Below are 72,089 nucleotides of genomic sequence, written 5' to 3' on the forward strand. Positions count from 1 at the left end.
CCACCCTCAGCGGACAGGGCTCGCCCACCCTCAGCGGGCGGGGTCTGCGTCACTAGCCGCGCAGGTCCTCAGTTTTCGAAAGAAATAAAGTCTTCAAATTTAAAATAGGCTCGCCATCTTCAGCCGGCGGGGTCTACGTTACTAACCGCGTAGGTCCTTATTTTCAAAAAAGCAAAATAAATTTCAAAATAGATTCGTCCACTTCTATCGGACGGGGTGTCCACCCTTAGCGGACAAGGTTCGCCATCTTTAGCCGGCGGGGTCTACGTCACAAACCGCGTAGGTCCTTATTTTCAAATTTCAAAAACAGATTCGTCCACTTCTATCGGACGGGGTGTCCACCCTTAGCGGACAGGCTCGCCATCTTTAGCCGGCGGGGTTTGCGCCATTAAAACCGCGCAGGTCCTTAGTCGCTGCAGCGATAACTTTTACTGGATTTTCCTTCGTTTTACGTCCTATAAAAACAAGGGTACTGGATTTTCCTTCGTTTTACGTCCTATAAAAACAAGGGGGTTTTCTCGTTTAGCTAGCCCTGAAAATGAGAATCTTTAAAAAACATTTTTACCTCGTGATTGGGCTTGGCCAGGCCCAATTACACTTTATAGCTTTGATTTCGAAAACATCTGTAGCTACTCCCAATGACAAAGTGAGGGAGTTTCTACGCACCTTTAGATCCTTCCAATGACAAAGTGAGGAAGTTTCTATACTATCCGTTGATAAATCCCAATGACACGTGAGGGATATGTCGACACTTCAAGTGATGACCCTTAAGTCAAATGTTATCACTCGGGGGCTCGTGAGACCCTCGCAAAAAAAAAGGTCACCATGGCTTGTGTGACGCACTCCGTCTAATACTTTGACCATCGTCTTACTCCAAGACTCAGTCAAAGTGGGGGCTAACTGTAGACACCTACTTTTGTCCCCATTCCCGCAAGGGAAAGGTTCGATGATGAAAATGTAAATCTCCACTTGACAACGCATCTCCTATGAAATAAACGAATCTCAATTCCCCTTTTCATTTCACCCGAAACCTGCTAAAAATAGTAACTGCCGTAAAAAGTAGCTTCTAAAAGTGGCAAATCATAAAAGATAGAAACCTGTCAGAATTAGGTGTTGCATTCCAACATAAATCCTAAATGAGATAGAAAACTGCGAGAATCCTATTCCTAATATGATTCGGAAATAAGAGTTACGTATTAATTGAAATCCTAACGAGCCTAGAGTTCGTAACGGGCCCAGACGCATTCCGTCACAAAATTGATACGCGCTAAAAGACTCGAATTAATCTCAAACTCTACGGATTTCAGGAATCCGAATCTGACTAAAGAAAACAGCCCAGACCCTATTTTCAACGCTTGGTTCTGGGCGCCGAAATCTTCGGTGCCCAGGCCTGGGCGCTGAAAATACCTGGGTACGTGTTTTTTCCTAATTCTTTGTGGATTAGAACTCTGCAATTCTATTTTCCCACGAACTCTTCCCTATAAATAGACCCCTAAATTCGACGTGAAAGGACACAACAACACATAATTATATTCTGAGTATTGACTCTAAACCCCTTAGCCTAAGCCTCTCGCTGCGAAATTGTTCACGCGTTCTGTCGCAATCGATCCATAAATCGAACAGAACGTATCCTGTCCCATAATTGAGATTCGTTAAATAAAAAGGAGAAATAGCAAAGTCAAAGTGGTTAGTTTTCTGAGAACTGTGACGCACCTCTCAAGGGTGCGTCGTAATGTGTCCCTTTTCGATGATTTAACTGCTTTCCTCGCCCTTTTTATGAACTGTTAAACTAACCTAATCTGATTGTTCTATCACGCCTAACAAATATAATATTTTTGGGAAACCTGATTATCATGCTAGGCCCATTAATACTATTTAAATCAGATAATCACGATCGAATTAGTATTATATGTTGCATATTGCTAAAATCAACTCAGATTAGTTTAATAGTTAACGCATGTCCCTTCAATTATTTATGCTGAGCTTGTAAGGATATCCTGCCTCTGGAGTTATCGACGAGCGAAGTACTCCTCTCGGTAGTTACAGTCCCCCGAACCCTCAATCTCTACCTTGCGGGTGTATGTTGAGAGATCCCCACACCAGGGATCACAAGGGAACCTACGGCCGTCGTGGTCAAACATAATTGCACTCCCTTTATGTCACGATAACCGGGTTTTGTCAGTTTTTCTCATTGTCGTTAAAAACTGAATGGCGACTCCTATATTACTAGTCAATTGGGTGTAAACTCACAGGAAATCCAATTACACTTGATTGAATAAAAAGAATCGTCACACCCACGAGGGACGAGGTCACGCATTAGCCTCGTGCTTTTTCGACTCCCTCACAGCTTGTTATGTTAAACGGGAAATCGCAATGCCAGGTTGAAACGCTATTTCAGTTAGCGTTTTTCCTGGGTATAACCTATTTAAGCCTGGAAAAACAAACCTCACTCCGAGCCTATGTGGACATTAGTATGGTAAATAAGTTTAATCCCGATTCAGAATGGGAAATAAGTTTTGAAATAACCTTACTTTCGTAAATCGCTCATGCAAATTTGTACCTCATTGGACTCATTTAGCAAAGCCCTCCTTTTAGATTGACCGAGGATGACCCATGGGATATCCAGATCAGCAAGCATCTCAACGCTAGAAGTAAAAGAATTATCAATAAAGTAATGGCTGTTATTCATAATAGGTTATTGAAACAGGGTATTCATAAACACATGTTTAGAGAAAAAAATACAGTATTTCTATGCTTTGAACCAAACATCCACAAAGAGAATCAGGGTGTATTTCATTCCGTTTCTGAGATATACCTAAACAGATAGGGGGAATCAGGGTCATTCCATTCCTTTCTCCTTGGTTCCCTGCTCACCTTATTTTGTCAAAGATCTTTTAATTTTTAATTTCATAAAAAAAAAAGTTTTTTAATCAAGCAAAACTACACTCCCTCCGATCATTCTCCGTAACCGTGTGACTCCGTCTCCCTCAAACCTCAAGTAACATAATCAATCTTCATCTCCCAAATAAACAACTCACTTCGATCATTCTCCCAAGCTGCTGGGCTGTTCTGTCGTCGTCCGCATAGTCGCCGGATAATTCACAGAGGAAGGGAGAGAAAATGATAGTCGACGGAATCGAAGACGAAGAGAAATGGCTAGCAGAAGGAATCGCGGCCGTACAACAGAATGCCTTCTACATGCTCCGTGCTGTGGTAAATTCTAATTGCATTCGAATACCTCTTTTCTACTGGATCAGATTCAAAACTTTTCAATTTCTCGTTCTTGTTTGTGTAATTTTGGTTCTAAATTCAAATTTTAGGATTCCGATAATCTCAGAGAAGCTCTCAAGTACTCCGCGCAAATGCTTTCGGAGCTCCGGACCTCCAAACTTTCTCCTCACAAGTATTTCGAACTCTGTAAGTAATTTATTTATTCTAATGAATTTTTGGTGATTTTTTTAATATATTTTTTTTCTTCTGATTTCTTGATCGTGTTTTGGAAGATATGCGAGCTTTCGATGAATTGAAGAAGTTGGAGATATTCTTCAAGGATGAGAGTAGGCATGGTCTTTCAGTGTCTGATCTTTACGAACTTGTTCAGCATGCCGGCAATGTGTTGCCTAGGCTGTAAGTTTAATCTATAACCTCAATTTCATCATTTATATCATAGTTTTAGCCATTTTGTTTTGAATGTTATTATTGGAGAAATGCTCTAGAGATTATAATAATTTATAGTTGGCTGTGGAGTTATAATTGAGTTGACTTTGAAATTATTCTACATCTTCCGATGCATCACAACATTAGGATGTGTAGTTAGTTTAATTCCTGATATTAAAATTCCAGGGGATTATTATTGAAACCAAGGACGAGTGTAATGGAAATAAATTCAGTAAATTAAATTTAAGAATGTTCTATGCTACAATTTCCTAAAAAGACCAATTATTCTGTTAAGGAATTTTTTCTTTGTGTTTAAATAGACATATCCTTTTGGGATTATGTTAATAATCTTTTGGCTTGTAATACTAGCTTAAGTAGATATAGGTTTACGTGAAAAGCTTTTACATTATGGGATGCTTATCAATGAGTTGTAGCGTAGGACAATTGATACATTCTTTCTGATGAACTATCACTCTTGTGGAGATAACGTAGGCTTTATTGAAAGCGTAACCTTGTCAGGCAAACCTTACATTTACGTCATCAAATTTAATTTTGTCTACATTCGACGTATCTAATAAAAGGGAAAATACACTTCTGCAAGTATCTTGGCATTACAATTGGGTGGTCTTCATGAACTCACTGTCATGAAAAGATTCACTTGTTTCTAGCGTAGAGATGACAACTTTCTCAAAATCTTTGTGTTTAGATGTAAACGCAATACTTTGTTGGTTAAAAATATCTTGTTTTGAGAGTGTGGTGCACCCTGTTTACCAAATGTATAGATGATGGTTTAGTCTCAAGCTTGCGCTTTATAAGATTGCCACTCACTCACTCTTAGCATACTGCCCTATATGAAGCCTAAATTGGAATTCCTTCTTGAATCTTTTGTATTGTTGGAGTAATAATACTGAAAAATCTGATGTCAAATCACCAGGTACCTCCTTTGTACCGTGGGTTCTGTGTACATCAAATTGAACGAGGCTTCCTGTAAAGATCTTTTGAAAGACCTTGTTGAGATGTGTCGTGCTGTTCAACATCCTATTCGTGGTCTTTTCTTGAGGAGCTACCTTTGTCAAGTCACAAGAGACAAGCTTCCTGATATTGGTTCAGAGAATGAAGGGTGCGTTTCTGTTCCATTTTTATATCTGATTGTGTTTAAATAAGATGATATATTTGCATGTATCTTGTTCTTGAAGCTTAAAAGGAGTTGGAACGATGAAGCAAATAAGATAATGTGTTCGCAAATGACTAGTCTCTTGAGAACCTTCGTTTATCAAGCCACTAGAGACAATTTGTTATTCTATCATGTCTCTGTGATTGATTCCGTTGATGTTACTTAAGCACTTACATAGTTGTTGATTTTTCATAATCACGACTGTGCTAAGAAGGGGAAAACCATATATAACATGATAGGGATTAGTATTGCATTAAGCATCTGATAACAAAGCCCTTAGCAAATATGGTCAGAGAATAGACATGGTGAGGCATGGAAAACCACTTCATTCTTGATCAAATCCTTCGCTAGAAGCTGCTTTGTACTTGTATATAGTTTTGTGGCTATGCTCCTACTAGATATACATACTCCAGACATTTCCACTTTCACGAAGTTCTGAGCCCCTTGACATGTGGGAACCTCTAAAAATTAAGCCAGGGAAAGTATTCAATAATGGGACTTGCCACGACCAACTTTTACTAGAGTTTTTTTTTTTTGGTTCTACTACGAGGAGTTCCCACCGCCTTCGGCGAGGTAATCTCCCGTGGGAGTTTGCATGGGTACCTCGATGGGCAGCATCCCTCCCAGTTGAGATTTTTTCCATTCCCAAGGCTCGAACCCGAGACCTTGGTTAAGGAGCAAGAGGCCCTTAACCACTCATGCCAACCTCAATTGGTTAGAGTTTGTTTTTTTAGAAGAGTACTTGTCTATTGATAAAAGGAGTAGAATGAGTTGTCATTTAGTGTTTGCTTGGTTAACCTACAATAATGGGGGAAATAGAAATTCTTGGGAAATGGGAATTCACAAATGGGGTAATTGTTTGGTTGACAAAAAAAGTGAAAATGGAGGTAGTTCAACTTATGCAATTAGAACTTTCCACAAAACATGGGAAATTAGTTACCTAAATCCCCTTTAGACCACTCAAAATTCCCATGAATTGGAAATTCCTTTATAGCAACCAAATAACGCAAGGACATATCCTAGAAATTGTACGAAGGAAATAATTTTCCATGAAATACTACTTACCATAGGAACTTAATTACCATATCAACCAAGCAAACACTTAATTTGAACATTTCACTCTATGTTTTTGTGTTTTTTAGTCTCTGTATTGTTGTTTAAGTTTCCTCTTCTGTAAATTTTGTTTTTTCTCTAACAATCTAAATTTTAAGATGAATACTGTGGATCTTGCATGTGCTGTATATTCCTGGCATACAAACACAATACTAATAAATTTGCCTTTCCTTGTTTTTTTTTTCTTTGTAATAATTTTTGTTTCTGGTTTAAGTTTCCTAGCTTCCATGTTTCCCTGTGATCAGGGCGTCTTAAACAATTTGGGGGCCTTGTATGGCTGTGTTATCTAAAAACTCTTATAGGAAAATAGTAATGAACGTATGTATTGATAAATTTTTTAGGAAAATTTTATAAGAAAGGTCTCAACTATGACTGTCCTTCTGAAATCAGTCCAACCTATCCATTAACCTTGGGCAGTCCTAACTATGATGTATATTTTGTGTAAGCAGTCCCGGTGACTTGTGGCCTAATAAACCTGTTAATTATTTAATTTATATTTTCTTTTTTCTCTTCCATGTTCTTCCCATTTCTATACGATAACCACCACCTAGCTTGAACAGAAACCAGTATGCATTTAATTAAAACTATTTGTACCAGATTTTTACTCAGGCAAAACTATTGAAATAACTTGAATAAGGCAAATGACAACAATTCCATTGGAACAATTGTCATTGCCAAAAATTTTAAGCTTGACAATTTGGATTTCTCTCTCCTCGTCTAACATTCATGACGAATCTTTTTCTTTTAATTTAATGGCGGCGGTTTTATGGTGGGTTGCTGCGGGGGCGGTTGTTGTGGGGGTGATTCGTGCCTTCGTGGTGATGTTTTAGTTTTGTGGTGGGTCGTGGTTGTGGTAGGTGGTGGTTCAGTTTTGATGTGGGTCGTTGTGGTGGTAGGTCATAGTTTCATTGAGAGTCGTGGTGGTGGTGGTTCAGTTTCGTGGTGGGTTGGTTGTTCATACAAGGATGAATGTTGAAGAAAGCAAGTGGAGAAACTGGGAAAGAGAAGGAAGGCTTGCAAAAAAAAAAAAAAAAGATTATCGACCAATAAGAACTCGCCACGTCAAATTTTACCCATACCAGCAGGTTGCTCATTAACAAGGACCAATAATGTAAAATAGAGAAAGTAGTTGGGACTGTCCTTGGTTAATAGATAGGTTGGACCGATTTCAGAAGGTCGGCGGTCGGCCATAGTTGAGACCTTTCTTATTAATGTTTCCAGCCTTTTAAGTTTAGCGATTTAACATTTTGGTAAAAGAATATAAATAATTGCATAAATCATATAACTCGTTGTTTAAAGGATATAATTTGTACATAAACTACTTTTTTGAAATTTATATTAGTTAGAAGGAAAGGTAGCAGAAATTGTTTGATCGAATGTTTAAAAAGAGGTGTTACATGTAAGAAATAAAATAAAATGAAAGTAAGGAAAGAGTTAAGAAAAAGTAAAAAAAAGAAGAAGAATAACTTAAAGTAGGAATCGAAACGTTGACCTGATGACCTCTCGAACTCCCACGTATTTGTTGTACTTTACTTCCACCCCAAACCAGCTGGGATGAGATTTATTTTGAGAACTATGCAACTTTAACTAATTTTGGGGGCCCTCTAAGCTTTTGGGCCTTGTGCTATTGATTTGTTTGCACAGACCAATAGCCAGGCCTGCCTGGGATTGCCGATTATGCGCTGAATGGATCTTCTTAATCTGTTGGATAAGCTGGATAGATGGTGATTCTTTTCTGGTCTTTCACATATCTGTTACATCTCAATGTTTTGTGATGAAAAATGGTTGATGTGTGGCTGCAGAATAATATGTTCACAATAAAAGTAATATTGCTGGGGTGAATTTACTACATAACAATGAAAATTACTGACCGAAATATGAAAGATGAGTTTCTGGATTAGAATTTTATTTTTAGAAGAATAAAAAGAGTAGCTGTTAATTCAGTTCTTTGAACACTAGAAGTTTTATTTTCTTCACTATATCATCTGTTAATAATTTGTTGTCTGTAACAGTGTAACATGGCCTTTTATCTGTCCCGTCCTCTTGTTGACTATAACCCCTACCTGTAGACCAAACACAGGGATGGGCAGTGGGCTATGGGTCTTCCTTGCCTGTACTTCAGAAAATTGTTGTTCTTATTGACAACTATTTTGATTTTTGACTGTTTTAACTTATTTTATTTCAGAGTTGGTGACTCTGTGATGGATGCTGTTGATTTTGTGCTGCAAAACTTCATGGAGATGAATAAACTTTGGGTTCGTCTACAGCATCAGGTTTGTTGATCCACGACCTTATATGCTAGTAAGCGATACATGGCACCATTGTACTTGCATGCCATAGAGGTAAGAGTGTCTCATGAGGACATGATGTTTGGCCATGCAGGTGTTTTGGTGCTTGTAAATGATTCATGCTCTTTCTTGTTCCTGAGTTGAGGACTTCAATCAAGCTTTCTGGTCTGCAGGGGCCTGGTCGGATAAAAGAGAAACGAGAAAAGGAGAGGAATGAACTTCGTGATCTTGTAATCTCATTTTTCTGAAGTGAGTTCTGCTTTGATTCCCTACTTCTACCTGAGCTCTTAAACAGATGATTCTTTGCCTGTTATATTGAATAGGTTGGGAAAAATCTGCATATACTAAGTCAAATAGAGGGTGTTGATCTTGAATTGTACAGAGATACTGTTCTTCCCAGAATCCTAGAGCAGGTTAGAACATGGTGTTCTCCTTGATTGTCTTTTTCCATATTGCTGTATTAGCTATCCTATCAATTTTTCTTTACAACTCATTGTTATAGGTTGTTAATTCCAAAGATGAGCTTGCACAACATTATTTGATGGACTGTATTATCCAAGTTTTTCCAGATGAGTATCACTTGCAAACGCTTGACGTATTATTAGCTGCTTGTCCGCAGCTTCAGGTAATGATTTAATATGCTGAGAGATTGTTTTGAGCCCCAAACCCCATCCCTGACTTAAGGGTGTGTTGTGCACCTGAGAGCATACTTTGTTCTTTTTGTTAAATTTCATTTTGCGTGTTCGGAACAATGCTCAACATAATCTGGAAATAAAACCAAAATTAACTGTTTTTTGTCAACCAGAAGGAAAGAAGCCTATGCTAAGGCCTCCTTAGTGCCTTCGGCTCGGAAGCATCTTGATGAAATTGTTAAAATGAGTACTAATGTAAAAGAATTTGGTGAATTCTTAACCTAAACACCCAACATAATTGGTGGATAGTCCATGAAAATGACATGTTCAAGCTCGGTTTTAAAAGTGCTGTTTGGGCATGCCTAGGTGTGAGGCATAGAGCATAAAGATATGCAACTTTGATAGCCTCAAGCAACCCTGGGTGCTGTGGATAGCGAGACATAGCAAGACTTTTTGGGGGAAATTGTTGTATACGAATTTGTAGATAGCATCCCAGATTTCGGTTTATCCATTTCAAATAACATATATGCGTACAACGAGGAGTTGAGCATAGATATGAGAGCTTTTTTATGTTGAGGTGTAATAACAAAAAGGAAAATTGATGACAAATACCCCCACCTTTTCTGATCCTAAACGGTCCCGACTTTTAATTAACTAGGGTAATCCCAGGTTTTTGGTTCTCTTCTCATGGTCTGAAACCCCAGTGATCGACGAGATGTATAAACCTTTATTTGATTTGGCACCTTTTCCCTTCTGAACCATTTTAATGACTTAATAACCACTCATTACTCTCCTTCCTCCCTATGTCAGTCGCGACACACAAGGACCTTCATTGCTCCCACAGTCCCACCATGGAATTTCAGTCATTCCCCCCCTCTTTTCCTGATCATTCTCATTCTCCCTTGCGCACGTTCTCGGGCAAACCTTGTCTCTCTTTGCTCCATATCAACAATAAAATTGTTGAAGGTGGTTATTATGCGTCTGTGCGTCGTCGGGGAAAATTCCCTTAGCAAGGTGATACCGAATTTAAAAAAAAAGCAAGGGAATTTTGAAAGCAAGAAATGCACGGAAATTACTTTGGGCCCGTTTGGTATCATTTGTAGTACTCCCTCCGGTTTTTTTTTTGATGTATCCGCTTTCCAAAAATATGTGTTTTTTATTATTATTTATTATTTTTATGTATCCATTTCTCCTTTATTCTATTTTTGGCATAATAATTTGTTACCATCTTACCCCTGCTCCCTATAATAATTACACTTTTTTTTTATCATCTCTCTCATACTTTACCCACTATCACCATTAATTTGTTACTTCTCTCTTACCTTTTCCACATTTTTCTTACACCCAATTATTACTTCTCAAAACAAGATTCTATAGTAAATGAGAACATAAAAAACGAATGGAGTATTTATTTTATTTTTTTGTTCTCTCAAAACCAGAAACGGATTTCAGTTTTACTTTATAATGATTTCAAAACTATAACAAAACTTTGCATTTGTGTTGTTTCTGTATGGAGTAAATGGTATACTTTTAATAAAAGAAAAACAAAACTTACAAAAAAAAATATCATTTTGTAACTCCCACTGGCAAACTTGCAGCCATTATCAACCCTTAGACCTACACACTAGTACACTACCATTATTACTATTTTTCCCCTTTCTAAAATTCTAATCATGTTATATGAGATTTTATTCTCTGATAATTGTAATCAAATGATCAAGTTTAGTTAATTTGATCAAGTAAGTTGAGAGTCAGTTTGGCGGGAAAGTTAGTTGCCTAGCTGTTAAATAAATATCCCTTAAAAATAGGAGATTTTGTTATAAGGTTTGTTAGCTGTCTAAGTTGTTAGGACCAGCTATATTATGCAAACTGATACGTTGTATTTGCAATCAATTAATCAAATACAACTTCTACTCTCTCATCTTTGATTCTCTGTCTCTCTCTCTTAATCTCTTCTCTTCTCTTTTTGAAAACGTACAATTCTGCCCTTCAAGGTAAGCTGGTGAAGCTCCCTTATCATTGGTATTAGAGCCAACTGGTGCCGTTTTTTCTACTCTATGCTATCCTTCCTTCCAATAACTCATTCTGCCTCCTGCTACAACAAGAAAAAGAGCCATGGAAGATCAGTTGAAGAACTTGGAGAAAAGAATCAAAGAACAGAACTCTAAATTGGAAGATCAAAACAAAAAGATGGATCAGAAGTTCGATGAGCTACTGAAAATTATGCAAACAATCAAGGATTCAGCAGACACAAATTCCAATTCCTCTCACAGTGAAAGGAATAATCACACCAGAACTTTAGGTATGAACCTGTAATGGACCACCCCCCCACTGACCCACCCTTAATTGTTTACAGCAGGCGCAGGAAGCAAGCTGGCAGTAGGCACCAACAAGGCAACAACAACAGCAGCACATAAGTGGGTGGAGAGGGCCGTTAGCACCTATGTTGCACGGAAACGAGTACGGGGACGGAAAACGGCAAAATCAAAATTGCAAAAAATGGGTACGGCATGGATTCGGCAAAAACGAAAAACATAGAAAAAAAAGAAACTACTCCCTCCGTCCCATAATTATAGTCCCGTTTGACCAAAAACACGGTTTTTAAGAAAAATGGAATATAGTAAATGGAAAAGTGGAATAAAGTACAAATGATGATTGAGTTGCATTGAAGTGGAATAAAGTACATAGAAAAGAAAACATAGTACATGGGAAAATGGAATATAGTACATGTGTGGGGTTTTCAATGCATGTTTAATTAATATAGTACATGGGAAAGTGGGGACCTTAATAGCTAAAATTAGAAATAGGACTATAATTTTGGGACGCCCGATTTAGAAAACAAGACTGTGAGACGATGACGGCAGGTCGGAGGAATTGAAGAAAAACAATCGAAGGAGAATTAAATAGAAAAAAGAAAATAGAAAGTTAAAACTTAAAAACAATCGAAGAAAACTAAAATAGACAGAGAACACGGAAAGAAAATAAAATCGAAAAAAGGAAATCGAAAAAAAAAAATCAAAGAACAAACTGGCAAGGGAGAAACCGAGATAGAGTGTGAGTCTGTGAGACGATGACGGCAGGTCGGCATCGCCGCAGGTCCGCAGCGGCTTCCTTGAAGAAGAAGTGTGAGAGTCTGAGACGAGTAGACGACCGACGAGGGGCGAGACGGCTGGCGAGGGAAGAGAGGGTGAGAAGACCGGCGAGGGGCGAGACGGCCGGTGGTGAGGGAGATGACCGGCAACCACTCAGCAAGTGACGCAGGTGAGAGAGAATTTGGTGACTTTGGAAAATAAAACCCTAAAATGTGAATTTGGGCTTCAAAGCTACAATAATACCTCTTGGGTGCGTGATTTCTTCCCCAAATACGTACCCACCCGTCCCCAAAAACGAACCCATCCATACCCAAATTCCACTCGCGTACCCAACTTTTGGATTTGGCTTGGGGACGTTTCCTGAGCGTACCCGTACCGTGTACGGGATATGGTACCTCGGAGGCGTACCCAGGCTTGATAGTTTAGCACAACTAAAGGACAGAAAAACAACATCAACATTAAATGAGGAGAAAAGGACCGTCGGTTGTAGTGTTTAAATAGAGAAAGAGAGGAAAGAAAGAGGGCATTGTGTTTTGTATTCATAATAGAGACTTGTAGCCTCAAGCTACTACCTTGGAGACTTGTAGCCTCAAGCTACTATTTTGTAACCCTTTACCTTAAGTAATCCAATCAATCAACCTTTCTCTATTATTATTCTTGCCGCTAGTATTCTGAAATTATCTGTGGACTGCTAGTGTGTTGCATTTGGTATCGGAACAGTCACAATGGTGCTCCCTAACTCGCAGCGTTTTGAGGCGTTGGAAACGGCTGGAAGAAGTAACATCCAATAGATTATGGCGGAACGTATGACTGTTTTTCAGAACACCTTGACTGAGAAACTGCTGGCTAAGAGCTTAGTTTAAAAAAGCGCGCCCAAGGCGCGCCTAGGCGCAAGGCTCACCTAGGCTCAGCCTTCGGCGCCTTGAGCTCTCCAGGCTCACTGATGTCAACCAGGCGCGCGCCTTCGTGCGCCTTAGGTAGTGCGCCTTCAGTCGCAATAATACATTGTTTTTCTTTTTTAATGATATAAACACACCCCATGTGACCTATCAACAGTCATATCTCTACAACCTTAGCTTTTTGGGTAGTGGAAGTAGCATAATATGAGTTAATTTTCATATTTCCAGCTTGTAATTACCATGGAAGGATCTAATTCTGGCACTCCATTGACGGGATCACGCAATACTTGTGAACCGGCAAGAAAATATGGCACTCCAATAGAAATATGGTGTTTTGAGTATAAGTTGTGTTAATTTTTTTCTATACCGAATTTTAAGGTTTATTAGAAAATTATGTGCGCCTTATATCCAAAAGGCGCGCACCTGGGCCTTGCGCCTAGCCTCCATGACCCTTGTGCGCTTTAGTGCGCCTTGCGCCTTTTTAAACTAAGGCTAAGAGTACGGAGCAAAGAGTACGGAGCTGGTGGAGGCCACCACCATCCGCTTAGAAGGAAGAATTGACCGTTTCAGGGAGGAGCAAACTTCTCAGATGGAGTTGATTAAGAAGAACCGAGAAAATTCCAGTGATTAAAGCTTTGTTGGCCAGCCAACCCAACATGGGTCACATCGCAACAGAGAGGGTGAGGAGCAATGTATAAAAAGGCTCAAGGCGCAACAAGGCGATTTGGAGTTCCCAGCGCCTTAGGCGCGCCTCGGTGGGCCTCGGTGCGCCTCATTGAAGTGAGGCGCCCTAATAAAAAGTGAAAAAAAGTGAAAAAATGGTATGTCTCTTGGTAGGTGCGCCTTTTTTGCGCCTCAAAGTGCGCCTTTGTGCGCCTTTTTGCGCCTTGGTGCGCCTTTTTGCGCCTTTGGTGCGCCTCATTGAAGTCGCCTCGCCTAGACAATAAAAGGCGCTGGCTCCAATCGCCTTGCGCCTCAGAGCCTAGGCACGCCTTAGGCGCGCCTTTTTATACACTGGTGAGGAGTACTCGGAGAATAGCGAGGAGGGGGATTTGATGGTGGCGGTGGATGAGCCAGTCACTAGACAGAAAATTGGAAATGCTGGTGTTTGAAGGGACGGATTTGGATGGGTGGATCTTGAGAGGCGAGAAATACTTCGATTCCTACAAGTTATTGGAGGATGAGAAGCTGGATGCTGCAGTAGTTTCAATGGACAGCGACGCCTTGGTGTGGTTCACGTTTGAATCACGGTGAAATCCGATGAGAAACTGGGCGGCGCTTAAGGCGAGAGTGCTGCTGAAATATAGGAAATATAGACCCCTGAACGCCGGCACCCTCCATGAACAATGGCTCGCCACCACGCAGACCTACACCGTGGATGAATATCAGCGCCGATTCATTGAGTTAGTATCGCCACTAGATGACGTTCATGAGAGCATATTATTGGGCTAGTTCTTGAACAACTTAAAGGAGGAGATTAAGGCTGAGGTTAGGGTGTTAAACCCGTATACGTTTGACGATACCGTGGAAGTAGCACTTCGGGTTGAGGAAAAAATTCGGGTTAACGGGCAGAAGAAAAAAGAATGGGTATGGAGCCAACAAGAGTGGGTTTTCGTATTTTAGTAAAAGTCCAATAGCTAATTACCCAACCTCAAACACGGTAACCCAAAACCATAACCTTGGTCCAACACATTTTTATAACCCAACCTCAAAAATGTCGAGCTCCAAACCAACGTCCTCTGTAGGATCTATTCACTTCACCACCAACAAACATCTACCGCCCACACTGCAAGCTCTCGGATCTCCGGCGAGACAAAACGGCTGATGGAGAGGGAATTGCAAGACAAGAAAGCTAGAGGGTTGGGTTTCCGATGTGATGAGCGGTGGAGCACTGACTACCAATGTAGAAAGAAGGAGATCGAGTGTGTTGCTTGTTGATGACGATGAGGACGAATTAGAAGGGAAATTCAGCGATATGGAAGGTGAATTTCAAGCCCTTGAGTTGCCAGAAACAGAGTTAAGCCCCATCACTGTTTCCATGAATTCTATCGTTGGCTTAACTAACCCGAAAACGCTGAAATTGGTGGGGATGATTAGGGGTGGCGAAGTGGTGGTCATGGTGGACCCTAGTGCCACCCACAATTTTATATCACTTAAGGCCGTGGAGAAATTGGGAGTTCCGGTTACAGGCTCAGGTGGGTTCGGGGTGTCGCTCGGGAACGGAGAAGCAGAAGCAGTGCGGGGACAGGAGTGTGTAAAAAGGTGTGCCTGAGGTTGAATGATGAGATAGAAATACAGAGTTGGGTAAATCACATGTGATCTTTGGGATACAGTGGCTAGAGAAATTGGGGCCAATGATTACGAATTGGAAAATACAGGAGATGAAATACTAGAGTTTGAGGCAACTGTGACTCTCAAGGAAGACCCGTCCCTAGCCCGCTCAAAAATCTCCCTTAAAGCCATGCTAAGAGTGATCAGAAAAGAGGGGGGAGGAATGTTGGTGGAATTTGATCAAGCAGAAAAAGAAAGGGAGTTAGATGAAGCTCCCTGCGTGAACTTTTACACGGTGTGTTGAAGGAGTTTGAAGGAATCTTCGCACTTCCCCACGCTGCCTCCTACTCGCGGCCATGAGCGCGATAGTGCTGAAGGAAGGCTGCAATCCGGTGGGGGTAAGGCCCTATCGCTATCCTCAAGCCCAAAAAGATGAGATAGCAAAGCTTATCGAGGAGATGTTAGAAGCCGGTATAATACAACCATCTACGAGTTCTTTTTCAAGCCCTGTTTTACTGGTCAAGAAGAAAGATGTGTCATGGCGTTTTTGTGTTCGACTATCGGGCTCTAAACAAGGAGATTGTGCCCGATAAATACCCCATCCCGGTGATTAATGAGTTGTTAGATGGGGCGACCATTTTTTCGAAGTTGGACCTCCAGGCTATCATCAAATCCTTGTGAAGCCCGAAGATACTCACAAAACCGCATTTCGAACCCATGAAGGCCACTATGAGTTCCTTGTAATGCTCTTTGGGCTCACCAACGCCCCGACCACCTTTCAATCATTAATGAATGAGGTATTTCGCCCCTATTTAAGGAAGTTTGTACTTGTTTTTTTACGATATTCTTGTATACAACATCTGTGAGGCAGAGGCAGAGCATCAGGCACATATTCGAACGGTTTTGTCTGTCCACATTGGCAGACCATCAATTATTTGCTAACCTAAATAAGTGTGAGTTCGAGAAGGAGGAGATTGCATATTTAGGGCATATTATCTCTGGTTTGGGAGTGGCTCTAGACCAAGGAAAAGTGCGAGCTATACAAGAATGGAGCATCCCCAAGAACCTGAGAGAGCTTAGGGGATTTTTGGGCTTAACTGGCTACTACAGAAAACTTGTAGCCAATTACGCTCAGATTGCACAACCCCTCACAGACCAGCTTCGTAAAGATTGCTTCGGATGGACCGCGGGGGCAACTGTATCCTTCGAGCGGTGTGCTTAGTCGGTAAAAAATGGAAACATTATCTACTGGGTCGGCACTTTGTGACACGCACCGAACAACAAAGCTTGAGACCTATGTTACTCAGACACGACACCTCGTGTCTGACACGGTGTCAGAGTGTCTGACACTTCGATCCAAATATTTGCAGACACTCCGACACGGTCAAAGGAGTGTCTTGACTTGTTTTTTAGACACGGCTCCCATACAAAGTGTCGGATAAAAGAAAGACACTTTTTATAAAATAAAAATTCTTCATATTTATTGAATGAAAAAAAATAAAGATTCAAATATTAATAAAAGTAAGCTAATAAATGAAAAACAGAAAAAATACAAAGAATTCAGAATTGGAAAGTAAGTTAACAAATAAAAAAACATAAAAGAAAATTGAATGACTTTTGGAGTTTAGAGGGAACCATACAGAGTATCAGGCATTTATTAAATAAAAAAGTAAAAAAGAAAAGAAATGGTGTAAACAGTAAAGTTCCTAGAATCCTAGAAAGAGGCAGGTGGGTTTGTCCCACTTCCCACCACTAATAAAAAGTTAAAACAATAAATAAAAAAGTGTAAAGTTCCTAGGATCCTAGAAAAAAGCACGTGGGTTTGTCCCATTTCCCACCCCTAATTTAATTAAAAAAAAAGGTAAAAAATAAAAGAAATTAAAAGGTGTCAAGTTCCATAAAATGACGGGAGAAGGAAGGAAGGAACGCCGGAAGCCATGGCTATGGCTGATTCCCAAGTAGTTAATTTCAACGAAAATCAAAAGTGAATAGTACATTCGACTCGTTTTTTCTTCTACAATAAAAGCCCTAATAATAATTTTCTTCTCTCTCCTTCCTCGACCTTCAATTGCTAGAGTTAGGGTTTCGAAATCTTGAAGATTTAGTGCCTTTGGCTACGGGTAAGACCAAATTTATCACTATATCTTCACCTTGAATGGAAAATTTTGAATTTTTTACTCTATTCTTCTTTTTCCTCCCGATTTCGACACTTCTTTTCCGACACCTTCTCGGACACGTGTCGAGCGTCGTGTCGCGGGTCGGGTCGTGTCGACACCGACACCCACCGTCTGACGAAGTGTCAGAGTAACATAGCTTGAGACACATCACCTAACTGAGGGAGATAGGCGCGGATTATCAACAATGGGTTCAGAAACTGATTGGGTTTGACTTTGACATCCAATACAAACCGGGCTCGGCAAATAGGGTGGCAGATGCTCCTCTTTCCAGAAAAGGGGAGGGCGAGTTGGAGTTGGGTGTTGTAGAGTTTGGGGCCTTGTTAACGTCTCAGTGTATTAACTGGGATGCGTTGTTAGCATAGGTGTTGGTGGACCGTGAGTTGAACAGGGCAGATTGTTGAACAGGGGAGGATGGTGTTGTCTAAAACTTCCACCTTTATCCCCATCTTATTGCGTGGGTATCATGACTCACCAACGGGTGGACATACGGGCGAAGTTAAAACTTATTTAAGGTTGGTCTCAAAGTGGCATTGGCATGGGATGCCAAAGGATGTGGCCAAGTATGTGAGGGGATGTTGTGTATGCCAACAAAACAAAACAAACACTACGTTGCAGCCCCTTCCTATACCTACGCCCGTGCGGGAGGACGTGTCTATGGATTTCATTGAAGGTCTCCCACCATCCAAAGGGATAGACACCATCCTCGTGGTGGTGGACCGTTTATCTAAGTATGCTCATTTTATCAATCTCAAACACCCTTTCACCGCCTTGACCGTGGCAGGCTTATTCATCAAGGAAGTAGTGAGGCTACACGGTTTCCCGACATTTGTTTCAGATAGGGACCACATTTTCTTGAGCATTTTTTTGAAGGAACTCTTTAAGTTACATGGCACGAATCTGAAAAGGAGCACCTCCTACCACCCCCAAACGGATGGGCAATCGGAGAACGTCAATAAGGGGTTCGAGACCTATCTAAGGTGTTTCGCAGGGGAGAAACCAAAGGGGTGGGCAAAGTGCTTGACTTGGGCGGAGTACTCTTACAACACTTCCCCACACTCCTCCACGGTTATGACTACATTTAGGGTCGTGTATGGCAGGGACCCTCCCAACTTACTACGCATTGGAGATGGTCAGATCCCAATGCATAGCCTAGAGGAGATGCTTCAAGAGCGTGATGCTGTGCTAGATGAACTCAGGATGAATTTGTTGAGAGCTCAACAAGTCATGAAAAGAAATGCAGATATTAGAATGAGGGATGAAAGTTTTGAGGATGGGGAGCTTGTATACTTGAAGTTACAACCCTATCGCCAACACTCTCTGGCAAAGAGACCTTTTGAGAAACTGTCGGCTCGCTTTTATGGGCCATATGAAATCATTCAGAAAATTTGAAAGGTTGCATACAAATTGAAATTGCCTTCATCGTGTAAAATACATTATGTTTTTCACGTATCACAACTCAAGAAAACAATAGGAGAGCAGCTAGCCTCGCCCACTATTCCCACGCAGCTAACCCCTGAGCTAGAGTTGGTGGTTGAGCCAGAAGAGTTGCTGGATGTTCGCAACAAGGAAGGGTCTGTGCCGGAGGTTCTCATCAAATGGACAGGGTTGCCTGCGTTTGAAGCTACCTGGGAAGAAGCAGCCCTGCACGATTCCCTGACTTCCACCTTGAGGACAAGGTGTTTCTTTGGGGGCGGGGTATTGTAATGGACCACCCCCCACTGACCCACCCTTAATTGTTTACAGCAGGCAGGAAGCAGGCAGTAGGCACCAACAACAACAGCAGCACAGAAGTGGGTGGAGAGGGCCGGTAGCACAACTAAAGGACGGAAAAGCAACAACATTAATGAGAAGAAAAGGACTGTCAGTTGTAGTGTTTAAATAGAGAAAGAGAGGAAAGAAAAAGGGCATTGTGTTTTGTATTCAGAGTACAGACTTGTAGCCTCAAGCTACTACCTTGGAGACTTGTAGCCTCAACCCACCATTCTGTAACCCTTTACCTTAAGTAATCCAATCAATCAACCTTTCTCTATTATTATTCTTGCTGCTATCTCCTGAAATTATCTGTGGACTGCTAATGTGTTGCAGCCCAAACTATCATTTCCCAAAATGATGGTAGTAATCCTAGAATTTGGGTAAAAAGTGCTGCAAATACTTTGATTTGTGTAAAATTTCTGAAGAGCAGTGGGTTGATCTAGCATCTCTTAACATGATTGATAAGGCATAAGGATGGGTGATGAATTACTTCTCTGTGAGGAAGAGTTTAATTGTGGATTGGAATGATTTTGTTGCTGATTTGTATGCTAGGTTTAAGGATAATTCTTCTTTGAATGTGGTAGAAACCTTTAATAACGTACAGCAGGATAGTACAATTGAGGGTGGAAGAGTTTAATTGTGGATTGGAATGATTTTTGTTGCTGATTTGTATGCTAGGTTTAAGGATAATTCTGCTTTGAATGTGGTAGAAACCTTTAAAAAACTACAGCAGGATAGTACAATTTAGGATTATATTGATGAATTTGAAACCCTGAGATCAGTAATGTTGATGAATAACCACATTCTGCCTGATACTTATGTGTTGGAGAGTTTCATTGGAGGCTTGAAACCTGCTGTAAAACCCTTTGTTAAAGCTTTCAAACCATCCACCATGGCTGAAACTATCCGGTTAGTTATGCTACAGGAAGAAAATTTGAGTGCTATCACTACAAAACCTTACAAATCACCACTGTACAGTGTACACCCCTAAACCATTGCAATCTGTTCCTCTTTTTCCTAGCAACAAACCTCCACTCTTACCCACACCACAAACTAAACCAAACACAACATTGACCCTAACCAAAATACCCACTACAAAGAACCAGAAACTTTAAATACATACCTGCTGATGTAAGGCAAGAGAAAATTGCTAAAGGATTGTGTTATTACTATGATTTGACTTATGGTAGGAATCACAAGTGCCAATTTAGAGAACCTCAGTTGTTCACAGTGGAAATCCCTGGTGAGATGTTCTCAGTGAGTGAAGGCATTAGCAAGCAGTCAGGGATTCAGCACCATTAGGGTAAGAGGTATGGTGAAATGGAAACCTCTACAAATCTTGTTAGATTCAGGAAGTACACACAACTTTGTTCATTTAGACTTTGCTCAGAAGTTGGGGTGCAAGTTAGAGAAAATTCCAGCAGGCTATTACAGTAGCTGATGGGAATCATCTGGCTTATCAACATAGTTATAAAGAGTTCACTTGGGAAATGCAGAGAGTTACCTTTGTGGCTGATGTGTTAGTTCCTTTGGGTAGCTGTGAGATGGTGCTAGGTGTATACAGTGGCTTGCTTACTTGGTCCTGTATCATGGGATTTCAATAAGCTTAGAATGGAGTTTTGACTAGAGGGAAAACAGGTCTTGCTCAAGGGTGTTCCAACCAAGAAATTGAAAGTGGTGGAAGGAGAACCTTCGGCCAATCTATTTTCTACAGCAGCTCAGTTGTGTGTTTTAATGCAGATGGGAGATCAGTCTTGTTTGAATATGGAGGTTCAAGATGAGACTCATGTGTTTGAAGAATTAAATGAACTCAAACTGGCTTACAACATGGTGTTTGAAGAGCCAACAGAGTTGTCAAAACCTTTGAGGGGAGTCTTTGATCATTCCATACCCTTAATGCCTGATCCAAGCCCGGTGAACATCAGACCCTACATATACCCTTTGAAACAAAGAGATGTCATTGAACAACTTATTCAGGAGATGTTGGATAGGGGAATTATTCAACCTAGTGCTAGTCCATTTGCCTCTCCAGTGGTGTTGGTAGGTAAAAAGGATGGAACCTGGAGACTCTTTGTAGATAGATTACAGAGAGTTAAATAGCAAGACAATCAAGAGCAAGTTCCCTATCCCTGTTATTGATCTTAGGGCAGTGGTGTTCAGCAAGTTGGAGTTTCTAGTCATGCCATTTGGTCTAACCAATGCACCAACCTATCGGCAAATGCAAGGTTCGAAATTGGCGTCCCATTTCTACTTGTTGGATGAATCAGGTGTATAAACCTCTTCCCAGGAAATGTTTGTTGGTGTTTTTTTGATGATGTTTTAGTGCACAGCAACTCACCTCACTGTGTTATTTGATCAAATGAAGGCCAATCAGATGTATGCTAAGCTAAGCAAGTGTACTTTTGCAACCAGAAACGTTGAGTATTTGGGACATTTTATCTCTGAGAATGGTGTCCATACAGATCCTCAGAAGATTACTGCTGTACAGAGTAGATTACTGCTGTACAGAGTGCCAGTTCCCTCCACGGTCAAAGAACTTAGGAGATTTCTAGGTTTGGCCGGCCATTACAGAAAATCTGTGAAAGGATATGCTGTGATTAGTAAGCCTCTTACTGATCAACTTAAGAAGGGAAGCTTTATGTGGAATGATCAAGCTCACACTGCCTTTGAGGCTCTCAAGTCAGCCCTTGTTACTGCACCTGTGTTAGCTGTTCCTAACTTTGAAAAAACATTTGTGGTGGAAACAGATGCTTCTAGTACTGGAATTGGTGCTGTATTTATGCAAGAGGGATATCCCTTAGAGCATACTTTCAGTTTATGAGAAAGAATTACTGGCTATCAAGTTGTTGTGTTTCTTCCAAAATCCAAATGCCCTAATGGTTTGATGATTTTCACAAATGTACAATGATAGCTACAAAATTCTCTCTCCGTCCATATTTGTATGCCCCCTTGCCCGTTGGTGTTTGGCACGATTTTTAATCTTCGATTGGGTGGATTTAATGAGATGGTAAAGTATTGAGAGTGAGACCATGTGTAGTTGATGAGAAAGTAAAGTGGAGGGGGCCACAGACCCACTGCCCACAAACTGAATGGGGCATACACATTTAGGGACATCCCATATGGAAAACGGTGCATACAATTAGGGACAGAGAGAGTAGTAATCTCTGGTTACCACGAATTACCTTTCTATTGTAACAGTGCAGAAAAATTTATCCCAACTTTCAAGGACTATCCGCACCAAATCAGCATGTTTAGGATGGGTTTTGCTACCTTTGCTAATCAATAAGTACTGCAAAACAGCAAATCATCCGCACCCTGTTAGATTCCAAGAAATCCTGTCCCCCCTAATCTGTTTTAAGAATCCATCTATATCCTCCATATGGAACCAACTTCTATTATAAACTGAGATTTCCTACCATAATGTACCAAGTGAAACTTGGATTACCAATTTTGCACTCATAAAGTCACTGCTTTTTAATTAAATTGCTTTTAAAACACAGGCTACCAAGAAATTTGGTTATTGATTGCTCTCAAACTTTATCTAGAAAAAAGTTCAATTAGAACCTGTAGCTTCCAATGACCGTAAAACACTCTTCTATGGACACATAGTTGAAAAATAATGATCCTGATTGGTCTATGGCCTCCATGCTGAGACAACAAACACCTGTCAGGCTGTCACTATTGGCCATGGAAAGAGGCCACATAATCTACCCCCTAGGAATATAATGACTGTCACTTGTCAAAGCTGGGAAAAGTAGAAAACCATCTACTGTTGGGGTCAAACTCAAACTTGTCACTTGCTAAACTGCTAGTAACTCCCAAGAGGATTGGTTGAAGATGGGGATGCTCACTATTAGTGTATAATCATGTTTCCATTTACTTCAAAGACTACATTTCTCATCATGGAAAACCAAGATAACTTCCTAAGAGCAACGTTATACTCTAGTTACAAGTTATTGAAAACTATACCATCCTCATTGTTGGAGTGTGGATTCTATTTCCACCTCAAATGTCTCCCTTTAAAAACTGGCTGGCCCAAAGGATTTATTTTACTTTAAATAGAAATTTGTTTACTTCTTTGTTTGGAGGAGATAAAAGGGTGAAGGAATGAATTAGTGGAATGCTTGGTTAGCTATTGACCAAATGATGGTGGATTCTCAATAGTGGCTTTTGTTTAATTTTATATCTAAATGACACTTCAGCGCTTCCTTATAAACTCTATTTTCAGCCGACAGTTGACATCAAGACAGTGCTATCGCAGTTGATGGAGAGACTTTCAAACTATGCTGCATCGAGTACAGAAGTAAGTTATCACTACCTTGCCTCATTGTTTTTGATGCTATCGGCTTGTTGACTATAAGTATTCTGCAGGTATTACCTGAATTCCTGCAAGTGGAAGCGTTTTCTAAATTGTACAATGCAATTGGAAAGGTAGATCATTGATATATATATATATATATATATATATATATATCCTCATAAGCTTGTTTTATATTATATCAACCTCTGCATCTGGGGTTTTTTGATTTCCTTAGTCAAATTTTTTATTACTTCCTCTGTCTCATTTTACTTGTCCATTATTACCAAAAAGCTCTCACAAAAATTGGTCAAATAGGGCAAGTAAATTGAGACGGAAGAGTATTATTGTATTACGCTTTAGTTGCTGCTAGGAGTTGGCTGGATATGATATGGAGGTTGATCATAAGATCCACTGTTACATACTGTTCGCAATATAACGTATAGGTGTATAGATTGTTTGTAGTTGGAATAGAATAGTTTAGGATTATTGAAATAAAGAGCATCTTAAAATGTTGAGACTTGAAAGCCCTGTTCTTTCATTAGTTTGTTATATCTAGTTTAGTTTCCAGAAAATTGCAGCACTTGTAGACAATGTTGCAATTTGTAAAAATCTTACATACTACCTCTTTGTTACAATAGATGCACTGTTTTGATTTTTTGCATTGTTCACTTATTAACTTTAACTCATTTAATATATAAACATAAATATTAATATGTAAGACATTAGATTAGTTTCTAATTTATATGTTTCGATTTTTTTTAATAAATGTTTACTAATAGATAATTAAGGAAAGATTTCCTAAACCCTAAACCCTAAACCCTAAACCTTAAAAATACACCACTTTACCAATTACTATATAATTTTGTTTTGCTACCTTAAATTACAAAATTACGAATCCCGTCCACAATTCCGTCAAACGGGGGCCGCTAACATAATTATTTTGTTTCCCCTCGTTTCTTGTAATTTCACGATTTCTCTTTCTCCCTTTATTTACCTGAATAGTTCTTTCTTTTTCCCTCTCTTCCTTCATTTACCTCTGCAATTCTTTCTCTCTCTCTTCCTTCATTTCACCTATGCACTTCGCTATCTCTCTATTCCTTCATTTCACCTATGCAATTCTTTCTCCCTCACTTCCTTTCATTTCACCTCTGCAATTCTTTCTCTCTCTCTCTTTCCTTCACTTCATCTCACCCACCTCTGTAGTTCTTAAACGTTACAAGAAATCTTTCTCTCTCTCTCACACTCATCCTTCAATTGTAAGAAAGCACCTTGGACCAATTGAAAACCAACAACTCATCTTCAATCTTCATTTCAATCGTAGGATGGGAATAAAGGAAAAAATTCTAAATGAAAATCATATATTGTCAGAAAATTTATCATTATCATATTAACGGATGTGAAATTGGCGCATCAAGTGTATGCCATACAAGTATCCCCATAAGCAAGAACCTTAAAAACTATAAGCACGTTGTTGACCTTACCTTCATTGACTTCTCTCTCATCGACTTTACTGAAATTGCAAAGGCAATGTAACATAAACAACGACTTCAACTATCTTTGAAGAATTTAGAACATTTTAGCACGTATAAAATAGATGTTCCATAAGTAGGAGATACTATTAATCATGATTATTAAAATCGCGATTCAAATTCAAATATGGTCTTACGATTCGATTTACGATTCTCCACGACTAGCGAAAACCTTGTAAATTTGAATCACGCCGAGAAAGTTAGTAATAGATAAATATTGTTAGTTGTTGCTTATTTAGCTAGTAAACAACTATATATTTCAATTATTAATTTTTTCACCTATAATATAAGCACTTTCACTGAAATTCAAGAATAAAATCTTGATTATACTTGTTCGTAGAATCTTACGATTTTACGATTCGATTCTAAGAGTTCTTTTCGATTCAATGTAGCTATTAATTAATGACTTTTCTATATTACTCAATTTTCACTCACGAACTTCAACAAATTAGAAGTAATACAAATTGGGGAAAATGTTACTTATTTATACCTAGCCCTTACATCAATTCAAGTCCGAATTAGTTAAATTTCAAGCATTATAACCAAAATTAAAGCTAATTTGAGGAATTTGCAAAAGCCCTAATTTTGTATGAACCCTAATTGAAAAACAAAAATTTCAAAATTTTAACTTGTTATGAGCATAATCCAATTTGTGTAAGGACTAACATTAACAATTTCATTGCAAAATAAAACCCCTAAACTAATTTCAAGTGTTGAACTAAAGATGGAAAATAATTCAAATTTTTGGATTCAAAGAAATTTACTATTGGTTTGATATGAGAGAAATTGTGGAAAAGGAAGAATAGAAGGAGAGAATTTAAAATAATAGCCGTCAATGCACCCCACTTGACAGAATTTTGCACGGAATGTCTCAAATTGTAGCAAACTTAAAACGTTTTTATTGCTTAAGTTAATAAATAACTATTCCCTCCGTTTTTTAATGTTAGTCCCTTTTGGAATCTAAGGCAATCCAATTTAAGTACACTTATCACATAAATCTTAATAAAATAATTAAGGGGTATACTAGGGATAAAGGTTTACTTGGGAGTAAACAAGTGGATAATTTAGATATTTATAAGGATATAATGGGGATAAACGATGGACAAATAAGGATTCCAAAAGAGACTAACAAATAACAGCAACTCAATACGGAATAAGGACTAACATTCAAGAATGGAGGGAGTATAAAATTTTCAAGGGACAATAATTGGTAAAATGGTGTTTTTTAAGGTAATGACAAAAAATCCTTAAAGAAAGTAATGGTCGAAGATGAGAGTTGATAATCATGAAAGTCAAAGTAGTTCGTCTATTGTGAAACAGATGAAGTATTTCACAACTTTTAATATTTTAAAAGAATAGCAAAATTCTACTCCCTTCGATCTCGAATGTTACAACTGTTTGGAATTTTGTATCTGATAATTTAATTCTATTTGTTAATACTTGTTTATTTATGTTGTTAGTTTATACATCTTGTCCCATTTAATGTTTGCAACCCTTTCTCTAGGGTGTGTCTGACTCTAAGTTTGTGTGCATCTAACAATCCGGGCTCTACCCTTTGGAAGAGCCTGGGTCTGAAGGATATAGCTCTTACTATATTTGTTCTTCTGTGCTTTTACTTGGATCCTTTGCTGGGTCTGTTTGTTGAGGTGAAGGGCTTGGTTTAGTATGATAAAGGCGTACGCTTTTGTTTCATTCTTTCTTTCATCAAATTTTGATTCTGTTGCGGGGATAAATGGGCTTTTGTCACAATCTGGATTAGTAATACTAAAGCTTCTCTATTTATTTTACTTCCAAACATATTAGAAAATTTGATAAAGATTTATTTCACTTACAGGTTATCGAGGCACAAATTGACATGCCAATTGTTGGAGCCATAACGTTATACACTTCACTTCTTATGTTCACTCTTCGTGTTCATCCTGATCGCTTAGACTACGTGGATCTAGTTCTGGTATGTTTTATCTAAAGCTCGAATATGCCTTCTTGGCACTTCGTGTAAACAAAATAAAGTTTGTTTTACAGACTATTGTGCTTGTGCCTTTAGAATGTTCTAGTAAGTGACTTAATAATTGGGCCCTTAGATTTACTATTTGATGTTTCCACTTGAAGCTTGTCTTAGAATTTGAAAGAACAATATGCCATCTTTATTATTTACCTGCTTATCTCATGATCTGAAGTAGCATTTAGTCAACAACTAAGCTATTAGTAAACTACGTAAACACATTGGACCTTTTGGTGGCCACTTTTCTCTGGTTATTTCGCTTTTGTCTCTATTGATCGCCAAGTTGTTTCTCTGCAGGGCGCATGTGTCAAGAAACTTTCTGGGAGGCCAAAGCTTGAAGACAGCCGAGCAACAAAACAAATTATTGCTCTTTTAAGTGCTCCATTGGACAAATATAATGATGCAGTTACAGCACTTACACTTTCTAGTTATCCCCGTATCATGGACTACCTTGATAATGATACAAACAAAATCATGGCAATGGTTATCATACAAAACATTCTAAAGAACTACACCTGCATTTCCACTGCTGATCAGGTACAATTTTATGCATTCCTCATCCATGCTCAGCATATCTTCGATATTTGAGGTTCATTCTTTTGCAGGTAGAGGCACTATTCGAATTGATCAAAGGGCTTATTAAAGATATAGATGGAAGCTCAGTGGATGAGGTGTAGTTTCTTTTTCTTCCCCTAATTTTGTTTTCAGGAAAAGTAGGAAATTACTTGAACTTGATGTTCTGTAAACAGTCCTGGGCATACCCACTGGCGTCCACACTTAAGTTTGGCTTTCAATCTAAACACCTGACTTATGCACTTTATTGTCCATCAAACCAAACCTATGAGTGTACCTTTAATCATATTCTATCTCTGCCTGTAGGGCTGTAGTTGCATCCTGATCCAAAGTGCGCTGGTTTTAAGGCATCAATTTCTAGCTTGTAATGGTCTATACACAGAACTTATAAAGTTCCAGCTCTTGACTTGAGATTACTTCTTGTTTTTTTCCCTCAGTAAATTATTGACTCAAAATTTCTGCTAACTACATCAAGTTAAATCCAAACCTTGACATACTAGAACTCCGCAACAGATTTAATTTGAGCTGCAGTACACAACAAGTACAACGAGATGAGTCAAATTATCTGCAGAACTTCCTAAAGCACTAGATCAATCTTCTGTACACTGCATCTAACCTGCTTATAACAGAAAAGTTATCATCGGGAGAAATTTTAGCATCAAGTAATCAGAAATCTTAGTTATATGAAACTTCCAGATATCAGGAGGTTTATTAGAAACCTGAACTTGCAGAGGGTGTGTGATTCTTTTCGTTACGCAGGGTAGTCTGAATCATCACTGTTAATGGCTCACTAGTGATACTTAATTTCTACATGCTATTAAATCTTCAAAGAGGGTCAAACCTACATGCTATTAGATCTGTAATGAACTACCCTAATAGGAAGGGGTAGTTTAGTTATTGCATAAATAGTTGGTTAAGGGTGGAGCTTGAGGAATAGGATAGTCCACTATGAATAAGGAAGTGTTGTTTAGCATTTTGGTAGTGAAACAAGCCACTCAGAAGCTCGTATCCATCAATCAGTGTTCCATTTTCCAGAAATATCAATCACATTGATCTCATTGTGCCATGATATGGTCCAGTTATGTTGATTCATAACATCCTATACTATATTATTCGATATATTTTCTAGTCATGTGCGTACCAGTTCAGAGTTATTATGGAGAATTTATCCCATCAATGTGAATTACCCAAAATGGAACCAATTTTCAAAACTTGAGGTAGCTAACTTACAGTTATGAAAAACACGTATAGTTAAAATCCTCCCATAAATGTGTGTTGTGCAAGTTTTAGAATAGTAAGTTAAACCTTTGTAATACTAAGAACCATAATGGAACAAAGTTCAAAATTGAGGTTCCCAAATAATGAATATGAAAACATAAGTACTTATAATCGAGTTCTTCTGTTTTGAAAGCTTTCCTTCTTTTCAACCTTAACTGTGATGAAATCGAGATATTGAGAAGTATCCCTGTTGAGATCAATAAATCTTGAATACAAGCTAAATCGTGCCTAGAAAGTATTAATACTTAAACCTCATTACAGTGTCCGGCTTAAGGAAGCAATAGATAAAATTCGCGGTAGCGTCAGACATGCATGGACGTGCCTTTTGGGCTTTCTCGCATTCAGTAGCTCCTGATTCGTGAAAACGAGGGTTGCATGGAGCCACGGACATGCCTTATATGACTCAGACGTGCTGATGAGGTTTACAATCCAGTGGCAACTTAATCTTGGCATTAGGAGGTGACATGAACATGTGCTCCCTCAGGCACAACTTCCAGAATCAAATCAGTAGCTTCTGATGTAGAATAAGGAAGGCACTGACATGCTCCATAAGTCATTACAATCTAAAAGTAAATCAGTGGCTTCTGCCTCCAAGAAGAGGGCTCTGCACGGAAGTGGATCCTCGCAGCATCCAAATCCTTTTGAAGTACCTAGCACGAGGACCAATAAATTTTCTTGTAAAACCATGGCCAGTATCCAAATCATAATCAGTCAGCACATGCCAATAAGTCCCCACTTATCCTTTGAAATCTATCAAAAACAACAAAACAACCCATGAAACATCAATGGGACCCAAGTAAGCCGAGAAAATGCGTAACTAGTCATGAATGCTCTAAAACTACATTGGTGGAGTCTAAATATGCATCTAAAACATACTCCCCCCGTCCCGGAATACTTGCACCGCTTTCCTTATAAAGTCATCCCGGATTACTTGCACTGTTTCTATAAATGTTAAACATTTATTAATATTATATCAACTTGCCATTCACATGTCATTTTGTGGTCCCATGCACCCTCTCCCCTACCCCTTTAAAAAGTTATCACATATCCCCTATCTATATTAAAAAAATCCCTACTATCAACTACCATCTGATTAAACAATAAGTCAATTACATTGTATTAAACTATGTGCCGGTCAAACCGGTTCAAGTATTCCGGGACAGAAGGAGTATACAATAAATTAGGACTTTACGGCAAAAAATCCACAAGGCACCGTGGGTATTGGTAAGAGTTTATTTTCTTCATCTATAAATCTTAGGGTTTCATTAAATGGCTTTATAATTGTTTTTCTTGCACACATAACATCTCTATAGGTTGATGAGGAGGATTTCAACGAAGAACAGAATTCTGTTGCGCGCCTTATACACATGTTGTATAATGATGACCCTGATGAAATGTTAAAGGTAACAAGTTTACCCCCATCCACCCAACAAGGAGAGTTGTGGTTATCTTATGTAACAACACTTCATTTAATTGAATTCAATTTTCAACAAAGACACATTTCATAAATCATCTTTTTGTGTCAGATTATATGTACCGTGGAGAGACATATCATGACAGGAGGACAAAGACGGTTGCCCTTCACTGTTCCTCCTCTTGTTTTTTCTGCGCTCAAGGTTTTTTTCCTTTTGGCCCTATTTAAACATATTTTAGTTATGTTCTCCTAGGTTGTTTAAATAAGTTTTGTTGAGTAAAAAATAGTTAGCTCAACATAAATAAGTAAAGTTTTAGCAAAAATAAGTTAAGTTCAGCAAAACAAAAAGAAGCTAAGGCCAGATTTGGTTCAACTTATTTGACTTATTTCAGAAAAAAATAAGTAAAGATAAGTTCCTATAAGTCAAGATAAAATAAGATGCTTTTAGACAATTTCGAACAAAATATGTCTATAGAAAATTTCACACACCAATAAGATAATTTCAGAAATGATAAGTTTCTTTCGGGAAAAAATAAGTTCACACAACATAAGATCAGAAACGATAAGTTCAGAGAAAATAATTTATCAGAAACGATAAGTTTAGAGAAAATAATTTGAATCAAACAGAGACTAAGTTGAACAAAAGTTTAGCAAAAATAAGCTGAGGAGAAACCTTAGTTTATATACAGACCTGGACACCTTTGTATATCTGTGTGGTGAATTTGAAGGAATAATTATAATGCCATTATGCTATTTGTTGTGATCAGTTGGTCAGGCGGTTACAAGGTCAAGATGGTGAGGCAGATGGGGAAGAAGCACCTGCTTCGCCTAAAAAAATATTCCGGTTGATGAATCAGGTATGTCTTTCTAGTAGCAACGGTTATGCAGATCAAAGTAGGGGACAAGGGGATGATAAGGTGATCATGATAAAAACCTGTTGTTGTTCACCATATTTAGGTTTGAAATCACGGTAGACAAAAAAATCCTGTTGAAACTAATGAACAGGAAATGGTACATTCTAGAATCAAATTGTTATGAACTCACTCACTTTTAGCTAATTAGGGAAAGATTGTAAGTTGTATTGACAAAAGCTCAAAGCTTGCAAACAGAGTAACACTTCAGAACTTTCGAGAGGTTCTCTTCTCTCCCAATTTCACTCAATACGTTCAACATGTCTTTCAATTATAAATTTCTAACAAAAGACAAATGACATAAAGAAAAAAAAAAGCAGGCAAAAAACAACAAGGCTTTAGTGATCCTGAATGACTGTTGACGGCTTTATTTGGTTTGTTCCCACTTCCCACTGGCCAAGGTGGATGCCACACCCAGGCCCTGTCCTTACATTTTGAGGGCCCTAGGCGAAAAAGAGACTAGGACCCCTTCCAAAATGTACTTTTTATTTTTAAAAAGTACAAAAAAAATTACCTCATTAAACCAATTGATACATGAGTGAATAACATTGTTTCACCAAATGACAAAATACTATGCATCTAAATTTCCGTTTACTCCACTATATCGTCAAGATCAAGTCGACAATGAAATTAATATATCTCCTCCTAAATTCCAGAAGCCAGTTCTTGCAATATATTAATAGAAGAACTAAATTTTATTTTATTTGATAAAGAAATAAGTCACTTAAAATAATCAATAAGTACATATAGGTTTGTTATACGGAGGAGGGAGAAGTAATCGGATGATAATCCTTTAATTATACCTTCATTAAATGCTTGAAATTCAAAATATTAGACTGTACTCATAGTCTTATAGTTTCAAAAAACTCAAAGTTAACACTCGCTAACAAGAAATAAAAAGCTGAAACTTATCAACATAGTAAGAACGAAAAAGAAATGAAATCAGCCAAAAAGAAGAGAAGCCGCGTAATTGAACTTGTGTGCTGTTAAAAACAAGAATTTTCCTTGCCAGCTTTTACCATTGGGCCATAAGAGCTCCATTATGTCCTATCCGTGCTATTTATTACTAGTACAAAAAAATAAGACTAATTTTTGGGCCCCACTCCACCTTGGGCCCTAGGAGGTTGCACCTCCCGCCTATGCTCAGGGCCAGGGCTGGCCACACCTAGACCAGGTCCACCGTCAACTGCTCTGCTTGCCTGACCTGCTTGGCTTGTTTCCTCCTTGCACGTGTTTAGGATTGGCTGCCTTGGAGGATTAGGTGGGTTCTCTGCACAAATGAAGGTGCCAAATTCAGTAATCTGTAATTTGTTAAGAATAATTATAATACAGTATAAAAGTTTTTTATAAAGGAAACAAATAGGCCAACATGTTCCTCCTGTTAAGCTCTGCCTCCATTCCATGAGGACATCCTCATCGATTGCCTTTTCTTTGGCTTTTTAGGTTTGTTCACTAAAATCGTAGCCTTCGGCCTAAGCCTTTGTATTATGTTTCTAGAGCGCATGTCATTATGAGAAAATTATTTTTCTGTTATGTACTTGCTTAGTTAGATGCACAACAAAGAAGGATTGAATTCCTTAGTTTTGCATAAAAGTTTATTTTGCCTATATTTTATTACCTCTTGATAGCAACACTTATTTGAGAGCTTGAGTGACTTATGTGCTTTGATTTATAATTTTATGGTTTCAGACTATAGAGGCTCTTTCATCTGTTCCATCTCCTGATCTTGCATTGAGGCTGTACTTGCAATGTGCTGAGGTGTGGTAGAAGCTGGATATTAAGTTATGAAAAATCAATTGGCCATGGTAGCATTCCTAACTTGCATTTGATGTTCTTTTCTGATACTCTAGGCTGCCAGCGATTGTGACCTTGAGCCAATAGCCTATGAATTCTTCACCCAAGCATTTATTCTATATGAAGAAGACATTGCGGTGATTCTTTTTTCCTCTCTTTTTTTTTTTTTTTTTTTTTTGGGCCTAGTTACTTGGAAGTAAAGTTCCATGATTAGTTCAAACTATATACTAAAAGACCTTTCTTATTAATTTAGGACTCCAAGGCACAGTTTACAGCCATACATCTTATAATTGGTACTCTGCAAAGGATGAATGTATTTGGCGTGGAGAACAGAGATACCCTAACACATAAGGCGACAGGGGTATAACTCCTCTCCTAATGCATAAACCAATTTCTTTGAGGCTGATTTTCTGCTTCCTTACAGCTGTTAGTAAACAATTTTGTTTGTTCAGTACTCTGCAAAACTTTTAAAAAAGGCGGACCAATGCAGAGCCGTTTATGCATGCTCTCATCTATTTTGGGTGGATGACCAAGATGGTACCAAGGATGGAGAGAGGTACAACTACTTATTATTTTACCTATAACAAACGAAGATTCTGACATACTTCTGAATTTCCTCATCTATTGTTGAATTTTGTTTCCATGGTAATAGTTTTTTTATCTGTGATGATCACAGGGTCTTGCTATGCCTCAAACGTTCACTACGGATTGCAAATGCTGCTCAACAGATGGCAAATGTGACGCGTGGAAGCAGTGGGCCAGTTACCTTGTTTGTTGAAATTTTGAACAAGTTAGTTGCTCAGAGAAATAATGCCTTGCTATCTTTTGACATGCTTCGGTGGTTTTAGGATCCTCTTGTTCTTTGGTTTGCCTTTTTGTTTAATCTCTAGTTCTTCTTTTGTCAAATGGTAAAACACACCAACAGGTATCTCTATTTCTTCGAGAAGGGAAATCCAAAAGTAACAAGTTCAGCAATCCAAGGCCTTGTAGAGTTGATAAGAACTGAAATGCAAAGCGACACATCAACTCCAGATCTAGCCGCCACTGCCTTTTTTAACAGCACTTTGCGGTACATCCAATTCCAGAAACAGAAAGGAGGTGTAATGGGTGAAAAGTACGATCCAGTTAAGCTATGACTGCATGTCTGATTTGTGTACAAAGGTCCAATCCTATTTGGCAGATGGAAGTGAGTATAAGCCGAGTTCCTGGAGGAGAAAACAGGAATGGACAGGGGTCTTGTAAGAGCCAACACAACAAGATGAAAAGAGTTTTTTCAGCATGCCAAATTGTATGGGGTATATTAATCAAGTTGCAAGTTTTATGTAGAGTTATTTTTCTCTCTTTTTTTCTTTCTTTCTCTTCAAATTCTAACGAGTTAATTCCTTTTAACATAATAAGGTTTCCCTAGAAGACTAGGAAAAAATTGAACTTTTGGGTAATGCATTTGTGTAAAATTACATTGGAAGTATTTAATTTTAATTATTTCATTTCATTTCTTAATTAATTCCTTTTAACATAATAAGCTCTCCCCTCTTTATATATTTTTTCCTCCACATTCCTTGTCCCCACACCTGTTTATGAGTCCTCTGTAGGTCATCACTATATGCATACCTCCTCACCTTTGATCAGGTACAATATACTTGGCTGAGGCTGGAGATATTAAGAGTTGATCACGCGATCTGTTGTATCACAGGTTAGCTAATTTACGAATGAGGTTTTAGCTTAGTGGTCAAGATTTATCGAGGTCTTGTGTATAATAGGTTACAAGTTCGAAACCTCAATCCCTCGTTTATAATTTGTTATGCCTAATGGTATATTCGCTTCCGGAAAAAAGGTAAGCTCATTTAGAATAATTTTTTTTACACAAAGTCACACAAATTAAAAACCATAACAATGGAGCTCTCGACGACGAGACGCGAGCCGCCAAATCATGAGCTGGACTTATAACTGAATGCGCAACCTTGCAAACTCCCACAAATTCCAACGTACCCAACAGATTCCATTACCGTAAAAGAAGCCAAGTAACATCAATTGGATCGGAGAAACGATTCTGCAGTACAAACACTAAGTCGGACGGGGTTAAAGTTGTCATGCGGAGTAAAAAAGAGGTAGTGTTTAGAAAAATGTGGTGGTATTTACTATACTCTCCGTATTTCTTTTTGGTTTAACTGAGAGTACCTAGCATTAAATTAGCAAGTTACAAAAGTTTGTTACAGGAGGAGTAGTATTGCCGCTGCTTGTTAGGCACACATGCAACCTAAATACAACATCGTTTTTGTCATACATATTCCTAAACATTAGCCAGTTTATCTTTCTGTGTGTTACGATCATTGATGCTCAACACCGCCCTTTGACAATCTGCCACTATAGTCACATCTTTCCAGGAGTTTGCTAGGCACCATTTGGTACAGTGGAAGATGACGATTGTTTCTGCTGTTAGAGGGTCTGTTGCAGTGGTATGACCAACCAAACCCGCGACCTATTGGTGATTTTGTAATAGCTGCATAACCTGAAGGAAATAATGCCCTTGGTCCAAGTATGAATTTAATGTTAAGTCTAATAAATGCGGTTCAGTATTAATTAACAAGTTAATAATTCAGTGAGATCAAGTGAGCTGAATGCCTAGCTAGAGGCCGCTTCAGTTCAAGTGGAATTAATGGTAATCCACAGCTTACTCTTGAATGAACCCGTAGGGTCACACAAATAGTACGTAAACGGATCAAGTATTTAATGGAATTAAATACTCCATCTATGATATTCGGAATCGACGGATCTTGGTTTCAGTGGGAGCTGAGATCGTCAAAGGCAAGAAACTCCGGAAACGATGATATTGCCGGAAACGGAAATATGGATCGTATCGGAAATATAAATATTATCCAAGTCGTAGATGTTGCCGGAAACGGAAACATGGTACGTATCGGAAAATATTATCGGAAATGGAAATATTGCCAGAATCGGAAATATTACCGGAAACGGAAATATTGTCAGAATCGGAAATATTATCGGAATCGGAAAATAATTCCGGAAACGGAAATATTAAATATTTGTTCGAAACGGAAATTAATTCCGGACTCAAAAATATTAAATATTGTTCGTATCGGAAATGAATTCCGGAATCGGGAATTTAATCGGAAGCACGTCGTACGAATTAACATCGGACGAGACTTGCTAGACGAAGGCCCAACACGAAGCCAGGCCTACGCCCAGCAAGCCAAGCGCCCAAACACACGCTGCCAAGCCACGCCAGGCCCAGCGCAAGTCCAGGCCCAGCAATGGCCTTGGCGCGCGCGGAGCTGCGACATGGGCTGCGACGAGTGGGCTGGCGCTGTGCGTGGGCCGTAAGGCCTGAGTGCGGTGCTAGCGTATCACTCGAAGTGTGTTACTCGAATCCTAAGGCTACCGGGATTCGTCATATGATTAAATCTAATCCTAAAAGATTTAGTTTATTTAAATAGAGTCCTAGTAGGATTATAATTAAATAAATTAGTATCCTAATAGGATTCCAAGTCCTTTTCCATAACTCTATAAATAGGTGCCTAGGGTCACAATTTATGAGACACAATTTCAAGTATTCAAACAATAAAAAGCTAAGATTTTTAAGTAGAAAAATCAGCCATATTTTTGGCCTATTAGCCGAAAATATATAGTACCTTAAAGGCGATTCTAGTTGGTCAATCTTAAGGCGGATCCGGACGTGCTGTGGACTATCTACGGAGGGATGACACTTGGAGTCCTAAAGACTTGTTCTTGTTCGGTTCGGGCGCAGCTAGGGAGGGCACGCTACAAAGTGTATGCATCTGAATTATGCTAAATGATTATGTGTAAATAATATGTTTCCTGGCTTTATGGTTTTTCCGCATGATTTATGTTTATTCATATGTATCATAACCTAACAGTGGTATCACGAGCCTCTTATTATTTTCATAATCTAAATTGCATGAACATGGTTAAATTTTACAAATTTGCAAGGAATTAAAAGGGGTGATTAGTTTTCGTAATTAATTGCAAATTGCGTTTATTTAATTATATGTACGCAGTTTTTCGGCAGAATATTCGTTACTCAACCAAATCGAGTGATTTTTGTGTCAATTTCGCATGTAAAAGGCATCCTAAAATTTTGACAAAAATACTGTTTTTCGGCCGAACCCAGAATTCCCAAATTCGAAGTCTAACTATGACTTTTCGGAGGTTTTAGTTTTTCGAACGCAAAAGTTTGTAAATTTAAGATGTTAAATTGAATATTTGCGATTCTTGTTGATAAATCTTGAATTTTTGATTGACCTACTGTATATGTTTAACAATTTTGAATGTCTAGACTTGTTAATTATACAACCTAATTTGTAATTATGATTAATTTGTTGAAATTCGAATAATTTAGAATTGATTTGTTTTTCATAGTTAATTAATAATTTAATTAGGTATCCATGATTAAAATGCACCATAAAATTGTTAATTTATGTTAAATTTTAAATTTTTATGACCTAGATTTGAATCCATGTTAATAAATTTTCGATTTTTCGCCCTAAAATTATGAAATTAATATGATTTATTAATTTGTCGTTAATTTTAAATTAAAAATTTTAAATTTTTATGAAAACGCTCATAAATGTTGCACGCACAAAGCAAAGGAAGCTCCGTGTTACCCTTAAAGGGTGTTGTATAGTGCGGCATGCGACGACGAGCAAGGGAGCTCGTCGCCCATGCGGTACTAATGCAACGAGCAACAAGCAAGAAGCGAGCGCGCGAAGCAAGGGAGCTGGGCGTGTGCGACTCAATGGGCGATGGGCGGAGGGCGTGGCGTGTGCCAGGCGAGCAGTCGCGTGTGGGCAGCAAGCGAGCTGCGCCACAGCGCGCGCTGCCTCGCCCAGCGAGCAAAGCAGTAGCGTCGTGCGCGCAACGTGGCCTGGCATGGCTGCGATGCATGTGGCCTGCTCGTGCGCGCCTAGCGATCAGTCGATGGGGCGCGGCTACCTCATGACTCGATGGGGCTTGGGAGCAAGCCCAAGTGCCTCGTCGTGTTACGACTGACGCGTTTTGAATTTAATTTGAGATTTTCAGTTCGGAAATAATTTTAATTAATTTTAAAATTAATAATTTAAATTGTTTTCTCGGATTTTAATTTTGAATATTATAATTATTATAAATTTTATTTATACTAATTATTTTAATAAAATTTAACCTTGAATTAATTTAAATTCATTTAATTCAACTGAAAAATAAATTAAATAAAATGGATTCAATTATAGATTTATATGAGCTTTAAATTTTAATTAAATTTGTATGTTTCCGGTTAGACTAGAAATACATTTTTATGTTTAAAATTAGTAAAGCATATAAAGTTATTGGTTTAAGTGGGAGCAATTTTAGTCATAAACTCTTGATTAGGTCTACAAATCCTTTAAGGTTAAACAACTTGATTAGAATTAATAAGGACTGAATAATTGGTAGATTATTGGTGCCCTTGATTAATTGCTGCAAATATTTATGTGATGCATACAATGTGTTTTTACTAACCAATTATGTGGGCCATTCATGATAATGAACGGGTGAATGGTATATATTCTATATGTACTGTTTTGCAGGTTATGAAGTGACTAGTATGGCCCAAATAGGATAGAAAATATGGTCTGCGTACCATTAATTTGAATGTAATTGGTCTAATGCACCAAATTTGTTTTTCAATTCAAAAATGGTCTGCGTACCATCAAATAGTTGTAATTAGTTTAATTATAGCTGATCCTGTTTGAAGAAAATGGAGCCTCCCACAGTGAAATTCAAGACGAAGTTTCCATCCATTTTCAAGACGGACTTTGGAGTTGAAGCTTCAAGATGAAGTCGGGCCATACTAGATCACATTTATCTTATGCATGCTTTAAGTTATTTATTGCTTTTAAATATGTCTTAAATATGCATGAGATCGAAGCTTGATTATGTTGCATGATTAAGGATTTTAGTTCACTTAAAATCTAACCAACATAGTAAGAGCCTTAAGTTCCAAACATAAAAATTGAGTTAAAAGGTGCCATGCAAAAATAACACTTACTTGGATAACCTTTACATCAATCTAGTAATAGATTACGCTCAGCGAGGTGTTACTTATTGATCCCAAAGGGGTAAGGTACACAAAAATAATTGTGAGTACATGTTAGTTTTGGTGAAACTCAACGATATAAGTAAGGAGTCCTTTTATGTCGTGGCAAAATCGATAGGTTTACCTAATAAGCTCTTAGACGTACCTATCAACCAAGAGTAGTTTCTAGACTATTAGCAAAAGTCTTTTGCTTACCTAAAAGATTTTAGAATTGAGTCTAAATACATAATTTGCTTAATTCTTCAATGGGTTTTAGGATCTTGGAATCATTTTATTCACACTTGCCGGAACACATAACTTGAATAAAATGCTTAATGAACATTAAATTATGCATGTTTGCTAGAATTTAAGTTTATTAAGAGAAACTGTGAATGATTATTTATTTGTTTATTCTTTTTCAATTGTAGTTTTAATTATGGCAAACAACAATTCATTCAACATTCGATCAATTCTCGAAAAGGAGAAGTTGAACGGGAAAAACTTCCTTGACTGGAAAAGGAACTTGCAAATAGTTCTTATGCAGGAAGAAAAGGAGTATGTCCTGGAAGAGGCAATGCCCGAAGCCGCAGGCGAAGGGGTCACTCAGGCAGCCCTCAATCGTTGGATTGATGCCAACAAGGATGTGAAATGTCTAATGCTTGCAACCATGAGTGCAGATCTACAGAAAACGTTCATCAACTCAGATGCTTTCACGATCATCAGTGAGTTAAAGAACATGTTCCAAGATCTGGCTCGGATCGAAAGATTCGAGACTCATAGGCAAATTCTTGAGACCAAGCTTAAGAAAGGCGAGCCCGTAAGTCCACATGTTCTCAAAATGATTGGACTCATTGAGAATATGAGTCGGCTGGATCAGCAGTTCTCTCAGGAAATGGCTGTAGACACCATCCTCCATTCTCTTCATAACGGGTATGATCAGTTCAGACTGAACTACAGTATGAATAGTCTGGACAAAACGCTCACTGAGCTTCACGGTATGCTGAAGACCGCTGAAAAGACGCTCAAAAGTGATAAGCAAGATGTGCTTATGGTGCGTGGAGGCAAGTTCAAGAAATCTGGAAAGAAGAGGAATGCTAAGAAAGGTGGAAACAAGGCCAGCTCAACTAAGCAAACTGGCGCCAAGTTTGAAAAGAAGAAGGTCAGTCAACCCACTTCTGAATCCGAATTCTTCTATTGCAAGAAGAAGGGGCATTGGAAGAGAGATTGCTTGAAGTTAAAGGAAGATCAGAAGAACGGAACAGTCGTTCCATCTTCAGGTATTTTCGTTATAGACTGTATACTTGCTAATTCAACTTCTTGGGTATTAGATACAGGTTGTGGCTCACACTTATGTTCCAATCCACAGGGACAAAGAAGAAGTAGAAGGTTAAGCAAGGGTGAAGTCGACCTACGAGTGGGAAATGGAGCACGGATTGCTGCATTAGCTGTAGGAACTTATTATTTGTCGTTGCCCTCTGGGCTAGTATTGGAACTGGAAGAGTGTTTTCATGTTCCAAGTCTTACTAAAAACATCATTTCTGTTTCTTGCTTAGATGCTAAGGGATTTTCCTTTTTAATAAAAGACAATAGTTGTTCGTTTTATTTTAAAGAGATGTTTTATGGATCTGCTAGATTAGTCAATAGACTTTATTTATTAGATCACGACAAACAAGTTTATAACATAAATACCAAAAAGGCCAAAAAGGATGATTAAGATCTCACATATCCGTGGCATTGTCGATTAGGCCATATTAACTTGAAACGCATAGAAAGACTTCAAAAGGAAGGAATTCTAGAACCATTTAACTTAGAGGATTATGGTAAGTGCGAACCATGTTTACTTGGCAAAATGACAAAGCAACCTTTCTCTAAAGTTGGAGAAAGAGAAACTGAACTATTGGGTTTAATCCATACAGATGTATGTGGACCAATGAGTACAAATGCTAGGGGTGGTTTCAGCTACTTTATCACTTTCACTGATGACTTCAGTAGATATGGTCATATATGTCTACCTAATGAAGCATAAGTCTGAATCCTTTGACAACTTCAAGGAATTTCAGAGTGAAGTAGAGAATCAATTACGCAAGAAGATTAAGGCACTGCGGTCTGATAGAGGCGGTGAATATCTGAGCTATGAATTTGATGACCATCTGAAAGAATGTGGAATTCTATCAGAATTTACTCTTCCTGGAACACCTCAATGGAATGGTGTGTCGGAACGGAGGAACCGAACCTTGCTAGACATGGTTAGATCAATGATGGGTCAGGCCGAACTTCCAATAGAATTTTGGGGACATGCACTAAATACAGCTGCACTCACTATAAATAGAGCTCCGTCTAAAGCTGTTGAAAAGACTCCATATGAGTTATGGTTTGGAAAGCCTCCAAATGTGTCTTTTCTTAAGATTTGGGGATGTGAAGTATACGTCAAACGGTTAATTTCAGACAAACTTCATCCAAAATCTGACAAATGTATCCTTGTGGGCTATCCAAAGGAAACAAAGGGGTATTACTTCTACAATACATCTGAGAACAAGGTGTTTGTTGCTCGAGATGGTATCTTTTTGGAAAAGAATCACATTTCCAAAATGACAAGTGGGAGAAAAGTAGACCTCGAAGAAATTCGAGTCGAACAACAAACTCTAGAGAATGCTCAAGACGACATTCAAGATGAAACTCAGAGATCTTTAGAAGTATCTGGTGAGAATCATGGTCAATCTAGAAATGTAACCCCGCGTAGATCCAGAGATATAGATCTCAACCGGAAAGGTACTTAGGTATTTTGACGAACGAGAGCTATGACGTTCTATTACTTGAAAGTGATGAACCTGCGACTTACAAACAAGCTATGACAAGCCCTAGCTCCAAGCAATGGCATGAAGCCATGCAATCTGAATTAGAATCCATGTCTGAAAACCAAGTATGGGATTTGGTCGATTTGCCAGATGGCTACCAAGCCATTGGAAGCAAATGGGTTTTCAAACTGAAAAAGGACAAGGATGGGAAACTTGAAGTTTTCAAAGCTAGATTGGTTGCAAAAGGTTACAGGCAAGTCCACGGTGTGGATTACGATGAAACCTTTTCACCAGTTGCAATGCTAAAGTCTATTCGGATAATGTTAGCAATCGCTGCATATTACGATTACGAAATACGGCAGATGGATGTCAAAACCGCTTTCTTAAATGGCGTTTTAACAGAAACTGTGTTTATGACACAGCCTGAGGGTTTTGAGGATCTAAAGAATGCTAAAAAGGTATGCAAGCTAAAGAAATCAATCTACGGATTGAAGCAGGCATCAAGGAGCTGGAATATACGTTTTGATGAAGCAGTCAGTGACTTTGGTTTCATCAAGAACGCAGACGAATATTGTGTATACAAGAAGGTCAGTGGGAGCAAAATTTCTTTTCTAGTATTATATGTCGAAGACATATTACTTATCGGAAATGACATTCCTATGTTGAACTCTGTCAAGATTTGGCTTGGGAAATTTTTTTCGATGAAGGATCTAGGAGAAGCATAGTACATATTGGGCATCAAGATTTACAGAGATAGATCTAAAAGGATGATTGGACTTAATCAATGCACTTATTCAATAAGGTGCTTGAAAGGTTCAAGATGGCAGACTCCAAGCAAGGCTACCTACCCATGTCTCATGGAATGACTCTAAGCAAGACTCAGTGCCAAAAAACACTTGATGAGCGTAGAGGAATGAGTGGGATTCCATATGCATCATTGATTGGTTCAATAATGTATGCTATGATATGTACACGCCCGGATGTTGCGTACGCACTCAGTGCTACGAGCAGATACCAGTCAGACCCAGGAGAGGCACATTGGATTGGCTGCCAAGAACATTCTGAAGTACTTGAAAAGGCACAAAGATGACTTCCTGGTCTATGGTGGAGATGATGAATTAATTGTTAAAGGCTATACGGACGCAAGTTTCCAAACCGACAAAGATGATTTCAGATCACAGTCTGCGTTTGTCTTCTGCCTCAACGGAGGTGCAGTAAGCTGGAAAAGTGCTAAGCAAAGCACCATTGCGGATTCTACAACTGAAGCGGAGTACATTGCTGCACATGAAGCAGCAAAGGAAGCTATATGGCTAAGGAAGTTCATAGGTGAACTTGGTGTAGTCCCCTCCATTAAAGGACCAATAACCCTATATTGTGATAATAACGGAGCTATTGCACAAGCAAAGGAGCCTAGACACCACCAAAGAGTCAAGCATTTACTTCGTAGATTTCACCTTCTACTAGAGTTCGTTGAAAGAAAAGAAGTCGAGATAAGCAAGATTGGAACTGATGACAACATATCAGATCCATTGACTAAACCTCTGCCGCAGGCGAAGCACAACTCGCACACTGCAGCTATGGGAATCAAGCATATTGGAGAATGGCTTTGATGTCCTTGTTTAATGTTTTAAAGTTTTAGAGTTTAATACTTTGTAAAACATTATTCGTTAATCATTCACAATAAATGAATAGAATTCATTTTTCCATTTAATTTGTGGTTTATTAAATGACGTGTCCCTTCAATTTGACGATATATTCAAGATAGACTTTCAGGACCAGTCCTGTGACTAAGAAATGTCTATCAAGTGAACTTGAATGTCAAAAGTTAAAAATGGTCCCTGGTCGGAGTTTTCTATAAAAATGGACGCATAGAAAACGTTAGACGACTAGAATGCAAGATGACAAGTAGTTCTGTTTCTTGAATTATGTGGACATGGCAATGTCATAATCATTTGCATAGATACTTACTTTGGGAAGACTAGTATCGGACAGACCTATGAAACTTTACTGTAAGAGATGAAAATCTGTCATAAGTAGATTTCATTAAAATTATTAGACACTAAATCCTCAATACCTGAGTGATTTGAGATTACTTGTTTGAGAACTGGTTACTTTGACGTTGACCAACCGTCGCACTGTAAAAGAAGGCTATAAAGGCAACGCTCAGGTAATCACCTATCAAACGAAGTCTAATCTCAAGATCGCAAGATTGGGATTGTCCTCCCATAAATCGGGATGAGATGCTGAAAGTTGTACAAGGCCACTCGGAGAGCTAGAAACTGTAAAATGCATGGCCGTGCTCGGATGAATCATAAGCTATGATTATCTGTTTATTTGATCAGTTGAACTCTGAAACCGAGAAACACCTCTGGACGTAATAAGGATGACAACTCTTACCTTATGTTCAAGAGCAAGCATCGAGCGACAAAGGAATTAGGAAATGCACACTTGTCCCTAAGGACAAGTGGGAGACTGAAGGAAATAATGCCCTTGGTCCAAGTATGAATTTAATGTTAAGTCTAATAAATGCGGTTCAGTATTAATTAACAAGTTAATAATTCAGTGAGATCAAGTGAGCTGAATGCCTAGCTAGAGGCCGCTTAAGTTCAAGTGGAATTAATGATATTAATCCACAGCTTACTCTTGACTGAATCCGTAGGGTCACACAAATAGTACGTAAACGGATCAAGTATTTAATGGAATTAAATACTCCATCTATGATATTCGGAATCGGCGGATCTTGGTTTCAGTGGGAGCTGAGATCGTCAAAGGCAAGAAATGAATACTCCGGAAACGATGATATTGCCGGAAACGGAAATATGGATCGTATCGGAAATATAAATATTATCCAAGTCGTAGATGTTGCCGGAAACGGAAACATGGTACGTATCGGAAAATATTATCGGAAATGGAAATATTGCCGAAATCGGAAATATTACCGGAAACGGAAATATGGTCAGAATCGGAAATATTATCGGAATCGGAAAATAATTCCGGAAACGGAAATATTAAATATTTGTTCGAAACGGAAATTAATTCCGGAATCGAAAATATTAAATATTGTTCGTATCGGAAATGAATTCCGGAATCGGAAATTTAATCGGAAGCGCGTCGTACGAATTAGCATCGGACGAGACTTGCTAGACGAAGGCCCAGCACGAAGCCAGGCCTACGCCCATCAAGCCAAGCGCCCAAACACACGCTGCCAAGCCACGCCAGGCCCAGCAATGGCCTTGGCGCGCGCGGAGCTGTGACATGGGCTGCGACGAGTGGGCTGGCGCTGTGCGTGGGCCGTAAGGCCTGCGTGCGGTGCTAGCGTATCACTCGAAGTGTGTTACTCGAATCCTAAGGCTACCGGGATTCGTCATATGATTAAATCTAATCCTAAAAGATTTAGTTTATTTAATTAGAGTCCTAGTAGGATTATAATTAAATAAATTAGTATCCTAATAGGATTCCAAGTCCTTTTCCATAACTCTATAAATAGGTGCCTAGGGTCACAATTTATGAGACACAATTTCAAGTATTTAAACAATAAAAAGCTAAGATTTTTAAGTAGAAAAATCAGCCATATTCTTGCCCTATTAGCCGAAAATATATAGTACCTTAAAGGCGATTCTAGTTGGTCAATCTTAAGGCGGATTCGGACGTGCTGTGGACTATCTACGGAGGGACGACACTTGGAATCCTAAAGACTTGTTCTTGTTCGGTTCGGGCGCAGCTAGGGAGGGCACGCTACAAAGTGTATGCATCTGAATTATGCTAAATGATTATGTGTAAATAATATGTTTCCTGGCTTTATGGTTTTTCCGTATGATTTATGTTTATTCATACGTATCATAACCTAACATAACCCACAGATAGAGAACTTTGACAGAAGGATGCATCAACTTGGACATAATAGTAAGAGTGAACCGTTTCCATAGGTTTAGAGGAAGGGGTGGCATTAATATTTGGGGTTGAATTCAACAATTCCTTAGACAATGCTTGATTTTTCCTCCAGATCACAGCTATGGGCTTTGACTCTTTTTTGATCACCCAAGAATATATTTCTCCTAAGCCAGATACTCCAAAGTGAGTTAATAAATAAGGTGGGCCAAGAAATGGAGACGACTTTGCTAGGTCTTTCCTAGTTAGATTGAAAACTACCTAATCTTGGAAGGAGGAGTGATTTGAGATGAGAAGGTGGTCGGCTAGGCCAGCTTCTTCCCAAAATTCACGGGCTCTAGGGCAAAATCTAAACAGATGGTCAAGTTCTTCATGGCACGATTGGCAGAACATACAGTAGATAATCATTCTCCTAGGCAAGTCACTAGCACAGGGGAGTCTATCTCACAAGAGAAGCCAAAGGAAGGTTTTCTGTTTTGGATGGCACACCGCATCCCAAATTAGACTCCAATCTTTCATATTACCCAAGTGGTTAAACGATTCTTTCCAAAGGTAAGCATAAGTAGATTTTGAATCAAAGAATTTCCCCTTCCACATAGAACAAACTGGGAAATCATTGCTAGTAGGGGAGATGGGGATAACAAGGATCCAATGTTGAAGGTGGATTGGGATAGGAAAAGACAACACGCTAAGGTTCCAACACTTATTAGATATGATGTCACTAACCTTAAGGTGTTCCTCATTGGCAGCCATTGGGCCATGAATGATGGCTCTTAAAGGGCCTTTTCCGATACAGTTATCATCCCACAAGAGGATGTTCTCACCTTTCCCAATACACCATTCAGTTAGAGAGGAAAAATTATCCCAACCTTTCCCCAAGTCCTGCCAAATATGAGAATCATTCTTGAATTTAGTGGGGCAGCTACGATTGCTAATGTACTTCTCTCTAATAAGGGTGGAGGCAAGGTTCTTCGAATTATTTAACTTCCAGCAGAGTTTGACAAGGGAAAATTGGTTAAGGAGGGATGCTTTCCTCACATTCAACCCACCCTGATTCGTGGGGGCACACACTCTATTCCAAGTTACAAGATGGGTTCTTTTCTTATCAATGGTTGAGTCCCGCAGAAAATTCGCACAGATTTGATCAATTTCAGCAATTGTTTTCCTAGGAAGGGCCAAGGCTTGCATGGAGTAGTTTTACACCATAGAGAGGGTAGACTTAATGAGGGTAAGTCTTCCCGCCTTGGAGAGGCATTTAGCCTTCCAGGAGGCAAGTTTCTCTCTTAGTTTTCCTGCAATATGGTTCACTTGACTGACCGAGGGCCTTTTGTCCGTCAGGGGGAATCCTAGGTATATGCCAAGGTCAGGGCTTTCCTGCGCATTCAGATGAGAAGTGAAGAGCATCCTATCATTTTGGGACGTATTTTTGGAGAAATACAATTTGCTTTTTTAATTGTTCATTTTTTGACCAGAGCATTCCCAAAACAGATCAAGGGTGGAACACATTCCATGGAGGGTATTTCCAGATGTTTCTCCAAAGAGGAGAAGATCATCCGCGAACATAAGGTGGGAAATAGGAGTACCCCCCCTTTTCAACATAAAAGGCTTCCAACTCCCATCCCCTTGGGGATTGTTTATGAGAGTAGAGAGGTATTCCATATAGATGATAAACAAGTGCGGCGAAATGGGGTCCCTTGTCTAAGTCCTCTCGTGGCCTGGAAACTCTCAGAAAGAACACCATTAATCCTAATTCTAGAGGAGGTGGATGTAACACAACTCATTATCATGTCAGAAGATTCTTTGTCAAAACCATGTCTATGCAAGCAAAATCTAATGAAACTCCACTCCATCCTATCGTATGCCTTTTCTAGGTCTATTTTCATCGCAAACCAGCCTTTTGAACCTTTTTTATGCTTCATGGAGTGAAGAATTTCAGAGGCCGCTATGTAGTTGGTTTCACAACCCCTACCTGGGAGAAAACTATTCTGATTGGGGGAGATGATTGAATTCAGGAGGGGTCTTAGGTGATGAACAATGAGATTTGACACAATTTTGTAACTAGTATTACACAAACTGATCGGTCTATATTGCTTGATAGACTCTGGGTGTTCTGTCTTAGGAATCAGGAAAATAGAAGTGTCATTGACAGACACAAGAAAGACCTTAGACTTGAAACATTCAGTGAAAAAGCAGAGGATGTCTTGCCACATGGTCCCCCAATGCTTTTGAAAGAACATGTCATGGAACCCATCAACTCCCGGAGCTTTTAAGGGGCCGATTGAAAAAAGAGCCGTGTGAACCTCAACAAGAGAGGGAGGGTGGGCAATTTTGATCACACTACCATAGTCGGGGGGGGGGGGGGAGTTCACTTTCCAGACATTTCAGAAGCAAATAGGTTTTGGAAAGAGGAAGCAATATGGGCATGGGTCTGGTCACTGTTGATTGGCTCCCCCACATCACAAAATAAGTTGGTGATCTTCACTAGTGGAAAAAGGGTCATTTGCATCGCACTTTTAAGCACATTTGCGTCGCACATCGTGCGTGGCAAAAGCTCTCGACGCAAATGACTAAAAGTCATTTGCGTCGCACATTTATGCGACGCAAATGAACCTTATTTGCGTCGCACAATTAGCTAATGTGCGACGCAAATAACTTTTCAGGCATGGTGCTGAAAAGTCATTTGCAACGCACATTAGCTAAATGTGCGACGCAAATGACTTTTCAATATGTTAAAAAAAATGTCATTTGCAACGCACATTAGCTAAATGTGCGACGCAAATGACTTTTCAATATGTTAAAAAAAATGTCATTTGCAACGCACATTAGCTAAATGTGCGACGCAAATGACTTTTCAATATGTTAAAAAAAATGTCATTTGCGTCGCAGATTAGCTAAAGTGCGACGCAAATGACTTTTGGATATTCTAAAAAAAATGAGCTGCTGATTTTATTTAATCCATAGATTAAATAAAATAAGCAGCTTTCAGTACTAGTATATTCAGAGCATAAAAATAAAAGTAAACTAGGTGAAAATTTTGACAATATTTCCTTTGTAATTTGACCCTCCCCAATACCGGGAATGTTATAATACATTAATATATACCTGTCAAAACAGTTTACAACCCAATAAAAGGCAAATTCACCATAGATCAACCAACATGTTGATAACCTAACTACACTTTAAACATAAAAGTTTAAGTAAATATTACAATAAACTAGCTAAATATCGACATTGCTCATAATGTAATCAGCCCAAAGAAAACAAACAAAAATAGCAGAACAATCACATTCTTAGCAACAAAGGCAATACATATTCACCCTTATTAAGAAAAGAAAAACATTAGAGTTGCATAACCCCAAACCTACTCTCAACAGGAGGTATAATAGTCTGCTAGTCTTGCTACCATTTGCAGTTTGAATTGCATTCAGAACAATTATATTCATATAAGGAAACAATAATTAAACCTCAATTATATGGGAACATTTCAGAAAAAGTAATAAACGCTAGCAAGAATTGGGGAATCAACCACAGAACATTAAAATTTGAACTTAGACCTCACAATAATCAAACACACGAGCTGTTATTTATTGTATGCACAAAATGGCAATGTGAAAAACATGTATCATTGGATAAGCAACTGAACATTTCAAACATAAGACATCCAAGGTGAGCAAGGGTGAAACCTGTAATCAGGTCTAAAGTCATGTCCCCATTTTGAAACACAATGTACTTCATCGATGGCAAATAAAGCTATTCCACGGTTCTCCGCAAGCCTCTGAAGTGGACTTATTAGTATGCATTATACACCTCATCAGACAGTGAAAGCTGACATCATACAGTCCCAAGTGACAACATCAGGGCATTTAGAAACAATTCAAACTACAAGCAATACCAGATGATGTACAAATGTGTTCACCTAAGCAGTGTTTCGAGGCAAACGTATACAACGGAATACATGCCGTTCATTGCTTTCTTCTCAACGGTGTTATCTGGTTGTCCTGATCCAAGGAAACATGCAGAGATGCCATGTTTTGATAGCTTTAAGCACTGGTCATGCATCAAGCTTATCAATGGAGAAATCACGACCACGACCTTCCTTGTCAAAAGCGCAGGTAGCTGAAAGCACAGAGATTTCCCTGTAGAAACATTAAAGCCTCAAAAACATTGACACAGTATATACATTGTACAAAGGATTCAAGAAGAAATGCACAGAAAAGGGAGAATAAGAATCAGAAAATAAATACCAGACCATGTTGCTGCAAGAACAAGACAGTCTTGCTGAGAAAACCAAGCACCAAGAGCTTCCATTTGAAAACTTTTCAACCCGGAGTACCCAAAATGTTTACGCAGCAGGCTGTTGGCTTTCTGGTCCCAGTCTGGTCCAAGTTCTACATCCTCTACTGTTCTATGGGCTGAGTTCAGACTGTAAGATGTCAGCGAAGATTTCTTCAAGGTTCCAAAAGACTAAATTAGTTGTTTTTTCTGTCATATATGTGGCATATGTGTGTCTATTAAGTTCTTGCTTCTACTGCAGGGTTGCCTAGCAATCATGGTAGACAAAGAAAAAAATCCAAAGGTAAATCTTACTGAATTTTTTCAACTGGATGGACTATATGTTTCATGATATTGTCTTAGCTAGTTAATGAATCTCTTTTAAGAGTTCGACATAATCAAAATCCTAAAATCAAAATCAAAATCTAGGGTTCAAACAATCAAAATTTAGATTCATCTGAAATCAAAATCCTAAAATCAAAATCAAAATCCTAAACAGATTCGACATAATCAATAACAAACTACAACATCTGAAATCAAAATCCTAAAATGAAGAGTTCAAACAATCGTAAAATAAATACTCAAAATCACCAACTAACTAACATAATTAAGCCCTAGATTCATCAAAACAATATGAAAAAGTTGCAAAATTAATTAAACATGGAAATCACGGTAGGGAGAGAGAAAATACCTTTAGATCGAAACAAGGTATTCAAGGTCGGTGGCGATAAAAACCGAAACTCCAGCACCAACACTTCGGCGTTGTTATGGCGGTGTAACTCGGGACCAACTCGGTCTGAGTCGACTCAACAGATTCCCCAAAAACTCAGCCCCACTTCCACCGCACCCAGATGAGTCGCCGCCGAGTCATCCACCTCAGAGCTGGAGTTTGCAGAGAATGCGGCTTGAAATCCGGCTGAAGACGTCATCGCTTTCAGATCTGGGTTTGCCTCCTTCGTATTCGCTAAGCTTGAATTTTAAAACAAATTTGAGATATTGGGATGATTTGGTGAGAGGAGACTTTGAAGGGAAAGCTCGATACTGATTCTGAAGGAGAGACAGAGAAGCTTTGGAATTTCAACAATGGAGATCTGGAAATTATGAGAGAGAAAGAGTTTGGGGAGGCAGGAAATGTATGAGGGAGAAAGGGAATGGGAGCAGGGCGTCGCACCAAATTAAAAAAGAAAAGGAAAAGGTAATAATTAAATTTTAATTAGAAACCGAAAATTTTTTACCTCCTTTGCGTCGCCGATTAGTAAATCTGCGACGCAGATGACTCTAAGAGTCATCTGCGTCGCAGATTAGTAATTCTGCGACGCAAAGGAGGTAATATTTTGCGTCGCATTATTATTAATCTGCGACGCAAATGACTTTAAGGAACATCTTAGAGTCATCTGCGTCGCAGATTAGTAATTCTGCGACGCAAATGACTAATTTTAATGCTTAAAACTGTCAATTGCGTCACATGTTTAAATGTGCGAGGCAAATATGGTGATGCAAATGATTGTTTTTCCACTAGTGCTTGTTTCTGTTTCTCCTTATTAAGACCGAGGTTTGGAAATATTTCGTGTTTCTATCCCCTTCCGTCAACCAGCTTGACCTGGCTCTCATTTTCCAATAAGATTCCTCTTGTTGATAGAGGGACTGAAGTTGGGTCAGAAGGTCTTCCTCAAGGCCATGTAAGTTCTTGCATTTTGGTTTAAGCTCTAGGCCTGCCTGGATTCCTCTTAATCTAGAGTGAATGACCTTCCTATTGTGAAAAATTTTCCCCATATTTTATTTGGTCCAAGACATGATTTTCTTTGGTAACATATTCAGTTTTAAAGGCAGAGACCCCTCACTATTCCTCTAATCCCCATCCACAAAGTCAGCAAAACCCGGGTGAAGGTACCAGCTAGTTTCAAACTTAAAAGGTTCATCTATTTTTACAGAAGGACTGGGTTTGATACATTAAAGCTTAATGGGGCAGTGATCCGAGGAGTCCCTAACTAGGTGAGTCAAGAAGGAATCGGGGAATTTTTCTAGTCACAAATTGTTAACCCAAGCCCGGTCTAGCCACTAGAAAATAGGTTTCTTTTTACATTTATTAGTCCAAGTGAAACGATTACCAACAAAACCAATATCATGCATGTAAGCCATAATTATTCATGCAAGCAAGGTATGTGTCGACTCTTTTACTTTTAACCTCCCTTCCCCCCAGTTTCTCTGACTGACCTGTAACATCATTGAAATCTCCTATAGCAACCCAGAGGACATTCATATTCCCCGCCATATTTTCCAAGTCACACCAATTATCAATTCTTGATTTAAACTTCGGGCTAGCATATATAGCAGAAAGGAAAAACGGAAAAGAAAAGGATTTGTTTGTTACCTGGACAATGCCATGGACAGCCCGAAGATCAGCACTTATCGACTGAAAGTCGACATTTGCCGTGTTCCACAATACCAGAATCCCCCCAGTGAAACCATTGGGCTCAACAAGCTCATAACGATCAAACGGCAGAAAAACTACAATTTTTTTGGTGTGGTCCCTCAAAGTTTTAATTTCAGTTAGAATAAGGATATCCGGTGTGTGTTCTCTAATGAGATGCTTCACATTCTCATAAAACCCAAATCTAGCATTCCAAGCAACTATAATCATTGGGAAAGGAATTGGGCAGATGACGGTTTCAAACTGGATTGCATCATGGTTTGTGACCCTCGTCCGGTCCACAAATTCCCACTCTTCCACACTGAAGATTTCCTTCTCTCTCTGGTTTATTGTGATTACACTCTCCCACTTTTCCTCCACCCCTTTCACAGTCGAAACTAAAATTCCACTCGTGGGATCCTTTCTATTGACGAGACTATCCACACTCTGTTGATGGAGTAACAAAACGTCGCTCTTAGCGATTCGTAAGTCAATGTATATTCCGCCTTCAATTGAGGGAGCAGTGGCACTGGATTGATACACTCATATTTTACATAGTTTTTACCCCCGTCCCGTATGCACTTTTCATCTCATTTGAGCTCTTCGGAGCCTATTTTGGTGCTAATGTGTGTTGTGTAGTGTCTATTAGTTGCAGGACTGTTTTTTGATGATAATTGATCTTTGGAGGCCCGTTTCCTATCATTCCTGGATGACTACACGGATCCTGAAGCATTGCGGGATGATCTAGCCGGCTTCAAAGGGGCCACAACCGTCAAACTTGACCCAAAGGAGTTGGGCGTAGGCCTCAAGTTTCAAACTCAAGGCAAATACGTCAAAATGTTCTCAAAACCCGTGGCCCCGGTTTTTGCAAACCGGCAGGTTTTGAGAAGTGAAGAAAAGTTTCTTTAGATGCGAAACCGGCAGGTTTTGGGAAACCTGTGGCCCCGGTTTTCGCTACCTGATGCCTTTGGTGTACCTGACTGGGCCGAAAACCGTCCGGTTTCTGGAAATCGGGGTGCCAGGTTTTCGGTCCCAGTCCGTTTTCCTTTACTTAGTTTTTCTCCGTAGGTTTAAAGGGAGCTATATATATATTAAATTAGTGTTTAGTAGTAACTCTTCTTCGATTTTCGGATTATTATCCTAGTATTAGAACTTCAAATTATTTTTGTCAAAGACTTAACTTTTATTTTAATTGAAGCTTCAATCTATCAGCCATTCTTTCGTTCTTCGTTTAGGTATTATCTTGTTTCTTATTCTTTTATTCAATTTCAATTATGCTTTCAATTAATATGTTTGCTTTGTTTATTGGTAATATGTGTGAGTAGCCTAATTTCTAGGGTTTGGGGATCCATGAATAATTATGAAGGATGATTGAATATTGTTGATTGTTGGTATTGTAATTGATTCCTATTGATTGGTTTATTCTACTATGCGATTAGATTTGCGCAGGTTTAATTGTGATAGTCTAGCAATATCAAGTTAAGATTCGAGCGATGCAATTTGATGTTTAGGCTTGTGTCAATAGGTGGAATTAGTATTAATACGTAGCGAGAGCCCGTTACTTCTAAGTCTATGATTAGTATCGATTCGAGAGAGCATGCTAGTCTAATTAATTACTTTATTGATTATTGTCGATTGATTATCATCCTAGATTGTTATTTGTTGGTGAACCTATGCCCTAGATCCTTTAATATCTGAATTCTTAATTGTTTAATTATTGTCGTAGTCTTAGTAAACAAACCAACCAATTCTTGTTTCCCAATAGTCTAGATTATGAAGGAAATATGTCCTTCACCCAAGGTGCATTAAGTCTATTACCAAGGTTCAGATTAATTGCGAACAATTAATTTAGTGAGATCAAGTGATCGGAACAGCTAGCTGGAGCAATGCTTCCGATCAGTGAGTTCTAATGGATATTGAACTCACAACTTACTCTTGACTGAACCTACAAGGTCACACCAATGACACGTAACAGATCACCGGATTAAATGAATCGGAAATTCATTTAATAGCCTTTCGGGAATTAGTTGGAAACGTATTATACGATACGACCTTTGTCGAAATCGTATATCATATCGCGAATATTCGTAAGCTGGGCGACACGAATAAATCGTATCGTACGACGGTGATTCGTCGTATACAAAACGATAAATAATATATCGGAAATATATTAAATCGCGAATACGAAGGGCATCAGAGTTGCCGGCCCGTCGAACCAAGCATGTAAGCGTGCAAGGCCCAACGAGCCAGCAAGCTCGCGAGCAAAGGCGAGCAAGGCCAGCCCATAGGGCGCGAGCACGCAACAGCGCACAGCAGCGACGAGCGAGCAAGGCCCACGGCCCAGCTGCTCGGCGCGCGCGCTGTGGGCTTCGGCCTGCAGTGTGTCGCTGTGCGCGGGCGTGCGGTCCGTGTGACTTGGCGTGCAAGGCTTGCTAGCCGGCCTTGCCTCTTGGCTTGGTCGGTTAGTAAGGTTATGTAAATAACCTTACAACCTAATTTCCAACTTAGCACAATTCATATTACTCAAACCCTAGAGACACAGAGAACCCTAATTCTCTCTGTGCCTCCAAAGTGAGTTCTTCCCAAAAGCAAAGTATCTTGATCAATTGTCTAAGCTACGATTATCAAGACGGATCTAATCGTGTCGGTGAACCAAGTAGAGGAACGACAAGTGGAGTTCTTTGTTCGTGTTCGTTGACAGATTATTGTGGAAAACACGCTTCGAATGTAAGTTTGCTTAATCTGTGCTTTACACATGTTTCCTGGCTTTGGGGATTGTTCCGCACATGTTATTATGTTTAACTGTATTCCCCTACAGATTAGTCGATTAGTAGTAGAAAGAACACTGTTTCCTTGTGGATTCGATCCTGACTTCCCTTGCTACCTAGCTAGTGGACTTAGGTTTATTTTTGATAAGGTGATACGACTTTAGCCTGTCAAATTTTGGCGCCGTTGCCGGGGAAACGGTTTTATTTTCTGTTATTGATTGTTTATTCTAGATTATTGTTTGTTACTTCTCAAGGAACCCACGTTCCTTGAGACCGGATCTCACACTTTTTGTAGTTTCTTTGTCTATGCCCAGGACCATAGGTACTAGTAATCTTACTCCATTCGATCCTGAGCACGAAAGAACCTTTCGTAGATGTGAGGGGGTCGAAAAAGCACGAGGCTAATGCGTGACCTCGTCCCTCGTGGGTGTGACGATTCTTTTTATTCAATCAAGTGTAATTGGATTTCCTGTGAGTTTACACCCAATTGACTAGTAATATAGGAGTCGCCATTCAGTTTTTAACAACAATGAGAAAAACTGACAAAACCCGGTTATCGTGACATAAAGGGAGTGCAATTATGTTTGACCACGACGGCCGTAGGTTCCCTCGTGATCCCTGGTGTGGGGATCTCTCAACATACACCCGCAAGGTAGAGATTGAGGGTTCGGGGGACTGTATTTACCGAGAGGAGTACTTCGCTCGTCGATAACTCCAGAGGCAGGATATCCTTACTAGCTCAGCATAAATAATTGAAGGGACATGCGTTAACTATTAAACTAATCTGAGTTGATTTTAGCAATATGCAACATATAATACTAGATCGATCGTGATTATCTGATTTAAATAGTATTAAGGGACCTATCATGATAATCCAATTTCCCAAAAATATTATATTTGTTAGGCGTGATAGAACAATTAGATTTAGTTAGTTTAACAGTTCATCAAAAGGGCGAGGAAAGCGATTAAATCATCGAGAAGGGGGCACATTACGACGCACCCTTCAGAGGTGCGTCACGGTTCTCAGAAAACTAACCACTTTGACTTTGCTATTTCTCCTTTTTATTTAACGAATCTCAATTATGGGACAGGTTACGTTCTGTTCGATTTATGGATCGATTGCGACATAACGCGTGAACAGTTTCGCAGCGTGAGGCTTAGGCTAAGGGTTGGAGTCAATACTCAGAATATAATTGTGTGTGTTGTGTGTTCTTTTCACGTCGAACTTAGGGGTCAATTTATAGGAAAAAGTGGCGTAGAAAGATAATTTTTCAGGAATTTGGATACGAAACGGATTAGGAAAAGAATCCGTCCCAGGTATTTTCGGCGCCTAGCTCTGGGCGTCAAAGATTTCGGCGCCCAGGGCTGGGCGTTGAAAATAGGGTCTGGCAGAATTCTTTGTCAGATTGGACTCTAGAGTACGGAGTTCATTAAGAGACTTAATCCGAGTTATTTGGTGCGTATCAATTTACGACGGCATGCGTCTGGGCCTTTTACAAACTCTAGGTTCGTTATGAGTTTAATTAATACGTTAACTCTTTTATCGAACTGCGATAGGAATAGAATTTCTTTTACAATTTCTATCTCTTTTAGGATTTATGTTGGAGTGCAACACCTAATTCTGACAGGTTTCTATCTTTTTATTCTTACTACTTTTAGCAACTACCCTTTACGGCAGTTACTATTTTTATCAGGTTTCCATAAATAGCAGGTTTCGGGTGAAATAAAAAGGGGAATTGAGATTCGTTATTTTATAGGAGATGCGTTGTCAAGTGGAGATTTACGTTTTCATCATCGAACCTTCCCTTTCGGATATGGGGACAAAAGTAGGTGTCTACAGTTAGCCCCCACTTTGACTGAGTCTTGGAATAAGACGATGGTCAAAGTATTAGACGGAGTGCGTCGCACAAGTCATGGTGACCTGTTTTGGCGAGGGTCTCACGACCCCCGAGTGATAACATTTGACTTAAGGGTCATCACTTGAAGTGTCGACATATCCCTCACGTGTCATTGGGATTTATCAACGAATAGTATAGAAATTCCTCACTTTGTCATTGGAAGGATCTAAAGGTGCGTAGAAACTCCCTCACTTTGTCATTGGGAGTAGCTACAGATGTTTTCAAAATCAAAGCTATAAAGTGTAATTGGGCCTGGCCAAGCCCAATCACGAGGTAAAAATGTTTTTAAAGATTCTCATTTTCAGGGCTAGCTAAACGAGAAAACCCCCTTGTTTTTATGGGACGTAAAACGAAGGAAAATCCAGCACATCGCTCTTTTTTGGAAAAAACGGAAAACCAATCCTTTTAACTTTTGGAAAAGGGAAAACCAGAAAAAGTTATCGCTGCAGCGACTAAGGACCTGCGCGGTTAGTGGCACAGACCCCGCCCGCTAAAGGTGGGCGAGCCTGTCCACTGAGGGTGGACGCCCCGTCCGATAGAAGTGGACGAATCTGTTTTAATTTTTTGAAAATAAGGACCTACGCGGCTTGTGACGTAGACCCCGCCGGCTAAAGATGGCGAACCTGTCCGCTAAGGGTGGACACCCCGTCCGATAGAAGTGGACGAATCTATTTTGAAATTTGTTTTGTGTTTATTTTTTTGAAAATAAGTACCTACTTGGTTTGTGACGTAGACCCCGCGGCTGAAGATGGCGAGCCTGTTTTAAATTTGAAGATTTCATTTTTCGAAAATTGAGGACCTGCGCGGCTAGTGACGCAGACCCCGCCCGCTGAAGGTGGGCGAGCCCTGTCCGCTAAGGGTGGACATCCCTGAATTCGTTTTTTCGATTTGGGAACTCGCGCGGTTTGTGACGCAATCTTGCCAACTGAAGATGGGCAAGTTCCTATTTCTTTGGTTCTTTGTGATTTCTTTTGAGAATTTCTTTTTTATTTATTCTTGTAGGAGCGAATTCTTCCGAGGGATGCTCGAGTTTAGTGGCAACCTGAATGTGGGTTGACAATGTGTTTAGATGGACCATAGTCTCGTGGTCATCACCTTTTCATGGTTTTGAGCTAGTCTTTTGGGCTCAATTTTGCCATTACCTGGGGTCCTTGATTAGGGGACTATGCATAAGTATCAACGGCGACCTTTATCTTGAGGTCGTAAACTGGTTTTATTTTTTGAGACATCCAAACACGGGACTTCGTACAACGTAGTCTGGGAATATTATTTTTACTTTGCATAATATATATTTTCTTTCGAGCCCCAAAGCATTCGTGCTTGACGGTCATTTCTTGTCAAAGAGGTTCCTTCGGGATACGCATTCTGTAATGTCCTTGATCGTGTTTGGGATTGTGCTCGTAAGTGCGAGCGATCTTTGTAGTGGTGTGCTACTCTTAACAAAGCCGTGAGGTGCGACTTTCAGTAAAGGAATCGGCAATTTTCAAGTCGAATAAATATGGCAGGGCCCTACAGAAGTCAGAGCTGTTTTTTGGGTCTGGGATCATTTTCGACGCCCAGGCCTGGGCGTTGAAATAATTCACGCCCAGGTGGGGCGTTGAAAGTGTTGTTTGGGCTGGTCTCTTGATGACATAGTTGGCCTCTTGTTCATTCGTTTATTTCACTTGGAAGTTCTATGTATTCTCTTTTCTTTTGTTTTTTCTTTATTTTTAGAACGTGATGATTTTCTTGAGAAGCCGTAGCCGATTGGTGGACTACGGTGCTTGTCGCATTGGGGCGATTATTTTAAGGAACTGTTGCTCTTAAGGCGTACAGTTATTGTGATAGTTGGGCGAGTCTATATGGCCCGAGGAACATACCTTGAGGTGTAAGACTTTGATCGCTCTTATATTTTTTGTACGTGTTCGTGAATGATGATATGTATGTGCGAACGAGCGTTCATAGAGTGGCCGTTGTGTGCGGTCCATTAATCAGTTCGTTTGAATCATTTTTTTGAGCAATGACTGATTTTGAATAGTTTGCTTAGAAGCTTGATAGGGGTCAGGCCCATTCATGAAGTGGGCTCAAGCATCGTGCCCTTTCGATTGTTCAGACATTTGCTTCTACATTTATTTTGTTATGGTTGTTTCGTAGCTTGGAGCCCCCAAGTATGCATGTTGGGATGCTTCCTTTTGGCGTACGATTTTGTAGGTTCCTTCGAGAAAGATGCCTTGGGGTTCCGCTCGTGTAGGTGCGAGCTATCCCTTCCGTGGTAGGTAATGTTTTGCTACCTTGAATCCTTAATGTAGAAGTCGTGTGGCTTGCATTTTGAATTTGGGCGATAAGTAGTCTTTGCCTCTTTTACACGTGCTCTTGGTCGTGCTCGCATTAGTGCAATATGCCTCACTCTTTTTTAGACTTGTACCGTGGGATGGTTGAGCTTATGGTGCGACGTAGGCTTGTGTGGCCTAACCGCATGTATTCGAACATTTCTCCAGGTGTTGGGATATCATTATTATTTTTTGCATTGGAGTATTTCATCAAGCCTCGTTCAGGTGTTTGAACAAGTGTAGCACCTTCTGCGTGGGTTTGCACGGCTTATTACTTCGTTCGATGCGAGGATTCATAGGTGTTTCTTTCTTATTTTTATATCTGGGCAAAACATGGCTAGCAGAAAGATTCAGCGCCCAGGCTGGGGCGTTAAAGATATCGGCGCCCAGCTCTGGGCGTTGAAAATGATTTCTGGGAATATTTTGACAGTTCTTATCCTTGATTTTTTTTTCTTTCGCTTTTGCTTTGGAACGATGTAGACTGTGTAACGGGCGCTTGTAGGGCGATCGTTATGTGCAGTAGTTTGATCGGAGTTTTGGTGACTCGTGATTTTCAGTTACCCTTGTTAGTGGGGTGACTTTATATATTCTAAGTAGTGCTTTTAGAATTCGGGAGGGGTTGTAGCCATCCTAAGGTTCGTTTTACACGATTAAAGCTTAGGATTGTGCCCCTATGACGTGTGTATAGCATTAGCGTCGAGAATTTCCGATAAAATCGTCATCTCGAGCATTTTTAGAGTGTTTTTTCTCAAGCCCCCAATTGTAGCTACGGGGTTGGCCTGGTGCTATAATCCTTTGCATACGTCTTTATGCATTCATGGTGACATGGATCATGAATAGTTTGAACCAGACTCATTTAGTGCGAGGTACGTTCGCGTAGTAATTTGCTACTTTTCTTGTAAATGTCGTATTGTGCGACATTGCCATGGTCAAGGTAGTCACATGTTGAAGTGTGCCTTGACCAAAAGCTAGGTGCCTTTCTTTACCTATAATCATATTTAGAAATCTTTTGACTCACTTGCAGCATTGAGATAAACGCATACTTTGCTTAAACCAACGATACTTTATTATGTTCGAGGAAGTCTTTGAAAATCGTTTGAAAATTATTTAAAATCCGAATCCTACTGTGTACAATCCGAGGTGTCCTAAGTAAGTTGACTTATAGAAGGGTTCGCACAGGATTACTTGAGTGAATCAAAATACTGTTATGATTTTGGGAATGCTGTCTAAGGATTTGCTGGAGGCCAGGGTGCAGGCGTCAAGATATTACTTGTGCCCGTTTGGCATATGCTTTAGGCTTTTAGGGCCATCTTTTCCAGAATTGCGGGAATATAAACCGTTTTCAAATCGACTTAGATTTACTTGGTGTATGTCTGCACAAAAGGTCAAGGTATACCTAGTTCTTTCCCTAGCTCTTTCATTTCAATTTTTAGCCCCCAATTGCTATTATGTCTTCCCATTAAGGATGCTTTCAGATTTCGATTTTAGATGCCCGTGTCATATGTCTGAGTAGGGTGAGCCTTGGTTAAGTGCCAAGTCCTATTCACAATGTCTGTTTCTTTTTTTTTTTTCAAAGGGGATTAGCAAGCATTTGAATTACCATGAACGGGTGCCCTGAGTTCGAAGAAACGATGGGGCGATGCCGTAGAACAATTCTCTTTATTGCAAGCTTACTGCCTTTACTACTTGTTGGCGATTATGACTGTGTCTAGTGGTGAAAGAAGGTCTTCAAGCGAACGACTATGTCTAGTGGTGAAAGAAAGTCTTTAAGTGAGTTAGTTCGCTTTAGGGAGGGTCAAGCCGAGTACTTTAGAGGTCATGGACGCTTGCGCTAGCCCCCATTCAATTGAGGCAAAGCGATCTTTTTGAGTCTTGGCTAAGTGCCTAGGAGTGTGAGTGCTCCTTCTGGCAAGGGTACGTGCCCTTATTATTTTTCGATGTGTGCTCATTAATTTTGGCATTTTGATGACTTGGATTCTTCCTTTTGACTTAAAATTTTCTTTCGACTTGGATTGCAAGTAATTAAATTTCAATAAGGGACTTCTATTTTTTATTCTTGTTTTTCTATAGGCTTTAATATTTTTGTCAAATTGGTTGGACCGAATCATGGATTGCCTACGTATCCGCCTTAAATAGATTTAATTTGGAATCGGATCTTGCGTATTTCTTAGCCTAGAAAATGGTTTCTTAGAATGCCGATTTTAAACAAGTACGTTCTGAGGTGGAAACGTATTGTTTGAAACGGTAGAATAAGTGAAGTTTATTATTATTTTTAATCTGCTGCTTTGCCGTAAGCCAAAAATTTGTTTTATATTTTTTTGAGTACATGTATTTCTTGGTGGTACATATATCTGAATACGTGTTGTACCCCTCCAAGTGTTCGTTATTTTTCCGTGCATGTGCGGATAAAATGACGAGCACTTCTGGACAAAATTTGGCGAGCAGAGAGAATCAGCGCCCAGGCTGGGGCGCTAAAGATTTCGGCGCCCAGCTGTGGGCGCTGAAAATTATTTCTGGGCGGATCTTTTTTGGTGCGCTAAATGCTTCTTTTTCTTTTTAGACTAGCTTTAGAGGCGTTTTGCAAAGTTCCTTTTTTTTTTTTTTATTATTATTCACATTTTTTTTTTTTTTTTAATGTTGAGTGTAGAATGTACTTTTTCATTTGTTTTCTTTTTTATTCGTGACTCAAGACAGCTTTAGAGATGGGTTGAATGAGTTGGAATAAGTTGTATAGGTATTGGTCAAGCATGAGGATTATATCTGCTAGGACTCATAATTTGCAGCCTCAAGCTAGTGTCATGATTTCACATCAACCAAGGCCGATGAGTAGCATGGGGACGGCTCAAGGGTATATCAACAAGATGTATCCAAACAAGTTATATGGTCATTATGCTAATGGTGGTGTAAGAGCAGGTTTGGGCTTTGGAAATAATGGGTATGACGCACGTGTCAATGGCCGTGCGTGGTTTGCGGTTGACAATAAGTTCAAAAACAAGAGTCGAGGTAATGGCCTCTTGGGTTATGGCAATGAGAACATGGATGGGCTAAATGAGCTGAACAGGGACCCCTGAGTGAAGGCGTCTAAGAGCATAAGGATTGGAGAGGGTAGACATCGTAGAATTTTATGATTTGGATTGGTTGACTCAATTCTTTTCCTTCGTTTACTTGGGTAAATTTTGCACTTTGGGAGGTACGGGCTAGGTATTTCATGGCTCGCTCTTTTCGCTCTCCCTTTTTTCTTTCTTTTTAAGTATTTCATGGCTTGCTCTTTTCGCTCTCCCTTTTCTCTTTCTTTTTAAGTATTTCATGGCTTGCTCTTTTCGCTCTCCCTTTTCTCTTTCTATTTTTTGCTTGGGATTTCTCCCCAACATAAATCCTTCAAAATTTTAATATTTGGGCCAAAAGGTAGATGGTTGTGGTGTTTGAGTCACGAGGCGAGACTGAGTGAGCCTCGTTTGGTAGGCCTATAGTGGACCTTTAACTTTAGTAGGCCTAGGGTGGACTTTTAGCTTTAATAGGCCTAGGGTGGACCTTTTAATTGTCTTACTTTGCAAGCGTATTTAGTCGTTTCTTAAGATGTGTAAATAGCGTAGATTCAAAATGTTATTTTTACCTTATTGAAATTTAACGAAAGAATTACATCGATAATAATTTTGGCTTCTTTTCAGATTCCAGTTTCTGGGATTTAATTGGAAGTTGTGATTTAGACTCTAACTTTCATTAATCTTTCTGATTATAACCCGTGTATGAATACAAGGAGGTGGCCTAGACTTAAAATAATGACATGGCGTAAGCCTATAATAATTGACCAAGCGACTCTCAGACTTAGGCTAATTGGACCATAACTTTCGTTGGTTGACACTTTAGATTTTACCCCTTGGGTGTTCATTTGTCATGCGCCATTTTGCTTAATGTTGGCAAGGTAGTTAATTGGGGAGATCGAATTTTCATTTTTGCAAGACTAGAATCATTAGTGCGGCTTCTCTCTTAGTGTGTATTGCTTTACCCCAATGGTAGCCTTATGGCATGCCGATTTTGGTATTTTCATGGTTTGTCATGTTGCATTCATGGAAAATCTTTTAGTCCGTACTTAGTAGTATTTCAAGGAGCGAGTGACTCGAGAGGACTATGATAGTCGTGACCCAATGTGATTATAAGCCTTGGGGCCATTAATTTTTTTCTTTGCCAATGGTATTAGCACCTTAGGTTCACTTTGGGGGTTGTGCGACTATGGGGAATGATTTCCAGAATGTGACCGTTCCCATTTTGCAAATACTCTAATATATTCTTTTTTATTGGTGAGAGAGAGTATTGAGGCCGTGGATTCCTAGCAAGGGATGACAATTACATATGGGTGCTCATTGATTTAAATGTTAGGAAGGGAGACTCAATATGGTTTAACCTTTTAGCTTGCAGAACAACACCAAGTATTAGGACCGATTCTATGGATAAGACAACTAAGACTTAGGATTTAGACCGTACTTTGGCATAGCCTAGTCTAGACTCGGATTTACTTTTTATTCGAACATTGTTTTTTCCTTAAAAACTTCATTTGAACATTATTTTTGAATACTTTGCCCATGTGACATTCATAATTATTAGCATGTTCGGTTTTGATGCCGAGCATTGTCGTCGTAGGAGGCCTAACAACGACACAAAGAGTTATTTTTTTTTATAAGTCGCTTTTTAGAATCGAGTGCTTTTCTTACGCCTTCGTAGCAATTCTTTTTACGAACGTTTTTTTTTGTGCTACGTATTTTCCTTTTGCGCGGGCACCGATGCTGCTGCGCCTGACCAGAAGGCCAAGCAGCAACTTCAGCGCCCAGCGTAGGGCGTGAGAAATTCTGGCGCCCTGGCTGGTTCTCGTTTTCTGTTTGCGTCTACTTTTGTTTAGTCGACTTCGATTTTGCGTGCTTGCGTAATAACATCCTTTACGCGTTGTGCAGCGTTTGTGGGACTCGTTACAGGCCATCCCGAGTGTCGCTTATTTTTGTGGCGATCGTTCGGGTTTGCGGAACACGTGTTTCGGTATAACTCTTTGGCAAATTGGTTTATGAATGTTTGGGCAATTTTTAAGGTCGTTGGTTTTCTAGGATCGTTTGTCACACACAATCACATATTTCGCTACACATAACTAACATTCATCATGAGGCAATAATAACATGTCATGTAGTTTATGATAGGATTCTATGGGTAGTTATTTGCGCCTGGCTTGGTACCGCTTCTATCGTAGATCCAACACATGCCCCGATCGAGGTAGTGTCTTCAACAGACGAATTTCGCTCAAGAGGCCAACCCGCAAGTGCAAGCCAAGGGGGCATGCAGGCGAGAGGGACCTAATGAGCGAGCGATTGGGTTCGGGATAGGTGTACTACCTGCACAAGTACCGAGTGGGCAACATGCGCGGCGTATGCACCCCTCTATTGGCGAAAAAACGTATCCTTAGTCCCAACTCCCGAGGGAGCCGAGATTCGTTATGCTGTTCTGCCCGTTCACATTAATATGCTGATTTTCAGGTCGTCCCAACTTGATGGGGAAATAAACGCGGGGTAGGATCGTTTCACCCTTCGGCTATTTTGATTACCTACAAGCACGAGTATTTCCTTCACTATCCCCAGTGGAGTCGCCACTGTGAGGGGGTCGAAAAAGCACGAGGCTAATGCGTGACCTCGTCCCTCGTGGGTGTGACGATTCTTTTTATTCAATCAAGTGTAATTGGATTTCCTGTGAGTTTACACCCAATTGACTAGTAATATAGGAGTCGCCATTCAGTTTTTAACAACAATGAGAAAAACTGACAAAACCCGGTTATCGTGACATAAAGGGAGTGCAATTATGTTTGACCACGACGGCCGTAGGTTCCCTTGTGATCCCTGGTGTGGGGATCTCTCAACATACACCCGCAAGGTAGAGATTGAGGGTTCGGGGGACTGTAACTACCGAGAGGAGTACTTCGCTCGTCGATAACTCCAGAGGCAGGATATCCTTACTAGCTCAACATAAATAATTGAAGGGACATGCGTTAACTATTAAACTAATCTGAGTTGATTTTAGCAATATGCAACATATAATACTAGATCGATCGTGATTATCTGATTTAAATAGTATTCAGGGACCTAGCATGATAATCCAATTTCCCAAAAATATTATATTTGTTAGGCGTGATAGAACAATCAGATTTAGTTATTTTAACAGTTCATAAAAAGGGCGAGGAAAGCGATTAAATCATCGAGAAGGGGGCACATTACGACGCACCCTTGAGAGGTGCGTCACGGTTCTCAGAAAACTAACCACTTTGACTTTGCTATTTGTCCTTTTTATTTAACGAATCTCAATTATGGGACAGGATACGTTCTGTTCGATTTATGGATCGATTGCGACAAAGCGCGTGAACAGTTTCGCAGCGTGAGGCTTAGGCTAAGGGTTGGAGTCAATACTCAGAATATAATTGTGTGTGTTGTGTGTTCTTTTCACGTCGAACTTAGGGGTCTATTTATAGGAAAAAGTGGCGTAGAAAGATAGTTTTTCAGGAATTTGGATACGAAACGGATTAGGAAAAGAATCCGTCCCAGGTATTTTCGGCGCCCAGCTCTGGCCGTCAAAGATTTCGGCGCTCAGGGCTGGGCGTTGAAAATAGGGTCTGGGAGAATTCTTTGTCAGATTGGACTCTAGAGTACGGAGTTCATTAAGAGACTTAATCCGAGTTATTTGGTGCGTATCAATTTACGACGGAATGCGTTTGGGCCCTTTACGAACTCTAGGTTCGTTAGGAATTTAATTAATACGTTAACTCTTTTATCGAACTGCGATAGGAATAGAATTCCTTTTACAATTTCTATCTCTTTTAGGATTTATGTTGGAGTGCAACACCTAATTCGGACAGGTTTCTATCTTTTTATTCTTACTACTTTTAGTAACTACCCTTTACGACATTTACTATTTTTATCAGGTTTCCATAAATAGCAGGTTTCGGGCGAAATGAAAAGGGGAATTGAGATTCGTTATTTTATAGGAGATGCGTTGTCAAGTGGAGATTTACGTTTTCATCATCGAACCTTCCCTTTCGGGAATGGGGAAAAAAGTAGGTGTCTACAGTAGACGAAGAACTTTCATTGCACAGTGTGGGAATTACTCTGATTCTGATCATAATATTGGCAATCTTTTTCATTCAGATACAGATTCGGTTTCAGAGATAGAGATGGGTGACGAAACTCCACCACCACCTGCCCCACGGCTTACAGACTATTCTAAGCCAAGTGTGTCTGTGCTACCAAAGGCAATCATGCCTTCTATTGCAGCTGAGACCTTCAAGATTTAGCCTGCATTGATTAACATGATTGAGAGACGCCAGTTCGGTGGGGAAGTAAGTGAAGATCCGAATCTTCACATTCAGTCCTTCATCCAATACTGTTCTACCATCAAGCAAAAGGGATTGACTCCGGAGCAGACTATGGAGATACTTTTCCCGTTCTCTCTGAGTGGGAAAGCAAAGTTGTGGATCAATGGGTTGAATCGGGCAGCTATGAAAATTACTAATTTGGAGTCCTTGGCCCTTGCATTCTATGTGAAGTATTTCCCACCTGAGAAGACAGCTCGTCTGAGGGGTCAGATAATTTCTATTACTCAACATGCAGATGAGTGTTTGTTCGAGGTCTGGGAGAGATTCAAGGACTTGCAGAGAGAGTGCCCGCACCATGGTTTGAATGACTGGTTCTTGATTCAGCAGTTTAATAATGGTCTGGGTAATGAGTCTAGACTTGTTTTGGATTCCGCCGCCAGTGGGAGATTCATGCAACTTGAGGTGCCTAGAGCTATGGAGGTGATTGAGGAGATAACCATTCATAATGCCCGGTATGGGAATCCCAGAGGCCTAGCTAACAAGGGTGGTAAGCATGATTTAAATTCCATAGAACAATTAACTGCCCAATTGACTGCTTTACATTATAAGTTTGATAATATGCAAGCAGCAAATGCTCAATCTGCCCAACCTGTTAGTGTAGCTGTAGACACCTACTTTTGTCCCCATTCCCGAAAGGGAAGGTTCGATGATGAAAGCATAAATCTCCACTTGATAACGCATCTCCTATAAAATAACGAATCTCGACCACCCCTTTTCATTTCACCCGAAACCTGCTATTTATAGAAACCTGCTATTTATGGAAACCTGCTAAAAATAGTAACTGCCGTAATGGGTAGTTGTTAAAAGTGGCAAGTCATAAAAGATAGAAACCTGTCAAAATTAGGTGTTGCACTCCAACATAAATCCTAAATGAGATAGAGATTACGAGAGAATCCTATTCCTAATATGATTCGAAAATAAGAGTCACGTATTAATTAAAATTCTAACGAGCCTAGAGTTCGTAACGGGCCCAGACGCATTCCGTCACAAGGTTAATACGCACTAAAAAGACTCGATTAAGTCTCAAACACTCCGGATTCTAGGAATCCGAATCTGACTTAGAAAACAGCCCAGATTCTATTTTCAACGCCTGGCTCTGGGCGCCGAAGGGGCGCTGAAATTACCTGCGACGTGTTCTTTCCTAATTCCTCGTGGATTAGAGATCTACAATTCTATCTTTCCACAAACTCTTTTCTATAAATATAGCCCAAGTTCGACGTGAAAAAAGAACACACAATTATTATTTCTGAGTATTGACTCCAACCCCTAAGCCTAAGCCTCACGCTGCGAAATTGATCACGCGTTCTGTCGCAATCGATCCATAAATCGAACAGAAAGATTTTCGAAAATATAAAGAGTTCAAATTGCACACATAGTAGTCCAAACATACCAGTCCGACTTAAGGGTAGTCGTAAAATGTCTAAAAACCGACTCACGAAACAAACTAATGTGTCTTCTACTCCACAACAATAATGCAAGGCCCCTGAATACCTACCCGTGATAGCCATCAAGGAGCGCGATGCAAGAAGCATATCCCGAACATCTATACCTAGAGGTCGCACAAACCCAAGAGATGCATGCTCTGGAACACGACCCTCTACGTTCTCAAAGGCCACTCGCCTCAAAGAACCATGCTATGCCAAAAACGCTCCCCAACTCACATGCTTTCGGGCTATTGTTTGGGTTAGAAAAGAAAAGAGCGAGGAATGAAACAGAAATTATGGCATTAGCCCTTCAAGATGAATTGTTCGATCCTACTAAGTTGATCGCTCCATCACCCTCAAAAGATGACCAAATCCAACGAGGGTGGCGCAAGACTTTCAAATGGACTAATGCTCGTGGGATGAAGTTCAAGATATCTGCGGGAGAGGGTCCGATGTACGAAGAATTAGAGTCTGAATCCGAGTCTGACTCCGAGTCCGAACCTAGCAAAATTGTAACCCCTCCCAAAAATAGTTTAGACCCGGAAATATCTACTCCGGGAGATCCTTTTAATGTAATGCTTCATGACTTTAATAAGATAAACAAAACTTTTGAGTATATGCCGCTTAAAATCCGAGTAATAATGCAGAATGTCTCGCCACTAATGAGCACGAAAAAAGAGCTAGAAGAGGAATACCGAATTAATAAAAGTTGTAAGTGAACAAGAACTCAAAACTCCTATAATTGAGGACACAGAATCGGTAAATATTGGAACAGAAGAAAATCCGAAAATCATTAAAATTGGCCTCACCTTAACTCCCACTGAAAAGGCCGATCTAATCTCCACTTTGCGGGAATTCGAGGGTGTCTTTGCTTGGTCATACAAAGACATGCCAGGAATAGATCGAGAAATCGCTGAGCATAAAATTCCGCTAGATCCCAAAATGACGCCAGTAAAACAAAAGCTACGGCGGCTCAAACCAGAGATAGCCTTGAAAATAAAAGAAGAAGTCACTAAACAATTAGACGCCGGCTTCATAAAAGTCTCCAACTACCCAGAATGGGTGGCCAATATTGTCCCCGTAGCTAAAATAGATGGACGAGTGCGAATGTGCGTAGACTTTCGAGACCTCAACAAAGCCAGTCCCAAAGATGACTTCCCTCTACCTCACATTGACATACTAGTAGACAACACCGTAGAACACGCGCTTCTCTCCTTTATGGACGGGTACGCCGGATATAACCAAATACTTATGGCAGAAGGAGACATGATAAAAAACAACCTTCATTACCCCTTGGGGTACATATTGTTACAATGTAATGCCTTTTGGTTTGAAAAACGCGGGGGCCACCTATCAAAGAACAACCACCACGTTACTCCATGACATGATACACAAAGAAATCGAGGTATATGTAGACGACATGATCGTCAAATCTAAAGATCGGAACGGTCACCTCCCGGCACTTAGAAAGTTCTTCACCCGAATCTTGAAATATAACATGAGACTAAATCCACAAAAATGTGTGTTCGGGGTAACCTTTGGAAAATTGCTAGGATATGTTGTTAGTACGCGAGGAATCGAGATTGACCCATCCAAGATCAAAGCCATTACCGAAATGCCCCCACCGAAAACTGAAAAACAGATAAGGGGCTTCCTAGGAAAGCTGCAATACATTAGTAGGTTCATTTCCAAGCTTACTATGACTTGTGAGCCAATATTCAAAAAATTAAGAAAAGAAGAAAAAGTCGAATGAAATGAACAATGCCAAACTGCCTTCGATAAAATCAAAGAATATCTAAGCAAACCACCCGTCCTTTCCCCGCCTTTGCCTGGAATGCCTTTACGCCTAAACCTAACCGTCACGGATACTGCAGCGGGAGCTATGCTCTCACAGTGTATACATGGATCCGAGCGAGCTATTTACTACTTGAGCAAGAAGTTCATACAGTACGAGACGAGATACACAGAACTTGAGAAAACCTGCCTCGCCCTCATCTGGGCATCCAAAAAACTCAGACATTACCTATTGGCCCACACTGTTCATATAGTGTCACAACTAGACCCCTTAAAATATATGTTTGAAAAGCCCGCCCTAAATGGTCGCCTGTCCAGGTGGCTAGTCATGCTCTCAGAATTCGACCTAAAATTCATGCCAGAAAAAACAATCAAAGGAAGAGCGGTAGCAGAGTTCCTGGCCGAGCATGCCACGAATGAGGAAACCACGGAAGCTTACCTCCTCCCTGACGAGGAACTTCTGATGATACGAGACGACTATTGGACACTATACTTCGATGGCGTGTCCAATCAGAAGGGATGCGACGTCGGAGTTCTCCTAGTCAGTCCCGAAGGGGCCCATATACCAATTTCCGTCAAACTTGACTTCGAGGCCACAAACAACGCCGCCGAATATGAAGCCTGCATAGTTGGGCTAGAGGCCGCAGTTAGCCTCGGAGTCAAGCATCTACAAGTCTTCGGGGATTCTTCCCTAATAATCAACCATATATCCAAAAGATGGAAGGTCCGAAGCACTAGTCTCTCAAAATATCAAGCTCACTTAGACCAAATAGTCGAGAAATTCGAAAAAATCGAGTATACGTACTTACCAAGAGACGACAACCAATTCGCGGATGCACTAGCAAAGCTAGCTTCAATGCTCAACATCCCGAATGAATGGGATGGAATGACCCTTCGGGTCGAACGAAGGAAAGAGCCGGCTTATTGCTGTGCCATAGACTCCGAACCTGAAAACACCGAAGAAGAACCATGGTATACGGACATCCTTCGTTACAAAACAAGTGGGGAATTCCCCCCAAACACCTCCCCGCGAACACAAAAGGCCCTACGCCTCCTCGCTTCACAATATAGCATAATTATGGGGGAACTGTACAAATACACGCCGAATAAAATCAAGTTACTTTGTGTCCACCAAAACCAAGCCCAAAGACTAATGGAAGAATACCATAACGGCGTGTGCGGACCTCATATGAACGGAAAAATGCTATCCCGAAAAATATCCCGCTCAGGGTACTATTGGACCACTATGGAAACCGATTGCCATCACTTTGTAAAAACTTGCCCAAAATGCCAAATCTTCAGTAACCTTAACCACTTGCCTCCCTCAGAACTATACACCTTCACTTCTCCATGGCCCTTTTCCACCTGGGGTATAGATATAATCAGCAAGGTAACACCAACAGGCGTAGGGGGACACGAGTACGTTCTAGTCGCAATTGATTACTTCACTAAATGGGTAGAGGCAGTCTCCTATGCAAAATTAACGGCCAAACATGTCGCTCGATTCCTAGAAAAGAACATATATTCTGTCGATACGGGGTTCCACATGAAATCATAAGTGACCAAGGTTCCCACTTTAGGGCCGAAGTCCAAGACCTGCTCGAAAAATATCATGTCAAACATCATAAATCCTCTCCCTACAGGCCGCAAATGAACGGCGCGGTAGAGGCGGCCAACAAAAATATTAAAGTCATAATCGAAAAAATGGCCGAAAATTATAAGGATTGGCCCAACAAATTACACTTCGCATTATGGTGCTATCGAACCTCAATTCGCACCTCCATTGGAGTAACACCCTACTCCTTGGTATACGGAATGGAAGCAGTTCAACCGATCGAGTTGGAAATTCCCTCCCTCCGGATCGTCCTAGAAAGCCAGTTGCCCGAGGCCGATTGGGTTCAAGCTAGGTATGACGAGCTCGTCCTTTTAGACGAACGGAGGTTGAGAGCTTTACATCACGTGCAAGTGTATCAAAAGCGCATCGCAAGGCAATTCAACAAAAGAGTCAAACCTCGAAATATCAAAGAAGGCTATTTTGTGTTAAAAGAAGTCCGCGCACCTACTGCGGACCCTCGAGGAAAATTCCGGCCTAATTGGACCGGACCATATTTTGTAAAGACCATCCTACCTGGCGGAGCGGTCCAACTAGCCGACATAGATGGAGCGGAATTCGCTAACCTCACGAATTTAGACCAATTGAAAAAGT

General features: G+C 39.8%; 2 protein-coding genes and 1 non-coding gene across 5 annotated transcripts; 1 reads left to right on the forward strand and 2 right to left on the reverse strand.

Moving 5' to 3' along the window:
* The first annotated feature begins 2,928 nt into the window (after positions 1-2,928).
* On the forward strand, positions 2,929-34,356 carry LOC110805173 (vacuolar protein sorting-associated protein 35B). The gene is made up of 22 exons (XM_056831215.1): positions 2,929-3,213; positions 3,321-3,417; positions 3,504-3,627; positions 4,592-4,777; positions 8,130-8,217; positions 8,406-8,462; positions 8,556-8,645; positions 8,735-8,857; positions 23,284-23,358; positions 23,427-23,486; positions 26,719-26,835; positions 27,184-27,423; positions 27,492-27,557; positions 30,051-30,140; positions 30,264-30,353; positions 30,919-31,008; positions 32,752-32,820; positions 32,913-32,993; positions 33,110-33,217; positions 33,309-33,412; positions 33,533-33,646; positions 33,782-34,356. The coding sequence occupies exons 1-22, from the start codon at positions 3,121-3,123 to the stop codon at positions 33,990-33,992; spliced, it is 2,373 nt and encodes a 790-aa protein (XP_056687193.1). The 5' UTR covers positions 2,929-3,120; the 3' UTR covers positions 33,993-34,356.
* Positions 34,357-49,297: 14,941 nt separating this feature from the next.
* LOC130464312 (ATP-dependent DNA helicase Q-like SIM) lies at positions 49,298-51,223 on the reverse strand. 3 transcript variants are annotated; one of them, XM_056833821.1, is made up of 4 exons: positions 50,573-51,223; positions 49,854-50,032; positions 49,526-49,745; positions 49,298-49,434 (listed from the first exon to the last, which is right to left on the reverse strand). In XM_056833821.1, exons 2-4 carry the CDS (start codon positions 49,915-49,917, stop codon positions 49,341-49,343), a joined length of 378 nt encoding a protein of 125 aa, XP_056689799.1. In that variant the 5' UTR covers positions 49,918-50,032; positions 50,573-51,223; the 3' UTR covers positions 49,298-49,340. The 3 variants fall into 3 exon arrangements, with proteins under 3 accessions (XP_056689799.1, XP_056689800.1, XP_056689798.1); XM_056833822.1 differs by having other exon boundaries at positions 49,854-50,021; positions 50,573-51,221; XM_056833820.1 differs by having other exon boundaries at positions 49,854-50,149; positions 50,573-51,218.
* A 15,637-nt stretch (positions 51,224-66,860) lies between these two features.
* On the reverse strand, positions 66,861-66,967 carry LOC130464616 (small nucleolar RNA R71). The gene has a single exon (XR_008924994.1). It is a non-coding gene; the product is annotated as a small nucleolar RNA R71 (small nucleolar RNA).
* Positions 66,968-72,089: the final 5,122 nt, after the last annotated feature.

The sequence above is a fragment of the Spinacia oleracea genome, chromosome 6 (genome assembly GCF_020520425.1).
Source record: "Spinacia oleracea cultivar Varoflay chromosome 6, BTI_SOV_V1, whole genome shotgun sequence".
Taxonomy (NCBI): domain Eukaryota; kingdom Viridiplantae; phylum Streptophyta; class Magnoliopsida; order Caryophyllales; family Amaranthaceae; genus Spinacia; species Spinacia oleracea.

Bases quoted from the DNA above. Each gene is read 5' to 3' on its own strand.
- LOC130464312 (XM_056833821.1), bottom strand. From the start codon at position 49,917: ATGGAAGCTCTTGGTGCTTGGTTTTCTCAGCAAGACTGTCTTGTTCTT. The intron at 49,746-49,853 runs GTATTTATTTTC...ATGTTTCTACAG, and splicing joins TCTTGCAGCAACATGGTCTG to GGAAATCTCTGTGCTTTCAG. The intron at 49,435-49,525 runs GTGAACACATTT...GTATGATGTCAG, and splicing joins TGCCTCGAAACACTGCTTAG to CTTTCACTGTCTGATGAGGT.
- LOC110805173 (XM_056831215.1), top strand. From the start codon at position 3,121: ATGATAGTCGACGGAATCGAAGACGAAGAGAAATGGCTAGCAGAAGGA. The intron at 27,558-30,050 runs GTGTAGTTTCTT...ACATCTCTATAG, and splicing joins ATGGAAGCTCAGTGGATGAG to GTTGATGAGGAGGATTTCAA. The intron at 30,354-30,918 runs GTTTTTTTCCTT...TGTTGTGATCAG, and splicing joins TTGTTTTTTCTGCGCTCAAG to TTGGTCAGGCGGTTACAAGG.